Genomic DNA, 72089 nt, shown 5'->3' on the forward strand with positions numbered 1-72089 from the left:
GGAGACAGCCAGGTTGGGAGCCATGGAACAGCGTTGGGTGGCCAGGTTGTCAAATTATCAGTTCACAATCAAATACCGGGCAGGTCACAAGAACACCAATGCAGATGCCCTGTCAAGGATGCCCCACCAGTCAGACACCGAGGATGAAATGGATGATCTTGAAGAAATTGAACTACCTGCTTTCCACAGAGATGGAATGGTCCATGAGCAGCACGCCTCCAGAAGATGTCATGGTAGAACACCAAACCCTCTACATCATCATAGCTGGAAGGAGACCCAGGACAGTGACCCGGTTGTCAGCCTCATCAAAAGACTGATAACCCAAGAAGGTTCTCACCTGGAGAAGGATGCTCCTCCACAAGCCAAACACCTATGGAATGAGAGAAGCTGGCTGTTCATCTACAGAGAGAAGCTGTGCAGAAGGTATGTCAACCCCAAGACCCATGAAATGGTGAGGCAGATTGTTGTACCCAGGACCGATATCCAGATGGTGTTGGAGGCCTACCACGACCAAGCAGGTCACTTTGGCTGGAAGAAGCTGGAAACCCTGCTGAAGGACAGGTTCTAATGGGTTGGAATGCGGAGCTCCATAGAAATGTGATGGCGGAATTGTGGGCCCTGTAGCCTTAGAAGAAAAGACTACGGCAGCCAGAAAGCCAGAAAGCACCCTTGCAGTCCATCAAAACAACCCAACCCCTGGAGATTGTCGCTCTGGATCATGTCAAACTGTCACCCAGCAGATCAGGCTACTCCTATGCCCTGACCATGGTGGATCACTATTCCTGGGTCCTGGTGGTAGCCCCTGTCAAGGACCTGACAGCAGAATCTGCGGCAAGAACGTTCCAAGCCTACTTCTGCAGACCCCATGGATATCAAGGCCCTGCTTTCGAAGCTGAGCTATTCAAGGAATTCTGCCATCTGTATGGATGCAAGAAGATCCGGACTACGCCATATCATCCGCAGACCAACGGTATGTGCGAGAAAATGAACAACATCGTTATAGACCTGTTGAAAACCCTACCCTTGGAAGAAAGGAACCAGTGGCCAGAAAAGCTACCTGACCTAGTGGACCTGTATAACCACATACCCGTGAGTTCTACAAATTGTACCCGAGTGTACCTCATGAGAGCAAGACCTGGAAAATTGCCCATGGACCTGGAACTCGGAGTGGTAGAACCTGCTGCAGATACGTCCACTGAAGATTGGGACACAAGTCGGCAAGAGCAGTACAGGAAGGTACAGGCCTGTGTCGAAGACGGTCTAAACAAGGTGAGGGAAAGACAGGAAGAGCAGTACAATAAACATGCACCAGCAGAACCCTTGGCACCTAGAGAGATAGTGCTAAAGCGGAAAAGAAGAGGTCACAAGCTCGATGACCAGTGGGAAAGAGAGCCTTAAACTGTGTTAAACTCCACATTTGACAACAGTAAAACCTGCCTGATCAGTAAGGATGGAGGTAAGACAACCGCAACAGTCTCAAGAGACCACTTGAAAGTGTACCCAGGTCTACTGAAGACAACGGAGGAAGAAGTACCTCCTATAGAACCCAAGGAAGATGTGCTTCACACAGTTCTAGGAGATTTCCCTGCAGACTGGCCTCAACTTGATGGAGCAGTTATTATACCAGTAATACACTTCTAGCAACCACAAAAAGAACCTGTGAGCGCCCTAGAAGAACCTGCTGAGGCACAGGAAGAGTCCCCAGTCAGAGGAGGATCACCCGTTGAGGCAGAACCTGAAGGCCCAGTAATCAGTGCATTTGCTAGTCCCATAGAGAGATTGAGGCAATTTTATAATCTACCAGCACGTACACCTGATAGGTTAACAGAGAGTGCATGCACAGACACCAGTATCACCCCAGTGCTACAAAGGTCCACACGCAGCACACAAGGCCAAATCCTTGCAAGGTTTAGGGATTAAAATACAAAATGCCTAAAGTATAAATAGTTACCCAGTTGGGTATTGCCTATTGTTTATTGTGTAAACTGACATTAATGTGTGCCTGTAGTTACCCGTCAGGGTACAGAGACTTGTAGGGAGAGGACTGTGAGCTGCCAAAAACTGTCCTTGTAAATAGATGCACTCATCAAAAGTGCTCCCCCCTTATTTGACCACTGAACAAAATCCCATTTGGCGTGGCCAAAGACGTGGTCCAACACCTGGATCACTTATGCCCTGTAGCCACGCCCAAGGCCTACGTTGAGGGTTTTCAGGCGAGTCCCTCATGTTACTCATTTTGCACTTTCATCAGTGAAATGGACACCTGGTTACGGGACTTACTGTAACTTTATTATTGCTATTATAATAATTGTTATTGTTGTAACCTGTTTTAAAATGCTTCAGTCCAGGAGTACTGAATTGTACTAGGGGGGAATGTGGCACCCTGCTGTTCACAGGTGCCACAGGACCCAAAAGGGTGCATGGATGGACTTCTCCGCAAGAGGCCCTTATTACAAACAAACACCTCCACCCTTCCACCTCATACCACCAGAGGGATAGGGATATATATACTGGAGGGTGGAGTTAGGCAGTTCAGTTTAGTTTAATCAGAGAGTGTGCTGCCACTGAGAGCAGTGAAGACGCAGCACGTCTGCTGCTGTATTGAGGGCCCCGAGTGTGGCCGGAGGCAAGGAGGAGAGGAGAGAGGTGTTGAGGGGGCAGAGGAGCATCATAGGCTCACCCCAAGACACAAACCGGACACCGGGTCCGCGCCTACAGGGTCCTTTATACCCAGTAGGGATCACCAGCATACCAGGAGGATACAAGTCCCTGGTCGACATGAAGCTAGGGACAGGACTAGGAACCACGAAGGCACCGGCGTCCAGGGATAGTGGTTGCCAGAAAAAGGTCCTACTACCAAGCGACAGGAGAAGGAACAGCACGACACAGAAGCTAGGCCCAGTTGCAGGCTGGCCAGGAGCTTAGAGAGAGGGAGACACGGACCAGGAGGCCTTATACCCGCTCACTGGGGAGAAGTCCTGAAGTGCACCCTTCCTACCGAGTACCCTGGACCGTACCTGACATCCGCACCAGTAAAGGTACTGAAGTGAATCCCCTGTCTCTGTCAGTTACTCCTGCAGCGCCATCTCTCCTGCACTGCAAGCCCCAGCATCACCACCATTTGCACCTACACTGCCTCAGGGGCCCGCTCCGCCTGTGGGGAGCAGAAACATCCCAGATGCCGTCCCATCACCCCCCGGAGGTCTGCAGCAGCGCCAGTAACCATTATCGGAAACCACAGGTGGCGTCACGAGACAAACTGTATACTAAAACCCCTTTTTAAAGAGAGACCCAGAGTACGGGCCCGGGAGTCGACTGCCGTGACCTCCTAAACAAGGTAAAAGGCCCGGGTACCGAGTCCCCTATATTCTCCCTGGGTGACACATCATCCTTATTAAGCAGAATGGAGCACTCAAATTAAAATACTGCCCCCCCCCCCCTGACATGTTTCACCGCACGTACAGCGTCATCAGGGAAAGGGACACAAACAGTAATCTGTTCCAATATAAACCGGACCAAAAACTTTGATAATGTGAACAATTCAAGGACTTACAACATCAGGCATCATATTACTTGTATTTCAAAAGCAGTTATTTACCATGCTGAATGCCCTTGCGGAAAAATCCATGTTGGAATGACTACTAGGGAACTCAAAGTGAGAACTAGAGAGCCCACGATGCAGAAATGCTGCATATTTTTTCCGCATCTCCCTGGTAGGAAAAATGTATGCGGATTTTACATGCATTTTTCCTGCCAGGTAGAAGCGTTTGTCAAGCGTTTTTGCATGCATTTCCGCATGCGGGTTATCAAGCTCTTTTCCAAGCGATTTTAGCATCACTTGGAAAGTGCTTGACAACTTGGTCACACTATATAAATCCATGCAACCGGTATGGATTTATATAGTGTGACCAAGTTAATAGTTAAAAAAAAGAATAAAAATGGTAAAAAAATAAAAAATAAAGTTGTGGTGGTAAATGGTAAAAAATAAAATGGTAAAAAATAAAAAATATGGGTCGTGGTGGTGTGAAAGGACCTGCCATGACGTCAGCGGTCGCGTGACCTGTCACATGACTCAATGACATCACTGCAGGTCCTTTCACACCACCGCGACCCATACAACAGACCGGACGGAGCTGAGAAAACACCGGGGCCATCGGAAGGTGAGTATAATCTTTATTTTTTATTTTAAATACTTTTTTTAACAGGTTCTATGGTACCCGAGTCTGGAGGAGAGTCTCCTCTTCTCCAGACCCGGGTACCATCCGCACATAGAATCGCATAATATCCATATGTGCAAATGTGCTCACGCGGATATTATGCGTTTCAATGCAAGTCAATGGCGGCAATTACGCTGCGTGTCCGCAAAATTAATGGACATGCTGCTTATTTTTCCACAATGATAATCCACAGCACATGCGGATTATCATTGGGGACCATGGGGCACGTATTACCAAGCGTTTTTTAAGCTTTTTTGCTGCCGAAATTCTGCGGCAAAAACACTTGAAAAACTCATAGTGGGCATGCAGCCACACGCGATATAACACATTCTTATAGGCCTTTTCATTCATTAGGGTGTACACTTGTATACGTTGGAGCGTACTCAATGGGCTGTAATTGGACACATAGGCATGACACTCTATGTTCAGATTGAGTGGTAGTTTGCCTTTGACCCCAACTATGTATGATAGAAGTCATCTCTCTCTTACACTTTTTTGACACACTACATGATTGGTGGTCTTAATTAAAACATTGTTTGGTGGCTATGATTGGTGATTCCTATATATGTATTCTTGAGGTTAATTGGCCGATGTTCATTTCCTTTTCCTATAAATACCCACACTTGGCTCCTTGTTAGACACGCCCCATAATGAAGCTAAGGTGAAACGCGCGTTGGGCCTTTCTGACCACACTACAAACATCCTCTTTGTCTCATCATTTTATGTAAGTACAGTTTTCCTAACTTTAAAGACATGTGTTCCTTCTTGGAAGCATAGGGATATACCTTATAAACATTGGGATTATCTTGTTTATATGTATATACATGTGTATGTAGTGGTCTTTTTAGGGTACTCTGTTTTATTCATTATTTATCATTATTTTCAATTATATATTGAAACAAAAATAAACGTTTTATGAGACTTTACAGCACTATTTGTGTGTTGGTATTCACTTGCCTTAGATGTCCTGCTGCTTCTGTAACTAGTTCCTTTCCATGCCATGTCTTCTCCCTTTCACCTTCCCTCAAACACTGACTACTTACTTCCTATATCTCTAAAACCTTCCCACAGATTCCTCTAGAGGGCCGCCTTTTCCCCCTCCCCCCAGCTGGCCTTACAGTTAACACTCCAGGAACCTGACACAAACAACGACCATAGGGATAAATACATGTTTACATCATGCACAAATATAACTAACTTGCCACAACGTCTTCTTGAGGGGAATAGGACTCCTTGTCCACCCTCTTACTCTGTTTCAAGAAACAACACATGAATATTAACCACAATGAAAAGACTCTTATTCTGCTGTTTGTTTTGTATCAAAGCGTCTAATGAGCATGTGCAAATATCATTGAGAATTTACGGAAAGCAGAGTCAGCTCTGATATCCCCTATAGTGATTGGTGGATCCTGTGTGATCAGCTGTGTATTGAGCTGTTACCTGTCATTGTAATTCTACCACCGATGATAAAGAAAAAGCTGAAAACGCTTCATGAAATGGCAACACATTCTACTCTAAAATAGCCCTTTTGGCTTGAAAAGGTGACATGGGGCCCCTATTATTGCAAAGAGTGTGAGAACTCAAGCAAACATACATTTATCATCATCTGTCCTGTGGATAGATGATACATTTTTCATGGCCGACCTTTTTAAATGAGTTGTTAGAAGCAAAGCTACACTTTAGGATTTAATCTTCATTTTCTCTCGTGCAAATGTAAGTTATTAATACCAATAGGAATAAGGCATATACATAATGATTGATCTTTATAATAATCTAAGATTGTAAAATAACTGTTTTGCGTTTACCAGAATTTTTGTTCATTGAAGCAAATAAATCGATCGTATTAATCACATGTAACAACAAAGCCTACTCTTCTGTGTTTTAATCCTGCTGTAATTGGTGTTATTATGAATTTACTCTATAATAACTTTAATTTTAAGTGCAATCTCAAAATCAATAGTCCTTGTCCACAGCCTATAAGAAAAAATAATAGACAATAGTGGCTGGAATTACAACATTCACAAAAAGCAAACTATGGGAGTGATTTCATGTGTAATAAGCTCTTTGTGGTCCCTTGTTTTACTTAAAGGGAAATAACAAGGCTTCTAGAAACCCGAATTTAGATTTGGTTGTGTATAGATATTTCTGTTTTCTTCTCTTCAATTCTCGCTTTGCAAAGATCATGTGATGCCATTGTTTTTTTCAACTACCACATCAAAGTCAAGGCAACTTGCAGGTCACAACTTGACCCTATTAATTTTCATAAAGCTGCGATGTAGTTCCGGCATACTACTGGCGGCTGTATGATGTGTGCAATGGCCAAAGTTAGAGTGTAGCCCCACCTTTAGGCGGTGGTGATTGGCACACAACGCCGCTACTGTAAGGCTACGAATAGTTAGAGATCCACAGAGAGGTTTGCCGTGACATGGCAGTGGGCTTCATACAGACTGATGGGAATGTTAAACTAAGAACCTCATATTCAGTTTTCTAAATTTTAGCCTAATGGCACTAGATCAGTGTATGGTTTTTGAGTGTGCAGCCTTGTCTTGCTCTATATCTATGATAACATTGTGTGGGCCACCAGTTAATTCACTGGCGGTCATACAGTACAGACCAAAAGTTTGGACACACCTTCTCATTTAAAGATTTTTCTGTATTTTCATGACTATGAAAATTGTACATTCACACTGAAGGCATCAAAACTATGAATTAACACATGTGGAATTATATACTTAACAAAAAAGTGTGAAACAACTGAAAATATGCCTTATATTCTAGGTTCTTCAAAGTAGCCACCTTTTGCTTTGGTGACTGCTTTGCACACTCTTGGCATTCTCTTGATGAGCTTCAAGAGGTAGTCACTGGAAATGGTTTTCACTTCACAGGTGTGCCCTGTCAGGTTTAATAAGTGGGATTTCTTGCCTTATAAATGGGATTGGGACCATTAGTTGTGTTGTGCAGAAGTCTATGGATACACAGCTGATAGTCCTACTGAATAGACTGTTAGAATTTGTATTATGGCAAGAAAAAAGCAGCTAAGTAAAGAAAAACGAGTGGCCATCATTACTTTAAGAAATGAAGGTCAGTCAGTCCGAAAAATTTGGAAAACTTTGAAAGTGTCCCCAAGTGTAGTTGCAAAAACCATCAAGCGCTACAAAGAAACTGGCTCACATGAGGACCGCCCCAGGAAAGGAAGAACAAGAGTCACCTCTGCTTCTGAGGATAAGTTTATCTGAGTCACCAGCCTCGGAAATCGCAGGTTAACAGCAGCTCAGATTAGTGACCAGGTCAATGCCACACAGAGTTCTAGCAGCAGACACATCTCTTCAACAACTGTTAAGAGGAGACTTTGTGCAGCAGGCCCTAATGGTAAAATAGCTGCTAGGAAACCACTGCTAAGGACAGGCAATAAGCAAAAGAGACTTGTTTGGGCTAAAGAACACAAGGAATGGACATTTGACCAGTGGAAATCTGTGCTTTGGTCTGATGAGTCCAAATTTGAGATCTTTGGTTCCAACCACCGTGTCTTTGTGCGACGCAGAAAAGGTGAACGGATGGTCTCTACATGCCTGGTTCCCACCGTGAAGCATGGAGGAGGAGGAGGTGTGATGGTGTAGGGGTGCTTTGCTGGCGACACTGTTGGGGATTTATTCAAAATTGAAGGCATACTGAACCAGCATGGCTACCACAGCATCTTGCAACGGCATGCTATTCCATCCGGTTTGCGTTTAGTTGGACCATCATTTATTTTTCAACAGGACAATGACCCCAAACACACCTCCAGGCTGTGTAAGGGCTATTTGACCAAGAAGGAGAGTGATGGGGTGCTACGCCAGATGACCTGGCCTCCACAGTCACTAGACCTGAACCCAATCGAGATGGTTTGGGGTGAGCTGGACCGCAGAGTGAAGGCAAAAGGGCCAACAAGTGCTAAGCATCTCAGGGAACTCCTTCAAGATTGTTGGAAGACCATTTCCGGTGACTACCTCTTGAAGCTCATCAAGAGAATGCCAAGAGTGTGCAAAGCAGTCATCAAAGCAAAAGGTGGCTACTTTGAAGAACCTAGAATATAAGACATATTTTCAGTCATTTTACACTTTTTTGTTAAGTATATAATTCCACATGTGTTAATTCATAGTTTTGATGCCTTCAGTGTGAATGTACAATTTTCATAGTCAAGAAAATGCAGAAAAATCTTTAAATGAGAAGGTGTGTCCAAACTTTTGGTCTGTACTGTATATCAAGGATAAAGTCTAGAAGCAGTGTGGTTTACTGCTCAGACAGTCGAAGCTCACCGTTACAATCTTAGCAGAAAACATTATAGCTAGATTTAACCAATACTGAAATAGAAGCTTACACATTACACAGCACTTGATGGAGGTCCTTGATGGCTCTTCTGCTGAATGACTGGGGATGCAAGTAATAATATATTCTACTGTACATAATATTTCTATTGTGAGCCAAGAAATATAAACTTGAGGGCTGGTATGGCACTATACTACAACTGTTTTTACTCACTCTCCGTATCCCAAAAGTAGCAAAGCAAAATCATGTTCCATATGTTAAAAGCCTTGTATGCTGGCGGACAAGTTTAGACAACTTCCCATATATTAGTCATGAAGTTACTTTCAAAGAAGACATTTGTCTTCATACACAGATTATTAATGGGTTGTTATATAGCAGACTTCATCAGACATCACTTCTTTCAATGTGCTGCAATGCTTAAATCATTATTAGTACAGGAACATGCACCAGTATTTATTTGTAACTTATATTCAAAAACTTTGGAAATATTCAAGAACATTACTCTAACAGTATTAAGTAGACTTTCCTCTTTAAAGTAGGAAAAAGTAGTAGACCTAGCAATATTTATTGAATATACTGTATAAGGGGTAAACAGCACATTTGGCTAATAAGTCAATTTGTATGGGTGACTCCCAACTATCCCTACTGTGAACATCAGTGATAGCAGAGGAAAGAATTGGCTATGTTGAAATTTAATTTGGAACTGTTACGGGTCCGGGTGGTGGAACCTCTGGTGCAAGGAGGGACCCAGAGGGGCGTGACTAAGTATCCACCCGAACCAACCCTGGTCGTACGGCAGCAAACGACACCGTGACCAGGGAGGATCTGGGCTGAGGGACCAGGTGCTACTCTGGGGACGACCTTGTAAGAGAGCAGGTGGCTCCCACGGGTCAGATGGCTGGGACTGACCGGTATGGCGGATGGACACGGCAAGCAGGCAGAAGTCTCTGGTAGCTGACAGGTGGTCACAGTTCGAGAAAGCAGGGCAAGTAGCAGTCTTTAGGTTTACCAGGAAGGTGGTCACAGCAAGTGACGGCAGGGTCTCCAGGCAGGCTGGCAGGAAACAGGCAGAGTCTTTAGGTTTACCAGGAAGGTGGTCACAGCAAGTGACGGCAGGGTCTCCAGGCAGGCTGGCAGGAAACAGGCAGGTGCTCCCAGGTGAGCGGGCAGACAGACAAGGCGGGTAACTGACAGGTAACAGGTGGGCGCTCCCAGGTGAGCGGGCAGACGGACACAGCAGGTAACAGGCAGGTAACTGGTGGACGCTCCCAGGTGAGCAGGCAGACAGACGAGTCAGGTAACAGGCAGGTAACTGGTGGACGCTCCCAGGTGAGAGGTCTGACAGACAGGGCAGGCGGATGCTCCCAGGTGAGCGGACAGATAGCCAAGGCAGGTAACAGGCAGGTAACAGGTGAGCGCTCCAGATGAGCAGGCTGGCAGGCTCGGCAGGTAACGGGCAGATAACAGGCTGGCAGGCAGGATGAGAAGTCAGGCTAGCGACGGGACCTGAGGGCTGAAGCACATATCAGACACAGTGCAAACAACTTTGCTCAGGCACCTCTATTTTGGAGGAGGTGCCTTATATATGGGAGGTCCTCCGGCAATTGGCCGGGGACTCCGTAGGATGGCGCACGTGGTCCCTTTAAGAGAGGGGGAGCGCGCGCGCGCGCGCCCTAAGCACACAGCCGGGGAAGGAGCGCGTGCCGGAAGCAGCGGGGAGAGAAGCGCTAGAGGACGCCGCGCCAGGAGCGGGGAGGCGAGAGGGACGGCATCTCTGCCTAGCAAGGGGCAGAGACGCCGATGCTACAGTACCCCCCCCTTTACGCCCCCTCTTTTTTAGGCCAGAAAGAAATTTTTCAAGGAGAAGCGGGGCGTTGATGTTCTCCCTGGGTTCCTAAGTTCTCTCCTCAGGACCAAACCCCTTCCAATCTACCAGAAAAAAGGTCTTTCCTCTTACCCTCTTGGTGGTCAGAATACTGTCTACCTCAAAGACGTCTTCAGCGGAAACCGGAGCAGGGGGAGTACCTGGATTGTTGGAAAAAGAGTTAAAGAAAACGGGTTTGAGGAGAGATACGTGGAAGGAGTTGGGAATCCGTAAGGTGGCCGGGAGTTTTAATTTGTAGGCCACTGGATTAATTTGCCTGAGGATTTCGAAAGGGCCGATGAAGCGAGGACCTAACTTGTAGGAGGGTATCTTGAGCCGTACATGTTTGGAGGAGAGCCAAACCTTGTCTCCCGGACGGAATTGAGACAGATCCAGATGTCTCTTATCAGCATATCTCTTCATCCGCTCGGAGGACTGAAGAAGTGCGGACCTAGTGCTCTCCGAAATGGTAGAAAACTCGCTGACAAGAGACTGCGCGGCAGGGTTGTCCACAGAGGCGGAGACGGGAAACGGAATCCGGGGGTGCTGGCCATAGACAATAAAGAACGGGGACTTGGAAGAGGATTCGCTCTTGTGGTTATTATAAGAGAATTCGGCCCAAGGAAGGAGGTCCACCCAATCAGAATGGTGGGCATTAACAAAGTGCCGGAGATAGCTGGTAAGGATCTGATTGATCCGCTCCACTTGACCATTGGACTGAGGGTGGTAAGCGGAAGAGAAATCCAGGGTGACGTCCAGCAGTTTACATGTGGCTCTCCTGAAGCGTGAGGTGAACTGAACCCCTCGATCCGACACGATGTGGAGGGGTAGGCCATGGAGACGGAAGATATGGCGGATAAAGTCCTAAGCCAGCTCAGGTGCAGACGGGAGACCAGGCAGGGGAATGAAGTGGGCCATTTTAGAAAAGCGGTCCGCGACCACCCAAATGACAGTACACCCGGCAGAAACAGGTAGATCGGTAATGAAGTCCATAGCGATGTGTTGCCACGGGGAAACAGGTATGGGAAGCAGCAGGAGATGACCAGCTGGTGAGTGTCTTTGAACTTTGTTGCGGCCACAAGATGAACAGGCAGAGACGAAGTCTACCACATCCTTACGCAGGGTAGACCACCAGTAATGCCGGGAAATGAGTAGGAAGGTCTTCATTTGGCCGGCATGGCCAGCTAGTTTAGAAGAATGACCCCAGCGAAGAACCTTCTCACGGTCAGGAGGCGCCACGAACGTCTTGCCAGGTGGAAGACGAGTCAAATCCAAGGGGGCCACATTCATCATCTTGGAGGGGTCAATAATGTGCATAGGCTCCGCCTCTTGGTCGGAGGACAGGAAGGATCGGGACAAGGCATCAGCTTTGACATTCTTGTCCGCCGGGTGGAAATGAAGGATGAAATCGAAGCGGGCAAAAAACAAAGACCACCGGGCCTGACGTGGATTAAGTCTCTGAGCATTTTGGAGATATGCCAGGTTTTTGTGATCCGTGTAAATGATCACCGGGTATAGAGCCCCTTCAAGCAGATAGCGCCACTCCTCCAGCGCCAATTTGACGGCCAGCAGTTCTCGGTCTCCTATGGAGTAATTGCGCTCAGAGGAGGAGAAGATTTTGGAGAAAAAGCCGCAGGTTACCATTCTCCCGGATGAAGACTTTTGGGTGAGCACCGCTCCGGCTCCAGAGGAGGAAGCATCAACCTGCAGGAAGAACTGTTTGTTGCAGTCCGGACAGTGCAGCACAGGGGCAGAGGAGAAGGCTTGCTTCAGGGAAAGGAAGGCCTCCTCAGCTTCGGGTGGCCATACCTTTGGATATGCTCCCTTACGGGTGAGCGCAGATATGGGAGCAGTCCGAGACGAGAAGTGAGGAATGAAGAGACGATAGTAATTAGCGAAGCCCAGGAATCGCTGTATCGCCTTCAAACCCTCCGGATGGGGCCACTTTAGGACAGCAGAGAGCTTCTCGGGATCCATTCGCAAGCCTGTCTGGGAGATAACAGCCCAGGAATGGAAGAGAGGTCTGCTCAAAAAGGCAATTCTCGTATTTAGCATAGAGGTGGTTCTGCCTGAGCCTAAGCAGGACCTGACGAACATCCCTCCGGTGTGTGGGAAGATCCGGAGAGAAGACCAAGATGTCGTCCAGGTATACCACCACGCAGGAGTAAAGAAGGTCACGGAAGATGTCGTTGACCAGTTCTTGGAAGACAGCGGGAGCATTGCAGAGGCCGAAGGGCATCACACGGTACTCATAGTGTCCGTCCCGGGTATTAAATGCCGTTTTCCACTCGTCTCCTTGACGGATACGGACCAGGTTATACGCTCCACGTAGATCCAGCTTGGAAAAGATCCTGGCACCTTTAAGGCGATCAAATAACTCAGAGATGAGCGGAAGGGGGTATTTATTTTTAACCGTGATCTGATTGAGTCCTCTATAGTCAATACAGGGGCGTAGCGAGCCATCCTTTTTGTTGACAAAGAAGAATCTGGCTCCAGCCGGGGAAGTAGACTTCCGGATGAATCCCCTGGCCAGATTCTCCTCTATGTACTCAGACATGGCCCGGGTTTCAGCCGCAGACAACGGATAAATACGCCCACGGGGTGGAGTGGCGCCAGGTACCAAGTCGATCGGGCAATCATATGGCCTATGAGGTGGTAATGTCTCTCCTTCCTTTTTACCGAAGACGTCTACATAGGGCCAGTAGGGAGCCGGAAGACCAGGTAAATTAGCTGAAGTGGGCAGTGGATGAACTGGACGAACCGGAACCAGGCAGGTCCTATGGCAGTCCAGACCCCACCGGAGTACTTCACCGGATCGCCAGTTCAACACGGGTTCATGTGTCTGGAGCCAGGGCAGACCTAGCAATAGGGAGTGAGAGAGTTCGGGGAGCACATGGAAAGAGATCTTTTCAGAGTGCAGCGTTCCCACCTGCAGGGTTATGGGTTCAGTGACGAGCAGGATGGTCACCGGAAGGAGTCTTCCATCCACGGAGGCGACTGACAGTGGTTCAGCCAGAGATTTGGTGGGAATACGGTATTTTTCCACCAGGGACTGGGAAATGAGGTTTCCAGCAGCTCCAGAATCCAGGTGGGCGAGTTCAAAGTGACGGTTCTCTCCCCAAGAGATAGAGACAGACAAAGTCAGGGACGGAGAGGGTTTACTTTTGTCTAGGACGACCTCTCCGAGCGGTCCTAGACACTGGCGTTTCCCGGCTTCTCCGGACAAGAACGGATGAAGTGCTCCTTACTGCCACAATAGAAACAGCTTCCCTCGGCTCGGCGTGAGTCTTGGCGAGATTTGACCATCTTGGTTAGATCGATCCACATAGGTTCAGGCGAGTGCACCCGGGGAGTGACTGGTTGAGAGGCCGGTCTCTGGTAATTAGGAGCAAGGCATGAAGACTCTCTCTCCCGGGTAGTCTCTTTGGTACGTTCCTGGAACCGGATGTCAATCCGGGTAGCTAGTGACACCAGGTCATCCAGGGTGGTAGGAATGTCCCGACCAGCTAACTCGTCCTTAATCCGACCAGAAAGACCCTCCCAGAAGACAGACACCAGAGCCTCGTTTCCCCAGGCAAGCTCAGAAGCGAGGGTACGGAACCGTATGGCATATTGGCCCACGGTGAGACTCTCTTGTCGGAGACGTAGCAGAGAGGAGGCAGAAGAGGTTCTCCTTCCAGGTTCATCGAAGACTTTCCGGAAAGCAGCGAGGAAAGACAACAGGTCGGACACCAGGGGGTCCCCTCTCTCCCACAGGGGATTTAGCCATGCCAGTGCCTCCCCAGTGAGATGGGACATGATGAAGGCCACCTTGGCCTGGTCGGAGATTAACTGGTATGCCAAGAGCTCAAAGTGCAGGGTGCACTGGTTTATGAAACCCCGAGCTAAAGGGGGGTCGCCGGTAAAGCGTGGAGGTGCCAGGAGCCGAGGTCCATAGCCGGGTGCCATAATGGGACTGGATTGCGGTGCCGCAGGAACAGGCACGGCTGGGCCAGAGATAGACATAGACGAGTCAAACAATGCGCCTAGACGAGAGTTAACGGACCGTAAATAGGACAGCACCACTTCCTGCTGAGTTCTCTGACGTAAGACTTCCTGGTGCAGATCGGAGATCTGGGGGCCACCGGGTTCCATGGCCCGAGCAAACAGTTACGGGTCCGGGTGGTGGAACCTCTGTGCCGAGGTGCAAAGAGGGACCCAGAGGGGCGTGACTAAGTATCCACCCGAATCGACCCTGGTCGTACGGCAGCAAACGACACCGTGACCAGGGAGGATCCGGGCTGAGGGACCAGGTGCTACTCTGGGGATGACCTTGTAAGAGAGCAGGTGGCTCCCACGGGTCAGATGGCTGGGACTGACTGGTATGGCGGATGGACACGGCAAGCAGGCGGAAGTCTCTGGTAGCTGACAGGTGGTCACAGTTCGAGAAAGCAGGGCAAGTAGCAGTCTTTAGGTTTACCAGGAAGGAGGTCATAGCAAGTGACGGCAGGGTCTCCAGGCAGGCTGGCAGGAAACAGGCAGAGTCTTTAGGTTTACCAGGAAGGTGGTCACAGCAAGTGACGGCAGGGTCTCCAGGCAGGCTCGCAGGAAACAGGCAGGTGCTCCCAGGTGAGTGGGCAGACATACGAGGCGGGTAACTGACAGGTAACTGGTGGGCGCTCCCAGGTGAGCAGGCTGACGGACACAGCAGGTAACAGGCAGGTAACTGGTGGACGCTCCCAGGTGAGCAGGCAGACAGACGAGTCAGGTAACAGGCAGGTAACTGGTGGACGCTCCCAGGTGAGAGGTCTGACAGACAGGGCAGGCGGATGCTCCCAGGTGAGCAGACAGATAGCCAAGGCAGGTAACAGGCAGGTAACAGGTGAGCGCTCAAGATGAGCAGGCTGGCAGGCTCGGCAGGTAACGGGCAGATAACAGGCTAGCAGGCAGGACGAGAAGTCAGGCTAGCAGCGGGACCTGAGGGCTGAAGCACAGATCAGACACAGTGCAAACAACTTTGCTCGGGCACCTCCATTTTGGAGGAGGTGACTTATATATGGGAGGTCCTCCGGCAATTGGCCGGGGACTCTTTAGGACGGCGCGCGCGGTCCCTTTAATAGAGGGGGAGCGCGCGCGCCCTAAGCACACAGCCGGGGAAGGAGCACGTGCCGGAAGCAGCGGGGAGAGAAGCGCTAGAGGACGCCACGCCAGGAGCGGGGAGGTGAGAGGGACGGCATCTCTGCCTAGCAAGGGGCAGAGACGCCGATTCTACAGGAACATCTTTCTTTTAATACAAGGTTGCATCCTGTCACCATTGCTCTTAAATTTTTATGCAGAAGCTATTTTCAGAAAGGCTGGACATTTAAAAAAAGAAGGGACCAAATTGCTAGAAGAATCAACAATCTTAAATACGCAGACGATATAACTGATAGCAAAAAGCATAGATGGAATGAAGGACTTATTATGGAGTGTCAAGATGGAAAGCTCGAACATGGGACTGCTGTTCAACACAAAGAAACACAAAGATATTGACTACTGCCAGGTACAACCGTGACACAATTGAGATGGACAGCGAAGAGCTGGAAGTTGTAAGGACTTCAACCTACTCGGATCAATGATCGCATCGTAAGTCCATAGGAGAATAGCTATTGGCAAATCAACAATGAAGTCACTAGACAAGGTCTTCAAATTGAGGAACAATTCACTGGTGACAAAGACACGGCTCGTTCAGTACATAGTTTGGTCTTTTCTGTGGTAACATGTGGATGCAAAACCTGGATGAAAAAAAAAAAAAACAAAAGTAGATTTGATGCCTACGAAATGTGGTGCTGGAGAAGGATGCTATCAATACCATGGATGGCAAGAAGAACAAACAAATCAATTTTGGAAGAAATTTTAGCCAGACATGTTGCTCCAAGCAAGGATCTCCAAGCTACGATTTGCCTACTTTGGACATATCACACAAAGAGATCAATCACTGGAGAAGGACATCATGATCAGAAGAATAAATGGAGGCCGAAAGACTAGCAACCAGAAGGCTTGATACTATCAAGATAATAGTGGAGAAGACCCTGGTGGACCTATCTAGGCTTGCACAAAATTGATCTTCCTACAGAGTGTTCATCCATAAATAAATAAATTTGCTTTCATGGGAGATAAGCAATTGCCAGAAGTGCAAATTAATGGCTTAATTTCTTTTCCCCAATAAATAAACATTCATGCTCCACCATTTAGTGGGGGAGAAAAAAACATTTTAGCTAACTACTCTCTTATATGTATAGCCAGCCTTGAATATACCTAAACTTAAAGGGAAACATTTAAACAAACGGCAATTTTTAAATGACATATTCCCTTAAAAATGGAACAAGTCACTAGAAAAAACACTATTAACCTGTAGACATGGGGTTAACCTGCAGGTTAATAGCATTGTTAACCTGCCCAGCGCCCACACTTAACCAAAACACTGCGGGGAGAAAATTAACTTTATTCACCCCGGCAGCATTCCGGTTTCAGTCACTGCCTTAACTGACACTGGCTCTGCCCCCGGTTTTGAGTCAGTGGGGTGCGGTTACAGCCGCTGCTCTGTGTACTGAGTGGTGACTGGACCTGTGTCGGCGCCACCCCCGTAACTGAAATCGGAATGCTGCCGGGGAATAACATTCATTTTCTTCTTGCAGCGCTCGGCTTAGTGCGGCCGCCGGGCAGGTTAATAACGCTATTAACATGCAGATTAACCCCATATCTCAAGGTTAATAGAGTTTTTCCTGGTGATAGTGACGCGCCCCCTGGGACATATTCCTTAGGGGGAATACCCGGCACCGGATCAGATGGGGGGTTGTAGTCTCCGAGCGGCTGTGACCCGGTCCCGTGCCCAGGGCGTCAAGCTCAGTGTTATGTGGCAGTCCTACAGATGTTATTAAGAGTTCTTTTGTGTCGACTACGCCACCCGTTGTGATGCGGTCACTGTGGCCGCCGCTGCAGCAGGGTCCGCTGAGGCTGATGGTGGATGCGCAGCTTGGTGGGATAACCCCCAACGGGAGGGGTATAGCCTCAGAGGGGACAGGCGCAGAGGATGGGGGTTGTGGTGGTGCGGTGCAGCCAGCAATGAAGACAGACTCGGGTTGTGCAGTTAAGGGTGTTTACTTACTGCTGATGTTGTACTGGTCACTCCAGCTGCTAGTGACCACCCGAGCCGTGCTGCGTCCACCAGGTCCTGAATCCGGCCAACCCCCAAACAAGTCCAGAGCGTGGCCCTGAGCTCTCCCTCTGTCCTTTCTTCAGCCGTCCCCACCAGTGATTCACCTAGGTCCAGCTCCCTCGGGCCTTCTGTTGGGACACCCTTGGCCCTGGGTTCCCTGACCCTTCATGTGGTGTGCCTTCGGGGTGAATGTGGTGGGTGACCGTGACAGACACTGCCCACGGTCTCCGGTCTCTGGCTGGGGAATGTCTTTGCCCCCACCAGCTTGGGTTCCGGTACCCTGATGCTGACTCCTCACCCGGTGTTCTAATTTGGGTTCTTGGGTCCCTTCAGTCTTCCCCCTCTGGGTCTTTCTCTTTCTTTCTCCTCTCTCTCTCTCCAGGGCTGCTGTTTCCTTCTCTCTCCTCTCCAACTGACTTGTTCTCAGCGTCTGACCCTGATTCTAGTTGGTGCCCTCCTTATATATCCCTCTATGTGTGAGCTCAGGTGACCAGCACCCAATGAGCTCCTAACACTACCCAGACTGCTCCCCCTATCTGCCCCTACACTACATGGGATGTACCACCCCCCCTCCCACTCCAGCCAGGAACAGGCTCGGTTGTACCTGCACATTTCTAAGTGGGAGTACCGTCGGCCTGCTCCTCTGGAATGGGATGTATGTAGTGCATGCAGTCTATCTGAGCTCAGTTCCACACTCCTTCCTTACCCGGGAGTGGAATATCACACCTCTGGGTTGAGGTGCAATACCCCTGTAGCAGCCGAATCCTCAGGGTGCTACATTCCCCCCTGGTAAATCACAGCACGTCCTCGGGCTGTAAGACATAAACACCAAAACTTACAAATTTTTTTCATAAACATAAACATATAAAACATCATATAAAACTTTTCATATAAACATTCTCGTAGACTTCTCTTGTCTCTGGTTCCTCCTCCGGACACTGTGCAACGTATGTCCGGGAAAAGTGCAACAGTCTCTTAGAAAATCTGGTTTTCTATAAAACCGGTAGGGGGCGCTTTAGGACGCGCAACTATATACAGGGAAAGTTGGAAGTTGGCCGCTCTCAGTCCTCGGCCAGGTAGAGGGAAGGGAATGGCTGCTCACAGTCCTCAGCCTGTAGGATGAAGGGGTTAACGGGTAAACAGTTCACTGGTCCCAACGGGGACTATTTTAGCAGCAGCAACAGTTCCAGTTTCAGTTTCAGTTCCTTTATACCCCGATTGGGTAACTATTTACATCACTTGTCGGCCGCACTCAACGGCGTCTTCCTCCTGCTCTTTCTTGATATGATGTTTCTTCAGACCCGTCCGGGTCCTCTGGCTCCTCCTCCCCGCACCGCAACTCCTCCTCCGTCAGGCGGTGTACGTGGAGGGCGTAAGGTCCTTTGGCACACTTGTGCCGGGTGAAAGTGACCTCGTCTCCGACGTAGAGGTCACGGCCTTTGTGACCTTCCGGCAGGTGGGACTCGACGTCTCTGCGGGTCACAAAAACGTCACCGCGGTTGTTACGGTCCCGAATAAAGCCCCACCCATGCTGCGGGTTGAACTTTATCACTGTCCCGATGGTGCGGGGACAATGCGCTGCACGGGGGTTCCTCCTAGTCCGGCTCTTCTGCTCCGCGCTCTGGATTTGGGCCTGTTGTTCTCTGACCCGCCTCTCCTCCCGTTCTCTCTTAAACTCTGCCAGCTGTTGACGGCAACACTCTGTACGTTCAGCTGCGGCTGCCCGAGTTTCTCCGGTGAACCCCATCAAATCTTCTCCCGTGGGGTCCCACACGAATTGGGCTTCTGCTAGAGGAGGCGAGACCCGAGCCACGGGCTTCGGAGCCGGGATTAGGGGCTCACACAAGGGCCCTAGTCTTTGCTGCCGCTCCAGCTCAGGGTACCCTTCGGGCCAGATGAAGGGCCGCCCGTCCGGCCATGTGAGCTGGCCGAAGAGGTCCTCCCCCAGGTGTGGCACCCTAGGTATTGCGGGCGCGGTGGTGGTGGCGCCCGGGTTGCCCAGGCCTTGCGGCCAGGCCTGGGGCACCTGGAAGGTGAAGGGCACCGTTAGGACGGCGGCGCCCTGGGCTACCTGGCCTTGCGACCAGGCCGGAGGCTCCGCAGAGGTAGGGGGCGCTGTTGGTGTTGCGGCGCCCGGGAATTCTAGGCCCTGCGACCAGGCTGGTGGTACTTCCTGCTTGGTCACGCTCGGGGTCGAGGCGTGTAACGTCACAGGGGTCGCGGCGGCGGCTTCCGGTTGGGGCCTAGTCTGCATCGGTGACATGGCGTTTTCGGGCACAGCAGGGGGACTTTCGGGCTCTGCGACGGGGAGCTGGGACAGGTAAGCGGTGTCACGGCTTGGGGTATAGGCGTCCCCTTTACCTGCCTCCATGCGTTCGGCTCCCTCCTCGGCGCCGTCTCCGGCCTTGGGTCCTCCCGCGCCATCCTCAGAGGCGGTCTGCTTCCTCTTCCAGGGTAGCGTGCTCCGTTGACTGGTCTCTGCTTGCTGGGTCATCTCCCGGCTCCACTCCGCCAGTATCTCGCGCTGTACCCGGGCCATCCTCCTTGCGAGGCCCTCCAGGGCAGTTTGTGCACACTCCCGGTCTCGGGGGAGCTGCGCTAGGATCTCCGCTAGACCTAGCGGGGTTGTGGACTCTAGCAGGCTCCTGACCATCGGGTCGGTGCTGCTCTGCTCTGCTTCCGGCAGGCTCCTGGCCAGCGGGCCGGTGCTGCTCTGCCCTCCTTCCTCGGTCTCTAGCAGACTCCTGGCCAGCGGGCCGGTGCTGTTCTGCTTCCTTTCCATCTCCGGGTGAGCTCCTCCGCTACTCCTCGTTAGACCTCTTGCCTCCGGGTGCGCTCGCTCCAGACTGCTCCAAGCGACACCCATCTTTTCTCTTCTCTTTCGTCTCCTCCCACTTCGAGGGCGGTCCCGGGGCAACTCGGTGACTGTCAGCTCCAGGGGGAGTTCTTTCACGCTGACAGACACCTCCAGCATCACAGTCTCTGTTGGTGGGGGCGGTTTCCACTTTTGGCGCCATTTTCTGTCCTGGCCCACGATGGGAGGTGGCCTCCTGCCCTCCTTTGGCACGCCCATAATGGCGTCCGCTGCTCTTCCAAGGCGGGAAATCTGCGGTTTTGGCGGGAATCGCTTCCCAGTGGCGGGAAACTCTGCAGATGGCGGGAACAAGTTGGAAATGGCGGACAATCGGCGGGAAACGACTGGTGATGGAGTCCGATGGCGTGGACCCTCCGGAACCGGCGGGAGACTTCTTTCTGAGGTAAACTTGCACTTTTCTTCAGGCACGCAGTACCCGGGTGTTGCGGGCACGTAATCCTGCCGACTACGCCAAAGTTGACCCGCCCCCTGGGACATATTCCTTAGGGGGAATACCCGGCACCGGATCAGATGGGGGGTTGTAGTCTCCGAGCGGCTGTGACCCGGTCCCGTGCCCAGGGCGTCAAGCTCAGTGTTATGTGGCAGTCCTACAGATGTTATTAAGAGTTCTTTTGTGTCGACTACGCCACCCGTTGTGATGCGGTCACTGTGGCCGCCGCTGCAGCAGGGTCCGCTGAGGCTGATGGTGGATGCGCAGCTTGGTGGGATAACCCCCAACGGGAGGGGTATAGCCTCAGAGGGGACAGGCGCAGAGGATGGGGGTTGTGGTGGTGCGGTGCAGCCAGCAATGAAGACAGACTCGGGTTGTGCAGTTAAGGGTGTTTACTTACTGCTGATGTTGTACTGGTCACTCCAGCTGCTAGTGACCACCCGAGCCGTGCTGCGTCCACCAGGTCCTGAATCCGGCCAACCCCCAAACAAGTCCAGAGCGTGGCCCTGAGCTCTCCCTCTGTCCTTTCTTCAGCCGTCCCCACCAGTGATTCACCTAGGTCCAGCTCCCTCGGGCCTTCTGTTGGGACACCCTTGGCCCTGGGTTCCCTGACCCTTCATGTGGTGTGCCTTCGGGGTGAATGTGGTGGGTGACCGTGACAGACACTGCCCACGGTCTCCGGTCTCTGGCTGGGGAATGTCTTTGCCCCCACCAGCTTGGGTTCCGGTACCCTGATGCTGACTCCTCACCCGGTGTTCTAATTTGGGTTCTTGGGTCCCTTCAGTCTTCCCCCTCTGGGTCTTTCTCTTTCTTTCTCCTCTCTCTCTCTCCAGGGCTGCTGTTTCCTTCTCTCTCCTCTCCAACTGACTTGTTCTCAGCGTCTGACCCTGATTCTAGTTGGTGCCCTCCTTATATATCCCTCTATGTGTGAGCTCAGGTGACCAGCACCCAATGAGCTCCTAACACTACCCAGACTGCTCCCCCTATCTGCCCCTACACTACATGGGATGTACCACCCCCCCTCCCACTCCAGCCAGGAACAGGCTCGGTTGTACCTGCACATTTCTAAGTGGGAGTACCGTCGGCCTGCTCCTCTGGAATGGGATGTATGTAGTGCATGCAGTCTATCTGAGCTCAGTTCCACACTCCTTCCTTACCCGGGAGTGGAATATCACACCTCTGGGTTGAGGTGCAATACCCCTGTAGCAGCCGAATCCTCAGGGTGCTACAATAGCTTCCCTTTTAAGGGAATATGTCATTTAAAAATTGCCATTTGTTTAAATCATGCGTTTATGATAAACATTAGTGTTGAGCGAACATGCTCGACACTGCTCGGTACTCGCCCGAGCATCACGCTACTCGGGATGTTCGGCGAGCACCGAGCATTTCCGGGTTACTCGGGCGGGAGCTCGGGTCTCCGCCCTGCATGTTTGGCGCTCTTTACAGAGCCAATGAACATGCAGGGATTGCCAGCAAGTCACTGTAATGCTGCAGCCATGTTGGTTGTGGGCATTACAGTGATTGGCTGGCCGCACAGCGTCACCTTGAGTATTTAAAACCGGGCGCCGCCATCTTGGACACAGTCGCTCCGGATTAGACAGTGTAGGGACAGCGCTGCTGATTTAGGGAGAGATATAAACTGCGAAATAGTTAGTGTAGGGTCTGTAAAGGCTGCCAGAACAAACAAACAGTCCTTTTCAGGACTAATATCCATCCCAGATACCAGGCAGGCAGGCTGTATAGGAGACACAGTGGTTATACCAGCAAACGCTGCATTACAGTCCTGTGTGCTCCTGTTGCTGAAATTGCTGGACTTAGCACCAGGTGTCGGGGGCCGGGAAAAATCCTTTTTTTTTCATATAAATCCTCCTTTTTTTTGCTCCTTCTCACTGTACAAATACTCGTCATTTTAACCTTTTGGTGTGTCCCCCCCCCCCCCCCCAAAAAAAAGTGTCTCTGATTTTTCAGACACAAATATAACTGTTGAAAATAGTCTGGTGTAGGCTAGAGAAACAGAAGTGTTGTTTTGCACTTCCACGGTTCAAACCTCTGTATTATCCATTTTGGGCCATTTGTATCTAAAAAAAAAACAGTTTGAGTGTGTCGCTCACTGTTCAGCCACAAATATCTCTATTTAAAAAAGTGTGGTATACCCCAGTAAACAATAACTGTGGTTTTGCCATCCCACGGTAAAAATCTCTATTATTCAGGTTTTGGTAGTTTTTTCCGTAAAGAAAAACAGTAGTGTCTCCTGACTGTTGTGACACAAAAATATATCTGTTGAAAATAGTCTTGTGTAGGCCCGACATCCCAGTGTGGTTTCGCAGTTCCACGGGTCGAATCGCTGTACTATCCCGTTTTGGGCCTTTGGTATCTAAAAAAAAAGCAGTTTGAGTGTGTCGCTCACTGTTCAGCCGCAAATATCTCTATTTAAAAAAGTGTGGTATACCCCAGTAAACAATAACTGTGGTTTTCCTCTTCCACCGTTCTAATCTACTCTTTATTACCCTTTTTCCATTGATAGTGCAAGTGTAAGCTATTTTACTTCATTTTCAATGGGCAAGGCGCGTGGCAAGGGACGTGGAAGTGGACGCTCTGGTGATGGTTCGTGCAGAGGACGGGGCCGTGGCCAAGGTGAAGATGTGCCTCAACCAACAGCCACATCTTCTCGCTCCCACTTCTTGACCGAATTATTAGGGAAGCACAGAACAACAGCAGTATTGAGAACTGATCAGTGTGAACAGGTTATTAATAGGATAGCAGATAATACTTCCAGTTACCTGGGCACCACCACCTCCAGTCTGTCTTCCACAGGGTCAACTCTGTAGCCGTGAGTCTCGACCGCATACTCCTCCTCACCCTGATGCTCCTTCCTCCCACCATGCCGAGTGTCGTCAGACAGCAAGTGATCCCACACTTGGACACTCTGAAGAGCTGTTCACTGGTCCATTTCCATATTTGGACCCCTCGCCTGATACGCTTGAAGTGGTGGAAGAGGAGATCCCATGTTGCGATGCCCAAATATTTGAACAGCCACGGCCACAGGAAGTCGACGTTGGCAATTTGTCACAAGAGGTGGACGATGATGAGACACAATTGCCAGGAAGTGAGGAGGAGGATCGTGGTGCGCAAGTGGAAGAGGAGGAGGTGGTGGATGATCTAGTAACTGACCCAACGTGGAAGGAGGACATGCAGAGTGAGGCCAGCAGCACACAGGGGGAGGGAGGCAGAGTACCCCAACAGACAGGAAGAAGCAGTGTGGTGGCCGCAGACAGAAGGCAGGCAACCGTTCCCCGTAACACCAACACGAGGGACGTTTCCAGTACAAGCGGTAGATCTTCCAGAGTCTGGAATTTTTTTAAAGACTCTGCTGATAACCCCAAAAAGGCCATATGTTCCTCCTGCCATGCCAGTATCAGCAGGGGTGACAAAACTACCAGCCTGACCACCACCAGCATGATCAGGCACATGGCAGAAAAGCACCCGACTTTGTGGGGCGAAACCAAGGGTCCACGACCAGTGTCAGCGGGTGTCACCACTGCTTCTTCCACTGTTGTGCGTGCAATAGAACCCCCTGTTGTGTGTGCAAGGCAATCCCCTGTCCATACTGCATGTAAAGATGCCTCCTCCTCTCAGTTTTCACTTGTTATGGCAGTTTCTCAAGAAACAGCATCAACGTCCACGTCCACGTCCCACCGCAGCGTTCAATTGTCCATATCCCAGACCTTTGAACGAAAGCGGAAATTCGCAGCTAACGCCCCACAGGCCACAGTCCTAAATTAGCACATCTCACGACTGCTTGCGTTGGAAATGCTGCCTTTTAGGCTGGTGGAGACGGAATCCTTCCGCAATCTTATGGCGGTGGCCGTCCCTCGGTACTCGGTCCCCAGCCGACACTATTGTGCCATCCCCGCACTACACAAGCACGTGTCCCAAAGCATCTGCCGTGCCCTCAACAACGCAGTTACTGGGAGAGTCCACCTGACAACGGACACGTGGACAAGTGCATGTGGCCAGGGACGGTACATTTCTCTGACGGCACACTGGGTAAACATAGTGGAAGCCGGGACCCAGTCGGACCTTGGGACGGAACACATCCTTCCCACACCGAGGATTGAGGGCCCTATGTCAGTCAGAGTTGCCCCCACAGTGTACAGCTCCTGCGCATCCTCCTCCTCCTCCTCATGTTCAGCCTCCATCTCAGATATCACCACATCAGTTACAAGCTGGAAGCATTGAAGTACTGCCTCCGCCAAGCGGCAACAGGATGTGCTGAAACTCATAAGCTTAGGTGATAAACCTCACACTGCTTGTGAGTTGTGGACAGCTGTGAAAGAGCAGGCAGATCTGTGGCTGAGACCGCTGAACCTACATCCCGGCATGGTCGTGTGTGACAATGGCCGTAACCTGGTGGCGGCTCTGAGGCGAGGTGAGATCACACACGTACCATGCCTGGCTCATGTGCTTAACCTCGTGGTTCAGCGGTTTCTTAAATTGTACCCCGAGTTGCCAGATCTGCTCGTGAAAGTATGCCGCCTGTTAGCTCATTTTCGCAAGTCGGCTACAGCTTCCGCCGCCTTTGCTGTGTTGCAGCAGCGTTTGCAGCTTCCCGCACACCGACTGGTGTGTGATTTCCCCACACGTTGGAACTCTACCCTCCACATGTTGCAAAGGATTTGTGAGCAGAAGAGAGCAGTTGTGGAGTACCAGCTGCAACAAGGCCGTCGATATTCAGGTAAGACTTCCCACATAAGACCTCAGGAGTGGACCTGGATGTCTGACATATGTACCATCCTGACAAACTTTGAGGAGGCCACCAAGATGGTGAGTGGCGTTGACGCCATCATTAGTGTCAGAATCCCACTTGTCTGTCTTTTGCAACGCTCTCTGCAGAGAATTAAAGAGGAGGCATTGCAGCCAGAGTATGATGAGATGGATCAAGAAGCCGTAGCAGGCGATTACACACAGCCCAGCCTCATCTCATCCCAACGTGCATTGGGGGACAATGAGGGAGAGGAGGAGGAGGAAGAACAGGAGCTGCTATCATGCGTTGTAGACGGTAGTACCTGTACAAGTGTCATACCGTCGGTTCAGCGTGGGTGGCCTGAGGTCAGGGGGGAGGAGGAAGAGGAGGAGGAGGAGGAGAGCATGGTCAGTCGTCATCTTGGTGAGGACACGGAAATCTTGCCCGTTACCAGTCTGGCATGTATGGCTGACTTTATGTTACGCTGCCTTAACCATGACCCTCGCGTTGTCAAAATGTTGGGTGACAGTCATTACTGGTTGGTGACCCTTGTAGACCCCCGCTACAAGGAGAACTTTCACTCTCTTATTCCTGAGGTGGAGAGGTCTACAAAAATGGGGCAGTACCAGAAGGCCCTTGCTGCAGAACTCTTAAAAAAATTCCCATCTGAACACGCTAGCTGCAGAGGTCACAGTTCGTTGCCCAACCAAGGCGTACAGGCGAGAGAGATGCAACTCCAATCCAGCAGAGGCAGGGGAACACTGTCAACGTTCTGGGACAGTTTTCTGACACCCGCCCAGCTTACAGGCCCTGAGGCGCGGGGTACTCTCACAAGGAGTGGAAAGTTTCAAAAGATGGTGAGGGAGTACCTTGCCGACCGTACCAGCATCCTCCGTGATTCCTCTGTGCCTTTTAATTATTGGGTATCCAAGCTGGACACTTGGAATGTACTCGCTCTGTACGCCTTGGAGGTCCTGACCTGTCCTGCCGCTAGCGTGTTAGCGGAGCGTGTTTTTAGTGCCGCTGGGGGAATTATAACTGATAAGCGCACTCGCCTGTCAACTGACAATGCTGACAAGCTGACCCTTATCAAAATGAACAAGGACTGGATTGGACCAGACTTCTCATCACCACCAAATGACAGCAGAGTAACATAAAGTCAAATCCACTGTGTTATTTTGGGAGGTGTATTCACATGCACCGCTTCACACCCACACATGGGTATGCGCTTCCTCGTTTCGGCTGTTTTATCTTCTTCTCCTTATCCTCAGCCTCCACCACCACTATACCACCAGGGTGCCAGCATTGCAAGTTCCTCCGTCCTTATTTTTGGCAGCTTTTGCTTGCAAGGCATAAGCAAATACTATGGGACACCCACTCCCCAATAATGGGACTTATGTTTGTAATATGCTGTACTGCATGGCTCTTGTAAGGGGCATTGCAAGTTGCTCCGTCCTAATTTTTGGCAGCTTTTGCTTGGAAAGCATAAGCAAATTCTATGGGACACCCACTCCCCAATAATGGGACTTATGTTTGTAATATGCTGTACTGCATGGCTCTTGTAAGGGGCATTGCAAGTTGCTCCGTCCTAATTTTTGGCAGCTTTTGCTTGGAAAGCATAAGCAAATACTATGGGACACCCACTCCCCAATAATGGGACTTATGTTTGTAATATGCTGTACTGCATGGCTCTTGTAAGGGGCATTGCAAGTTGCTCCATCCTAATTTTTGGCAGCTTTTGCTTGCAAGGCATAAGCAATTACTATGGGACACCCACTCCCCAATAATGGGACTTATGTTTTTAATATGCTGCACTGCATGGCTCTTGTAAGGGGCATTGCAAGTTGCTCCGTCCTAATTTTGGCAACTTTTGCTTGCAAGGCATAAGCAAATACTATGGGACACCCACTCCCCAATAATGGGACTTATGTTTGTAATATTCTGTACTGCATGTGACGCGCCCCCTGGGCCGTGTGTACACGTGTGTGGGATACCCGGTGCCGGGTCTCTGGGATTTGTAGTCTCCGTGGCGGTGACCCGGTCCCGTGGCTCAGGCTGGTCAAACCAGTGGCAGTCTTTCTTAGGTTTTGAGGTTAATTGTCCGACTGCGCCACCAGTGGATTGCGGTCAGGGAGTACCACCGCTGCGATGCAGACCGCTGAGGCTGGTGTTGTGTGCGCAGCAGAGAATGGGATAACTCCCCACGGGAGGAGTATAGCCTCAGGGCAGTGAGTGTGGATGATGGGGGTGATGGTGCACGAGCGCAGCAGGAACGACTCAGAGTCTTTGCAGTGCAGTTCAGGGTCTTTACTGATGATTATAAAGTAGACCCTCCCGGGAGTACTGGCTAGCATAAGAGGCCTGGTCAGTCTGTGAGCAAGCAGGAGTTCCCCTGGCCAGGTAGAGTTGTAGGCCTCCCCGTCTGTCTGCACTCTTCCTGGCTACCTTGCTGTAAGCGGGTAGAAGTAGCCCACGTCCCTGAGTGTACCGTGTAGTGCTCACCCGTATGGCTGGTGACTTGGGGCCTTCTGTTAGCCTCCACTCCACGACGGCGGTGCTGGTCCCTTGCTTGTGACTGAGCCTCCGGGCTTCTATGGCCAGAGGACCTGAAATCCCTTGCCGGCTGGTTTCTGCTGCTGGATATATAAGTCCTCACAGCCTCGGACTCCTGTGTCTGGTTCCTATTGTCTTCTGCCAGGGCGAGCTCTGCTCAGCTTCCAGCCCCTGGTCTTTAGCTCCTAGCTTCTACAGAGCTCCTTGCTGTTACTTTCCTTTGCTCTCACTCTGACTCTGACTGTTCTCTGTTCTCTGACTCACTCAACCCCGCCCCAGATCCAGTTTATAAGGGATGAATTCTCCCCTCCGAGGACTGGGGCAGGAGGATGTTGCATGTTTAAGGGATCCTGACCAGGAAACCTCCCACTTGCTCTCCGACGTAATATCTCTATTACTGTGGTGACCAGACCCCTGGGGTGCCACACATGGCTCTTGTAAGGGGCATTGCAGTTCCTCATAATTTTTGGAAAGCCTTCCATTCACTGCTTAGGCCAACAGTGCACAGGAGACCCAGTTGCTATAAATGGAAAAAAAGGTTTAGTTAACGCCCTCTGACCTCCATGCCATTTCCAAGGGGCATTGGAGTGCCTCGATATTTTTGGTAGGCATTGCACTCACTGTATGCCCTATAACTGTGTAGCCGAACCGCTCCTTTTGTTACAGAAACATATCCTACAAGACATATTTGGTTGACTGGCCTGATATTGATGTGAATGGTCCCTGTTCCTCCTGCTCTTTCTCCTTTGCCACTACCTCATCCATCATTTATCACCTGAATCTTTGTTTTAACGGGAGTCATAGAACTTGGATAGTAGCAGGAAAACATCCAGCAATCCTCGGAGGAGGTAGGATATGCGCCAAAACGCTGACCACCTCAGGCCTAGCCGCTACTACATACATGCGCTTGCATTACAACAAAACAAAGCAGATGCTAACTTCTATCATCCTCATGATGCTCCTCACCTTGGCACTCTCAACTCCCCTGATGGAGAAGTCGGGGCCCACCGGAGGAGTCTGATAGTCCGGTGGGCTCGGTTAATGCTGCCCTAAAGCAGGCCAGGCTAAGAAAAGTGTGGGAAAGGTTACCGGGACAATTAGGGGTGTCTGGGGACCGAGTATGGGCACCCGGCCACCCCCTGGAGGCTGGGGAGCAAGCGGGGACACCCGGCCACCAGGCGGCTGGGGACTGAGTATGGATACCAGGCTGCCGACACAGCCATGGCGTGGTGGCCAGATTCCGCCTCCACATGCCTAAAAGGCCCAATTTAAAGTGCAAGCAAGCAGTATGGTATTGCAACCTGGAGGTGGGTGGGTGGCAGGCTGCATACTTGCGCTTGCATTGCAAGGAATGGGAGAGCTACAATTGAACACTGCCCTGGGACAAGGACTTGAATGGGGATAGTTGCAAGTCTGCAACGACAGGTGCAAGGTGGGAGGCATCTTCGCATGTACCATGAACAGGGGTTTGGCATGCACAGACTACAGCGGAATAGGCTCTCCTTCCCACTAAATGCACTGGGGAGGGCACAGGTAATATTTTGGTATACGCGCTTAATCTTATGTATAAGGCACACCAGGACAAATAGGGGCGGCTGGGGACTGAGTATGGATACCTCGCTGCCGAAGCAGCCATGAGGTAGTGGCCAGCTTCGGCCTCCTCCAAACTAAAAGGCCCCATTTCAAGTGCAAGCTAGCAGTATGGAATTGCAGTCTGGGGGTGGGTGGGTGGCAGGCTGCACACTTACACTTGCATTAAAAGAAAACATAGCAGATGCTAACTTCTGTCATCATCATCATGCTCCTCACCTTGGCACTCTCAACTCCACCGATGGAGAAGTCAGGGCCCACCGGAGGAGTCTGGTTCTCTGGTGGGCTCGTCCAATGCTGCCTAAAGCAGGCCGGGCTAAGAGAAGTGTGTGGGGGGATGTTCCAAGGAGAAATAGGGGCGGCTGGGGACTGTTTATGGACACCCGGCTGCCCCCAGGCGGCTGGGGACCGTGTGTGGACACCCGGCCGCGGGGCGGCTGGGGACCGAGTATGGACACCCGGCCGCCGGGCAGCTGGGGACTGAGTATTGATTCCAGGCCGCCAACACAGCCATGACGTGGTGGCCAGATTTCGCCTCCACATGCCTAAAAGGCCCAATTTCAAGTTCAAGCAAGCAGTATGGTATTGCAGCCTGGGGGTGGGTGGGTGGCAGGCTGTATACTTGCGCTTGCATTGCAAAGAATGGGGGAGGTACAATTGAACACTGCCCTGGGACTAGAACTTGCATGGGGATAGTTGCAAGCCTGCATCTTCTGATGCGGTAAGGATCACTTATGATGGGCACACTTTTAGACAGTGACCTGGGAGTCAGAGATGCTTCCAGGGGTCTTCCCCATGCTGTTCCCATGTATTTTCAGCACTTTATGCATGTGTCACACAGCACATGGCCAGATAAGGTTGTAAAATGTTAAAATGACATTTCCCGGTGAATGCATTTGTCATAGTTGAAAGCAATACAAAAGTGCAAAAACGCATAAAAAATGCTGCTTGTGAACATAGCCGAAGGTGTGGAGGAGTATTTTTGTTTTTGGTCATTTATTTTAACTTATACACAAGTCTTTTCCCTGGAAAGGATGTTCCTTAACATATTGACGCGCCCCTGGGCCTGCTGCGTCGCGCGGCATCGCGCGCACGGGGAAGCTTACCCGGATCCGGATCAGATGGGGGTAGTAGTCTCGTGGCGGTGACCCGATCCGTGCCCAGGGAGTCAAACTGAGTGGCAGCGTTTAGCAGTAGATGTTAGACGACTACGCCACCCGTTGAATGCAGCTATGAGGCCGCCGCTGCAGGGCAGACCGCTGAGGCCGGTGATATGGTTGTGCAGCGTAGATGGTATAACCCCCAACTGGAGGGGTATGGCCTCAGGGTAGCAGATGACGATAATAGTGGTAGTGATGGTGCAGCAAGGAAGCTCAGAGACGTGTGGTGCAGTTTCAAGGCTTTTACTCACAGGTGTTGCTCCGGTCACTTCGGCCAAGAGTGACCACCCGAGCCGTGCTGCGTCCACCAGGTGCGGGACTCGGCCAACTCCCAGGCAGTTCCGGAGCGTGGTCCTGAGCTCCCCTCTCTTCCTTCCTACTGGCCGTCCTCACCAGGGACCCACCTATGTCCGGCTCCCTCGGGCCTCTTGGTGGCGAAACCTTTCTCGGCTTCCCTGACCCTATGCGTGGTATGCCTTCTGGGTGGATATGGTGAGGGGTCGCGCCAAAGCTTGTCCACGACCTCCGGTTCCTGGCTAAGGATGATTAGCCTCTGCCAGTTTGGGATCCGGTACCCTTTTCTGCCAACCCTTCACCCGTCTTAGTTCACTTGTGGGATCTCAGGGTTCCCTCTGCTTGCGTCTCTGGGCCTTTTACTGGGTCTTAGTTCTTCTTCCTCTTTCTCTGCGCTTCAGGCCTGGCCCTGGAGCTGGGCCCAGCCGGAGCCACAGCTCCCTGTCAGCCCTCTCTGGCTGAACTCTCCCTCAGCTTCTCCTCAGGCTCAACTCTCTGTCTCAAGATGGTGCCCACCTCTTATACTCCCTCTGACACCCGAGCCCAGGTGACTAGCACCCAATGGGCTCCTTCCTATGCCCAGAGTCCCTCCCCTGACTGCTCCTACACTACTGAGATGTTCCTCCCCCCTCCCCACTCCAGCCAGGGACAGACGCTGTCGTACCTGCACATCTTCCTAGTGGGAGTACCGTTGTTCTGTCCCCCGGAAATGGGGTGAGTGTAGTGCATGCAGCTTACTGAGCTCAGTCCCACACTCCATCCTTACCCGGGAGTGGAATACCACACCTCTGGTTTGAGGTGCAATACCCCTGTAGCAGCCGAGTCCTCGGGGTGCTACATTCCCCCCTGGTAAATCACAGCACGTCCTCGGGCTGTAAAAGAATAAAACAAAACATACAAAAATTTTTATTTTTTTTTTAAATATACACTAACATGTAAAACATTATAAAAACATTATCGGAAGATATAACATTACAGGTAACTTTTTAGATTACTATCTTAGCAGCATAAACTTTTGATATAAAACCTTTCCATATAAAGCATTCTTATTCCTCCGGCCACGGTGCAACTTGTGACCGGGTAAAGTGCAACAGTCACTAGTAGAAAAACAGTTCTTTATAAAACCAGAAGAGGGCGCCTGAAGAAGCGCAACTATTTACAGGGTATGGCCGCTCTCAGTCCTCGGCCAGTGGGAACAGGGGAATGGCTGCTCACAGTCCTCAGCCTGGTAAGGGATTAGGGGCACACAGGAAACAGTCCCTTTAAACAGTTCCACACTAGTCCCAACGGGGACCGCACTCTGATTAGCAGCATGTCAAGTACCCTTACGGGTAACTATTTACAGTACTTTATTTGGGCTACTTCCCTTCAGTAGCGGTGTCTTCTCCTTGTCTCCTCCTGAGGATAGTCTTCAGACCCGTCCGGGTCCTCTTGATCTTCCTCCCACTGTAACTCCTCCTCAGTCAGCCGGTGCACGTGAAGGGCGTATGGTCCTTTGGCACACTGGTGCCGGGTGAAGGTGACCTCATCACCCGGGTAGAGGTCACGTCCACGGTGTCCCTCCGGCAGGTGGCTCTCAACATCCCTGCGGGTAACAAAGACATCGCCGGGGGTTCTGTGATCCCGGATAAAGCCCCAGCCGTGCTCCATTTGAAACTTTATTACAGTCCCGGTGGCGCGGGGACCGTGGGCCGCACGGCGGTTTCGTCGGGTCCGGCTTTTCTGCTCCGCGCTTTGGACCTGCAGCCGCTCCTCGCGGACCCGCCTCTCTCGCCGTTCCCTCTGAAAGACTTCCAGTTGTTGTCGGCAACACTCCTCACGTTGGGCTGCGGCCGCCCGGGTCTCTTGGGTGAACCCCATGAGGTTTTCACCGGTGGGGTCCCATGCGAACTGAGCCTCCTCCAACGGGAGTGGGGTGATCTTGGCGGGCGCCGGAGCCGGGATCAGGGGCTCACACAGGGGCCATTCCTTCTGGAGTCGGGGATTGACGTACTCTGGTGGCCACACAAAGGACTGCCCATCCGGGCAAGTATGTTGTGCGAACAGGTCTTCACCCAAGGGTAGCACTGTGGAGGTTGAGGGCGCGGTGGTGGTAGCGGCGCCCGGATTCACCAGGCCTTGCGACCAGGCCGGTGGCGCTCTGATGGTGAAGGGCACTGTGGAAACGGCGGCGCCCGGGGGTACTCGGCCTTGCGACCAGGCCGGTGGCGTTTCCTGCTTGGCCGCGCTCAGGGTTGAGGCGCGTGACGTCACAGGGGGCGTGGCCGCGGCTCCTGCCGCTTGAGGCCTAGTTTGGAGCGGTGGCGGTGCAGCATCGGGCACGGTAAGGGGGATTTTGGACTCTGCGACGGGGAGCTGGGGCAGGCTCACGGCTACTAGGCCTGGGGTGGTGACGTCCCCTTTACCTGCTTCCATCTCTTCAGCTCCTTCCACGGCGTCGTCTCCGGCCTTCGTCCCTCCTGCACCATCCTGAGAGGCAGACAGACTCCTCGTCCCGGGTGGCGTCCTTTGCTGGCGGGTTCCAACCTGCAGGGCCATTTCTCTGCTCCACTCGGCCAGCACTTCTTGCTGCACTCGGGCCATCTTCCGAGCCAAGCCCTCCAGCGCGGTCTGTGCATGCTCCCGATCTTTGGGGAGCTGTGCCAGGATCTCCACCAGGCCTTCTGGGGTGGCGGCCTGCAACAGGCTCCTGACCAGAGGGTCGGTGCTGCCTGACTCTCCCTCCATCTCCGGGTGCGATCTTTCCAGACTCCTCCAGGCTGCACCCATCCTCTCTCTTTTGTTCTTGATCCGCCCATACTGAGGGTGGTCCCGGGGCCACTTGGTGATTGTCAGTTCCAGGGGCAGACCCCTCGCTCTGATGGACATCTCTATCATTGCAGTCTCTGCTGGTGGGGGCGGTCTCCGCTTTTGGCGCTCTTCTGGGACCAGGCCCATGATGGGAGGTGGTCTCTTGCCACCCTCTGGCACGCCCATAATGGCGTCCGCTCTGCCAGGGCGGGAAATCGTCTCAGATGGCGGGAATCGTCTCCTAATGGCGGGAAACTCTGTGGATGGCGGGAAAAGGCTGCAGATGGCGGGCAAACGGCGGGAAACGACCCGAGATGGCGTCCGATGGCGGGGACCCTCTGGAATTGGCGGGAGACTTCTTCTTACGGTACATATAAACTTTTCTTCAGGCACGCAGTACCCGGTAGTTGCGGGCACGAAATCCTGCCGACTACGCCAAAGTTGACGCGCCCCTGGGCCTGCTGCGTCGCGCGGCATCGCGCGCACGGGGAAGCTTACCCGGATCCGGATCAGATGGGGGTAGTAGTCTCGTGGCGGTGACCCGATCCGTGCCCAGGGAGTCAAACTGAGTGGCAGCGTTTAGCAGTAGATGTTAGACGACTACGCCACCCGTTGAATGCAGCTATGAGGCCGCCGCTGCAGGGCAGACCGCTGAGGCCGGTGATATGGTTGTGCAGCGTAGATGGTATAACCCCCAACGGGAGGGGTATGGCCTCAGAGCAGCAGATGACGATAATAGTGGTAGTGATGGTGCAGCAAGGAAGCTCAGAGACGTGTGGTGCAGTTTCAAGGCTTTTACTCACAGGTGTTGCTCCGGTCACTTCGGCCAAGAGTGACCACCCGAGCCGTGCTGCGTCCACCAGGTGCGGGACTCGGCCAACTCCCAGGCAGTTCCGGAGCGTGGTCCTGAGCTCCCCTCTCTTCCTTCCTACTGGCCGTCCTCACCAGGGACCCACCTATGTCCGGCTCCCTCGGGCCTCTTGGTGGCGAAACCTTTCTCGGCTTCCCTGACCCTATGCGTGGTATGCCTTCTGGGTGGATATGGTGAGGGGTCGCGCCAAAGCTTGTCCACGACCTCCGGTTCCTGGCTAAGGATGATTAGCCTCTGCCAGTTTGGGATCCGGTACCCTTTTCTGCCAACCCTTCACCCGTCTTAGTTCACTTGTGGGATCTCAGGGTTCCCTCTGCTTGCGTCTCTGGGCCTTTTACTGGGTCTTAGTTCTTCTTCCTCTTTCTCTGCGCTTCAGGCCTGGCCCTGGAGCTGGGCCCAGCCGGAGCCACAGCTCCCTGTCAGCCCTCTCTGGCTGAACTCTCCCTCAGCTTCTCCTCAGGCTCAACTCTCTGTCTCAAGATGGTGCCCACCTCTTATACTCCCTCTGACACCCGAGCCCAGGTGACTAGCACCCAATGGGCTCCTTCCTATGCCCAGAGTCCCTCCCCTGACTGCTCCTACACTACTGAGATGTTCCTCCCCCCTCCAGCCAGGGACAGACGCTGTCGTACCTGCACATCTTCCTAGTGGGAGTACCATTGTTCTGTCCCCCGGAAATGGGGTGAGTGTAGTGCATGCAGCTTACTGAGCTCAGTCCCACACTCCATCCTTACCCGGGAGTGGAATACCACACCTCTGGTTTGAGGTGCAATACCCCTGTAGCAGCCGAGTCCTCGGGGTGCTACAATATTTCATAGGAGAAAAGTTTCACTTTCGTTTTTGAAAGTTTTATCGTGAGCCCGTAAAAGTGGCTTAATACCTCTGACCACGTTGTTGACAGCAGTGACCTGGGGGACAGAAATGCTTCCTGGGGCGATCCCCATGCTGTCCCCATGTCATTTGAGCACTGTCACTATCGTTTTGGGCACTTGTTAGGCTTTTAAAAGACTGCCGGGGGTGCCACCGCAAAAATGCTCGAGTCTCCCATAGACTAACATTGGGCTCGTAGCTCGGGTCGAGCACCCGAGTATCACGGCGAGCTTGGCCCGAGCTTCGAGCACCCGAGCATTTTAGTGCTCGCTCAACACTAATAAACATATTTTTTGGAGATTTTTTTTTGTATATCACTATCTACAGTAAAAATGTCTTGCCAAACAAACATTTGATGAGCATCTATCTGATATGCATGGTCCATTTTACTACTAGGCTCATATTTTATGTTCTGTATAGATCAGCTTTCATTAGTCTCATTATAATCACAGTCAGGATTACATTAAAAAAGAACAGCTGTATATACAGTAGATAAGACTGGATCACACTATTCATAGTAACTAATGGTCTCAACTCTCCTTCTTCTCTCTCTGCACAATGACCTCTGCACAGATTACAGAGCATGACTAGAAAAGTCTCTTAGGCTGTGTGCCCACTATGCATTTTTTAAGCGTTTACGCAGTGGCAATTCCACCGCAGAAATGCTTAAAAAACACTTCGTTGAACTTTTGCCATGTTCCTCAATGATAATTCGCATGTGCTGTGTACATGCTGCGGAAATTTCCGCTGCGGATTATCATTGCGGAAAAATCTGCAGCACTACCAATTATTTTGCGTAATCGTGGTGTTTTTGCCGCCATTGACTTGCATTGAATCACTTAATATCCACATGTCTACATGTGCACATGCGGATATTAAGCGTTTCAATGTGAGGATGGTACCCAGGTTTGGAGAAGAGGAGACTCTCATCCAGACCTGGGTACCATAGTACCTGTAAAAAAAAATAATTTAAAATAAAAAATACATTATACTGACCTTCTGATGGCCCCCGGTCTCCATAGTGATGCGTCCTGGCTCTCTGGCAGTGCGCGATGGTCTAAAAGTACATGCCATTGTCGGCGGTCGCGTGACCTGTCACATGACTAAATTATGTCATGGAAGGTCCTTTTACACAACCGCAAGACACCAGGGAGACCGGACGCATTGGATAAGGAGACCGGGGGCCATCGGAAGGTGAGTATAATGTTTTTTTTTTATTTTTTACCATTTTTATCTTTTTTTTAACTAACTTGGTCACACTATATAAAATCCATGCGGGTTGCATGGATTTATATAGTGTGACCAAGTTGTCAAGCACTTTCCAAGTGATGCTAAAATCGCTTGGAAAGCGCTTGACAACCCGCATGCGAAATCGCATGTGAAAAACGCTTCACTTATGCTTGTGTGGCGCCCCTGCGGGTTCAGTCGCCACAGAGGTACTGCATCTCACCCAGAGGTGTGGTATCCCACTCTCAGGTAAGGATGGAGCACTGCCCGGGACCCACATGCTTGCATCCATTACACTCCACTTCAGAGGGAAGGGCGAGATTGCTCCTAAGGGAGAGCACAGTCCCTGGTCCCTGGCTGGAGGGTGGAACCATGTAGTGGGTGTGGGTGGAGGAAGTAGTTTAGGGGAGCACTTCAGTAGGTGTATAAAAAGGGGAGCCACCTTGAGAGAGTGTGTTCAGTCTGATGAGAAGTAGTAGGAGCAGGAGCTCTGTAGGAGCTCTGCTCAGAGGAGCGGGCCTGAGTTGAGAGGCCCAGGAGGAAACGCTGGAAGAGGACGGAAGCAGAGGGAAGGCTCCAAGAGGAACAGAGGGGATCCCAGAGGCACGGGAAGTGCGGATGCCACCTGTGCACCCGAATCTACCAGGACGTGGAGGGATCAAGCCGCAGAGGGGACCGGCCCCTAACTAGTGGAGAACTACAAGGCTCAGCTAGAAACCGGAGACTGCTGTACTTGCAAGGTGCAGCTGCCAACCACCACAATTACATCACCGAAAAGGTGGCCACAGAGGGTCCAGGGGACTGCAGGTCGCCCGACAAGATCCAAGGCTACCGGCTTGGGACACTGATTGTGAGGCGCAGGGCAGGAGGGTGAGAGCCAGCGCAGGAAGACGACCAAGGAAGGCACATAGAACGGGGTCCCGTTTAAGTACTCCTGAAATACCTGAGGAATTGTAGAACCCCTTCCTTGGCGAACGCAGGACAACGTGGATGGTTATAAGCTGGCAGCTGTAACCAGGAGCAGCGTGATAACTGTGACTAAAATCTGAAGACTGCACCCCACTGTGTCCTTGAATAATTGCTGCACCATCACCAGCCCTGCACTACACAGCACCAGCAACATCTACCTCATAATATCACTATTACTTGCCCTGGAGCATAGCTCTACCTGTGGAGAGCTGAACCAACTCTGCTGCGTCACCATCAGCTCCAAGGGATCTGCACCACAGCGGCGGCTCCATATAGCCGCATACCAGCGGTGGCGTCACGAACATTAAACTATAAAAACTATAAATCCCCTGTTATTGACCGCCCTGGGTCACGGACCGGGTCACTGCCACTGTGACATCCCCTGCACCGATCTGCCTGGCACCGAGTACCACGCGGCCCAGGGGGCGCGTCACTTGTCCCTGGCAGGAAAAACGCATGTAAAATCTGCATGCGTTTTTTTCTGCCAGGGAGATGCAGAAACGCTCAGGAAACATCTGGAGCATTTCTGCATTGTGGGCACTTAGCCTTATAGAAGTTGAAGAGTCAGATTTTATCTATTGCTATTCTATGGTCCATATGGCTAATGTAAAGCATACCTGATGTTAAGAGAAGCTTAAGTAAGATTGATGCCGCATAGGCATGAACAGAAAAGAGAATACAAAATCTGCCAATAAATAAATTATACAATAAGAACAGATTGGGGGAAAAAAGAATATGCTTCATTGGCTGTTTTAATTGTTCAAAAATACAAATAGTTGATACATTCCCTTGAAGTAATAAACATCCTGAAAGAATGAGTCACTGATAGTGATGAGCAAGTACCGTAATATTTGTAATCACTATACTCGTAATGCGTACTTTGTAATAATCATGTATTCGTTCCGAATAGCGAGTACAATGTAAGTCAATGGGAAATGCGAGTCATTTTCTGCTGGACCTTACAAAGGAGTCTGGGGGCCTGAGGAAAAGGCTGAAATGGATGGGAAAGTGATGAAACAGAATGAGAAGAGCCTGGAGTATGTGCCTGCATGCATTTCTGACTCACATATGGTTTCTGGGAATAAGTTTGTCGCAGTATTGCGACACTTTTACAGACACACAAGAACAACTACCAAACCTAACCTAAATTGCATTTAACAGGCCAAAAAGGTTAAGAAACAGTTTTTCCTGCACAATCACTTGTATATAAGGCTAAATAAACCAGAGAAACCAAAAATATATCCCTTTTAGCGTTTGTTCACACATACTGTTGTGGCTTTTTTTTCGCCTTTTACAATTGGGAGGGCCCTGACTTATATATTTTGTAAGTCCCTGTGTTATACATCATTTTTAGTTCGCTATTCCCCAGCACTTTACAAGCACAGCTAGAACGTACTAGTAGGTATGTTTATCTTTGACCTGAGAGGCCTCAGGTGGCTCTGTAACATGCGTTTTGGAAGGACAGCGGTTACTTAGACATTTGGGCAGTCCCTCCATCATTGACACTCAGATAGTGGAATACATATTCCATAACAGTTTACAATGTACCCATTGTAGCGTTGGGCTTGACCCTCCTCCTCCTCCACCACCATGTGATACTGTGGTCCTAAATTCAAATGTTCAGAGGCCCTGCAGTAGGCAGGAAAGCTGAGTTTTGTGAGAGCTCTCCTCTAGAGATTTTGGAGGTCCCTCTTGTGTACGATACATTTGAGAGTGCCCTCATTTATACATATTGTAGGGCCCTCACTCTATTATTTAACACTAGGACTACTGGACTCGTGACCCCGCCTAGAACTACTGAAAGGAGTCATTTTGACTCCTTGCTTGTTTTCGTTTATTTTTAGAGTTTCATTTGTGGTTATTTATTAATAATTATATTTTTTGTAATGTATTATTATTGTGAGATCCAACAGTAATGCTTTTGATTGTTTTTTTTCTGCTTTTCTTATTTTTCTACAGAAAATAACAATAATTATAATAGACGTTTTTCAAACATTTTTCTTTATTCAAGTGCACACATATAAACAACAACTGAAGAACAAAAAGCAGAGAAAATGTAGGTGGAGGAGCATAAAAATGAAAATATGGCGCAGAATTCACCTTCTAAACATTTGGTGTTTCGCATTTTAGGCATTGCCTTTGATTTATGGCAGTACATTGCCCACACAAAGACTTACCACAAGTCTTACAATTTCCGACAGATCTATTTTTCTTGCACTTTTCTTTGATCTGGCAAAATTTTGTTTGAACCATCACTTCTGAGCATGTAGAAACTTGGGACGTGGAACCCTTTTCCCTATCTGTGACATAAGGACCACTCAACTCTCTCACAAGCGTTTGCAAAAATGCCTTGCGTGACATTTTTTGGTGGGTAATCTCCTTGAATATTATCCATGCATTTATACCCGCAAAGTCTAAGGCATTTTCAAATGCATGAACAGGCCATCTCCTTGTGCATGTTCGTGTGGTATATTTTCGTGCCATCTGATCCACTACATCTACTCCATATTTTGTTTCATTGTAAAACTTTACAGTTTCTGGAGTTTTTTTAGCGGAATCAGACGCAACAACAACATCTGGATGGACGGAACTCAAAATGACAACATTTTTGTTGGGCTTTCCTTGATATACTGTAAGTGTAAAATTGTCTTCATTTCTAAACACTTTAGTGTTGTACAATTCCTCTTTCATGGATTTTATTTCTTTAGGCACTTCTCGCCTTATCTTGTTCAGTGTTCCCACGATGGTTGTTCCTTTGCTTTTTAGCTGTTTAGCTAATTTTACTGAAGTAAAATAATTATCGGTTGTAACATTGCGACCTTTTTTCAAAAACGGGTCCAAAAACTTCATTACCACATGGTCAGCTAAACGGTCCTCAGCACGGCGTGTGTCATCTTTGCCTAGATAAGGGAAGCCATTTGCCAGATATTTGCTCCTCTTATCAACAGCTAGCCAATATTTGTGGCCATATTTATCTGGTTTGGAAGGCATGTACTGCGTGAATGGACACCTAGTTTTGCTTGGGAAAAGTTGCTCATCCACCGTTATGTATGGGCCAGGTTTGTAACACGCAATACAATTTTCAATAAACCTGTCCCACACAGTAGAAAATAGAGCAAACTTGTCCGTTTGCAGTCTCTCCGATCGAGTAGATTTCTCATCAAATCTGAGAAACCTCATAATTTCAACAAAGCGGTCCCTAGACATTGTCGCTTTGCAAAACGGTATTCCCCAGTCATTACACCAAATACTGCTAATCGAGTGACGGTTCGTGCCAGATATTCCACGAGCATAGAATATCGCAATGAATGCATCTAGCTCCTCATCAGATAGAGTAAACTGTAAATTATTGTTCCTGCATGCTTCTGCAAGCGTACAGTTCTTTATATGTGTCAATATATATGAATCAAAAAATAAACGCCATGCGCTCAAAGGACTATCGATAATGATATTTCTTCTGTCGTATCCTGTAGGGCCAGGTGCTTCTCGAAGAATATTTTGGCTGTCACGCCTACCAGGCAAGTGTTCTCCAATTTCAACAGGTTTCCATTGAATACCATCCGCTGAAACTAGTATTCCTTCAGATTCGCCTTCTCTGGTGTTTGTTGTTGCATTACCTTCGCCGCCATCGTTATCTGTTATTCTTTCATTTCTGGGACGTTTTGCTGATTTTTTCTGTCCACGACCAGGAGGATGGTCACGAGGCAACATAACTGCATGAGCCCGATCCCCAGTTGATGTGCTTGGAATATCTGTAAAAAAGTTGATGAATATTTGGAATTTTTGTTTTGTAAGGGTCCGTGCACACTGGCTGGATTAGCGGCGGAATATCCGACCGGATATTCTCACCACAATCCGGCCCGTACCTGCCCGCTCAGGTACAGAGCGGAGTTTCATACCTGAAGCTCCGCTCCGAACCCCGGGCTGGAGCCGCTGTCTGGGACGGAGCCGTGCTCGCGCGTAAGCAAGCGCTGCTCTGGCCCTGACAGCGGCTCCAGCCCGGGGTTCGGAGCGGAGCTTCAGGCATGAGCGGGCAGGTACGGCCTGTATTGCGGCAAGAATATCCAGATGGCTATTCAGCCAGAATTCTGCTAGTGTGCACAGGCCCTAACTCAGTGTGTGGAAGAACAAATAAATACACATAACTACTTACCTTCTGGATTTGTTCCTTCTGAGTCTTCAGATTCACTTGATATGTTCTGAGGAATGAAATCTTCATCACTGTCAGAATCAAATACATGTTCCTGCAATTCGGATTCCGATTCATCCTCCGGTATGGATTGCAAAGTAGCCAGAATATCCTGAGGCTTTATCAAACGTCTTCTCTCCATATTCCTCACAAATTCCATAATTCTATATAGTTCCCTGCTGAAAAATAGAAATGAAATGAAAACTAAAAGAAATAATAACTGTTCTGCCACCTTCAAAAGTAGGTGGGCTGAATCAGTTGACAGACAGCTAAACTATTTCATAACAATTCATACCTGTATGAGTCTTCAGAGCTCGTATGTCTGCGTCTGTTCTCTTTGTCTCTTCAGCTGAACTGAAAGTAAAGTTACTATCCAGAATACTGTCTCCTGCTAGGACCTTAGAAAAACACCACCCTTCATTAGCATAAGATAAGAGCCAAGAGTAAACAAGCTATTTTGTTCAGCATTACACAGTAATACAAGCAGGTAAAACACAAGGAAAATGTGAAAAGTTGACATGTAAATTGAACTACATCTATATGAACATCAGGGTAAATAAGACAGAGTGAAAAAATTATGCACAAAACTTTATAGTAACATTTAGTGACAAAAGGACCTCAAAATATAGTAGGGAGTCAAAATGACTCCCTTCAGTAGTTCTTGGTAAATTTTGAAAAAAACGCGCAAATTTTTCACCAAAATTATTTATTCTCACAAAATCTTTTTTCACATCAAATTTGAGGAAAAGTCACTGAGTTTCAAGCCGGAATTCTGAAAAATGTAGTCACAGAAGAGAAATAAAAAACGAAAGGAGTCAAAATGACTCCATCAGTAGTTCTAGTGTTAACTCATTTAAGGGCAGAGACTACAGAAAAAAGGCCAAGAGACATGGAGAACTGGAAGGTAGCAGTGAGTGCGGCCTGCGATCCTCAGGTATGGCTGAACTCTGTGAACCAGAAAAATAAAGCTGCACTAGTCAACTGGATTATGAGCTCAGATATATCACTTGTGAAAGTCAAAGGACAAAGGATATATGATGCCCCCCTCCAGGATGGGTTGGAGAAGTTTCTCCAAATGGCTCAGAGATTTTGATTGTCAATATTCTCCAGATATATATATAGGAAACATTACTCCTGGGGGCTGTGTCATAGGTGCAGAGAGATTCCATGACAAGGGCCTCCCTTGTCAAACATTATCTACGAAGGAGTACTGTAGTAGTTGTGGCCCTCAATTCAAGTTTTAAGAGGGCCATCAGTCGGTCATCAACGGTCAGTGTAAATTTCTATTGAATATATATCCCCTATCTCAGTCACAATGTGGCACAAGCCAGGCATGTTTTTTGCCAAATAGGGTGACTGACAGTACATTTCTATTGAATATGTATCCCCTATCTCAGTCACAATGTGGCACAACCTGTGACAAGGGCCTCCAATGACAAATATTAGTTTTATAGGAACACTGTACATTCCAGATTTGTCCACTGCACAATGTGCATAGGGTTTGTAAAAATGAGCCCTATGGGCTGAGTCATGGTTGATGTAGGTAGCCACCATCCCAAGTGCCTCCAATCACAAATAGTAGTTATGCTGGAGTAGGAATACTGTCCTGGTTTGTCCACAGCACAATGTGCATAGGGTTTATAAAAATTAGCCCTATGGGCTGAGTCATGGTTGACCGAGGAAGGAAACGGGTTTTTATGGGAAGGGGGTGACATTAACAGCAGTAGTATGAATCTTTTTGGTGAATTTAGGTTGGCTTGCTGTCATCTGGAGGGATTACAAACTATGGAGATATCCAGTCCTTGTTGAATTTAATCAGAGTAAGTCTGTCTGCATTTTCCGTGGAGAGGCGTGTGCGCCTATCAGTCATGATTGTCCCAGCGGAACTGAAAACACGCTCAGACACCACACTAGCAGCCGGGCAGGCCAGCACCTCCAAGGCATATAAGGAGAAGTTGGGCCAAGTGTTCAGCTTAGACACCCAATAATTAAAGGGAACTGAAGCGTCAGAAATGACGCACGTATGGTCACTTAAGTACCCCTTGACCATGTTCTGCAACTTATCCCTCCTGGCATTGTTACAGGCGCAGACAGCCCTTGCTGTTGTGCTGGTTTATTGAAAATTGCCCAATTTGTGCACATTTTCCCCCCACCTTTGTTGGAGCTGGTGTTCGTGTCTCTCCCCATTATCTCTCTGCCACCAGCATTGTCTGAGGGTGATGTTTTCAGCAACTGATCTACAATGGCCCTCTTGAATGATTCCATTGTGAAACTCTTTGGTGACTCCAAAAGGAGAGAAGGAAATTTCTCCTTGTACCGTGGATCGAGAAAGGTGGCCAACCAGTATAGGTTGTTGGATAAAATGTATATCATGCGAGGGTCTTGCCACAGACACTTACACATGAACTGTGCCATGTGTGCCAAGCTGCAAAAAGTCAAATGATCTGTGTCTCCAGCAGTAGAAAAAGTACCCATCCTCTCCTCACGCTGACTCGCCTCCTCCTCCTTCACCCCCTCATCCTCCTCTCTAGCCCATCCAGCCTGAACAGACATGAAGCTTGGGTTGGGTGTCCCATCTGTAGCATTACGAGTCCCCTCGGTGGCACAGAAAAACAAGTCCTCTCCCTCTTTATCCTCCTCATCTTCCTCCTCATCACCCATTGTTGCCTCAGAATATTGGCTGGACTGGGTAGTAACACCCATTGGGAAATCTGGCTCCATACCAACATACTGGACACTCAAATCTTCCTCTTTGAGATTATGCAGTGATTGTTTCAAGAGACACAGCAGCGGGATGGTTACGCTGATAATAGCCTGATCACCGCTCACGAGGTTGGTGCAGTACTCAAAGTTCTCAAGAACCTCACAAATGTCAGCGATCCACACCCACTCGACAGTTGTTATGTGTGGTGGCTGACTCTCAGCCTGACGGGCATGCTGAAACTGGTATTCAGCTACTGCCCTCTGTTGTTCACTAATCCTTGCCAACAAATGATAGGTGGAGTTCCACCAAGTGGGCAGGTCACGAATGAGTCGGTGACTTGGAAAATTCAAGAGCTTTTGCAGCGCTTTAAGAGCAGCAAAAATGGTAGAGGAATGGCGGCAATGGGCGCTAATACGGCGCACCTTCTCAAGTAGGTACGGCAAGTCACGGTAAGTTTTCAGAAATTTCTGAACAACTAGGTTCAGCACGTGAGCCATGCATGGCACGTGTATCAGCTTGCCAACCTTTAAAGCCGCCACCAGGTTACGCCCATTATCGCAGATGACCAGACCGGGTTGGAGGTGCAGCGGGGAGAGCCACTGATCGGTCTGTTGTTTTAAAGCTTGCCACAGCTCTGCTGCAGTGTGTGCTTTCTGACCTAAACAGATCAGCTTCAGCATAGGGTGTTCCCGCTTTGCCGATGCGCTGCTGTACAGGTCCCAGCTTGGCAGTGATGGGGAGGGTAATTCAGCTGAGGATGAGGAGCAGGGGGAGGGGAGAGAGTAAGTGGAATATGAAGAGGCGGAAACCCTGACAGAAGTTGGGCCCGCTATTCTTGCCGTGGGTAGGATGTGTGATGTTCCCGTTTGCGCGTTTGTCCCACCCTCCACCAGGTTCACCCAGCGTGCCGTGACAGAAATGTATCATCCCTGTCCACAACAACTTGTCCAGGTGTCAGTTGTTAGGTGGACCTTCCCGGTTACGGCGTTGGTGAGAGCACGGTTCAGATTGTTTAACACGTGCTTGTGTAACGCAAGGACGGCACACTGGGCAAAATAGTGGCGGCTGGGAACACTGTATCGTGGGGCAGCCACAGCCAAGAGATCACGGAAAGACTGTGTTCCCACAAGTCTAAACAGGAACATCTCCACAGCTAGCAATTTGGCAATCTGTGAGTTTAGTATTTGTGCCTGTGGGTGCATGGCTGGGTATTTACGCTTTCTTTTCAAGCTCTCAGGCACAGACAATTGGACGCTTTGCTGGGACAAGGAAGTGGATGTGGTTGATGTTTGTTGTGCATGAGCCACGGCAGCTTGTGGGCAGAAGGTATGAGCGCCTGCTTCCCGAACAGCAAATTTAGAAGGACATAGCCCAGGCGACATGGCATTGGTTTGACCCGCGGACGCAGATTTGGTACCCTGGTGTTACGCCCACCTACTGGGGTGCTTGGCTGCCATGTGGTTTCGCATACTGGTGGTGCTTAGGTTGCCTTTTCCCTGGCCTCTGCTCAAGTTGGTATGGCAGATGCTACAGACTACAATGTTTTTCTCTGAAAGACTTTCAGAAAAAAAATTCCACACAGCAGCTGAACTTGGCACACAGCTGGGGTGCTCTTGGGAACAGTTGACCCAGTTCTCACTCTGGGCAAACCATGACCCCTTGGTGCCTGTGTTAGTGCTACATATCCATCTTTCTCTGTGTTGCTGTCATTGCTATGCATGCCAATGGTCAAGGTCAGATCAGTGGACTCATCATCGACCACCTCGTCTTCCATCTCATCCTCCTTCCCTGTTGACATTGTAGGCTGATCTGATGGCAACTGTGTCTCATCATCATCAGCCTCCACCTCTGGAGACAGTAAATGACGTTCCACCAAGTGGCTTTCTTCTGGACGTAGGTCCTCAAATACTTGAGCATCAACGCATGCCACCTCCTCTTGTCCCTCTTCAATGCTGCATGGTGATAGGCCAGAGCCAACCAAAGGATACGTACCAAACAGATCCTCAGAGTGGCCAAGCTTGGGATCATATGTCTCCTGTGACTGATAATGGTGGTAGGAAGGAGAACCAGCTTCAGGATTGGATGGGCCAGCCTTCTGTGTATCCACAGTAGACTGTGTGGTCGTGGAAGATTTGTTGCTGCTTGACAAATGCGTAGAGGCCTTGTCTGCTATCCAAGACAGAATCTGCTCTCGTTTTTACAGGAACATAGTGGATGCATCAAGCTTCTTCTGACCTGACACAGACTGAGTGCCTTCTCGCGCACCACTCACAACACCACGTCCACGTCACTGAACAACAGGCTTTTTTGGCATTTTGGGTTTTGTTGACAGATTTTCAGATGTTGATTGCACAAGCCAAGCTAGCTGTCACAGCCAAAAAAAATAGTGGTTAAAATGGGCTGGTGCGTGCTTTGCAGCAGGCAGTAGCAAATGTTTGGACTACTGCTTTGTGCAGGGCACTCAATGATTTTTTAAGTGGACTAATATGGACAGAAGGCCGGCTGACACACCAAAATAGTGGTTAAAATGGGCTGGTGCGTGCTTTGTAGCAGGCAGTAAGAAATTTGTGGACTACGGCTTTGTGCAGGGCACTCAATGATTTTAAAAGTGGACTAATATGGACAGAAGACAGGCTGACACCCCAAAATAGTGTTTAAAATGGGCTGGTGCATGCTTTATAGCAGGCGGTAAGAAATGTTTGGACTACTGCTTTGTGTAGGGCACAAAACGCTTTTTTAAGTGGACTAATATGGACAGAAGGCAGGTTGACACCCCAAAATAGTGGTTAAAATTACCTGGTGCGTGCTTTGTAGCAGGCAGTAGGAAATGTTTGGACTACTGCTTTGTGCAGGGCACTCAATGATTTTAAAAGTGGACTAATATGGACAGAAAGCCGGCTGACACCCCAAAATAGTGGTTAAAATGGCCTGGTGCGTGCATTGTGGCAGGCAGTAAGAAATTTGTGGACTACGGCTTTGTGCAGGGCACTCAATGATTTTAAAAGTGGACTAATATGGACAGAAGGCAGGCTGACACCCCAAAATAGTGGTTAAAATGGGCTGGTGCGTGCTTGGCAGCAGGCAGTAGGAAATGTTTGGACCACTGCTTTGTGTAGGGCACTAAACGCCTTTGTAAGTGGACTAATGTGGACAGTAGAAGCCAGGCTCTGACCCCTAAAGCAGCAGGGAAATTAGACCGGTGCTAAAAAAACAAAGGCAGCACAAAATGCTACTTCTGTGTGTGTGCTAGAAAAATATTGCTTTGCCTCTGACAAGAGCTGTTTTAAGATGGACACTGGAAGAACACTACCTAATACACTCCCTACCTAATACACAATCTCTCCCTCCCTGTACTCTGACTTTGTTGTGTGGAGCTAGTGAGCGGCTCCATTAAACACAGAACTAGTACACACTGCAGGTAGCCCTTAACAGGCATTTGTTTTATCAAGAGGCCTAAATACTCTACCTAGTAGCTCAGTGATCTCTCCCTATGCTTATAGAACGCAGGCTCCAGACGTAATGTGAACAAAATGGTGGCGGCAGGGCTTAAATGGACCCTATGATGCTGGGCGGCCAGCCAATCACAGTAATGCCACAACCAAGATGTCTGCGGCAATACTGTGATTGGTTAAGAAGCCCAGCATGTTTAGTGGCTGCAAAGAAGCTGCTAAAACTGCAGGGTGGGACACTCGAATATAGCGTGGTGAGTACACAAATACTTGCAGAATAATGAGTAACCCAAATACCGTACTATCCGTACAAATAGTGAATAGTAACGGATACACTCGCTCATCACTAGTCACTGAGGATTATGGCTCCATGGTGGTTCCTTTATAGGCTGTTATCCATCTTACCATAGAACATGGCTGCCATTATTGTACTACATTGCCATGATTGCCTTAAGTTGTAACATACAGAAAAGCTGCTGTAAGATGCAGATCCTATACAGCAGAGATTCTTGTTCAGTAAGATTGAGAAAGGACATGCGACATGAACAAGATGTGCGAGTGCAGATTTTTTCCTGCAAGATCATGCATGTGATGCGCCCCCTGGGGCCGTGGGGTACTCGGTAGCCGGGCCGGTCGGTGCTGGGGATGTCACGGTGGCAGTGACCCGATCCGTGGCCCCGGGCGGCCAATTAAAGGAAAAGAAAAAGGGAATAAAGTTTTTGGAAATAATGTTTGTGACGCCACTTGTGGTATGTGGCTATATGGGGCTGCCGCTGCTGTGCAGATCCACTGGAGCTGATGGTGACGCAGCAGAGTTGGTTCAGCTCTTCACAGGCAGAGCTTAGCTCCAGGGCAGTATATGATGATTTTATGAGGTAGATGTTGTTGGTGCAGTGTAGTGCAGGGCAGGTGAAGCAGCAATTAGTCAAGGGCACAGTGGGATGCAGTCTTCAGGCTTTTACTCACAGTTGTTGAGCTGCTTCAGGTTACAATGGCCAGATTATAACTGTTCTGTGTCCTCCAGGGTAGTGATCCAGCAAACTCTCAGGTATCTTAGAAGCACTTGGACGGGACCCCGTTCTGTGTACCTCTTCAGGTCGTCTCACTGTGCTGGCTCTCACCCTCCTGCCCTTTGCCTCACACTCAAGTGTCCCAAGCCAGTGGCCGCGGGCCTTGTTGGGCGACGTCTGGTCTGTCCCCTTGGTCCTCTATGGCCACCTTTTCGGTGATTAAGTGTGGAGTGTGGCTACAGCACCTGAAATGCTGCAGCCTCCGGTTTGCTAGCTGAGACCTAAAGTACTCCACTAGGCTGGGGCCGGTCCCCTACTGCGGCCTGATCCCTCCACTACAGCATGAATTTGTGTGCACGGGTGGCATACGCACTTGCCATGCCCCTGGGATCCCCTCTGTCTCTCTGGAGCCCTCCTCACTGCTCCCGTCTTCTTTCCTCTCTTTCTTTCTCCTGGGCCTCCGTGACTGGGTCCGACTCCTCTCTCTTTCCTTCTTTGCTCTCCTGAGCAGAACTCCTCCTGAGCTCCCAGCTCCCAACTCACTCTGCACTCCTGCTCCAAGCATTGGAGCAAGAGACTGGCTTTACTGCTCCCTTTGCTCCCCTGAGCAGAACTGGACTCTTTCTCAACTCCTTCTAGATCTTTCCATCCCTGCTTTTATACTCTTCTGCCTGTGCTCCCCTGAACTTCTTCCTCCACCCACCTCTTCTACCTAGTTCCACCCTCCAGCTAGGGACCAGGGACTGTGCTCTCCCTTAGGAGCAATCTCGCCCTTCCCTACTGAAGTGGAGTGTATTGGATGTGGGTGTGTGGGTCCCGGGTAGTACTCCCTCCTTACCTGAGAGTGGGGTACCACACCTCTGGGTGAGATGCATTACCTCTGTGGCAACTGGACCCGCAGGGGCGCCACACATGCAGCTAATTTATTGAGTGAATCCAGATACAAGAGAAGCCAGAAATGAGAACCAAAGCCACAAGAAAAATAACAGCTTTGTGGTCACGGTGCAGTGTCGACAGCAGAATGTCATGTCTGACCAGAAAAAAGGCATGCCACAGGATAACAGTTCATCAAAAGTGTTTCTTTGATTTCTTCCTTCAGAATACACTTAAAAGATTATAGTATAAATATTTACAGTCTTTGGTTTTAAGGAATCACTGATACTTTCTAAAAACATACAGGGCATGTCTGTGCTCTTGTCGCCCCTCAAAAATTCCGGCTGGCCGGGTGGTATATATGCAGTCAGCCAGAAAATCACTCTGCTTGAATAATTAATTCTTTCTCCTTGCTCTTTCTCAAATTCTAGCAGAAACGGCACTACGTCCAACAGATACCTCTCAATAGGCATGCTACTGGGTATTTGACATGGACCTCTTCAAAGTTGACTCTCCCTGTCTAACTCTGGCTTTGGTAATTCCCTAATTCTTTCTCATGGATGCAACACCTTGCTCTAAGCCTCTGTGTGGCGCCCCTGAGGGTTCAGTCGCCACAGGGGTACTGCACCTCAGTTAGAGGTGTGGTATCTCCTCTTCCAGGTAAGGATGGAGCATTTCTCAGGACCCCACTTCACCACTCAACACTACACCACTCCTGTCCTGTAGGGGGCCTAAATGCACCAGGGTGCTGCCCCGGCCCGGGATAGAGGAGATGGGGGGAACCAAGGATAGGGGGAACCATGTAGTGGGTGAGGGTGGAGAGCATACTTTTAGGAAACACTTATTCTTTCATATTTAATCTACGGCCATCTTAGGTTCAAGATGTTTGATTGTGATCTTCATCTGTGATTGTGGTCTTCGTCTCTGATTGTGGTTACCCGCCAGAGTTCACCCTAAGGCCGCAGCCGACTGAAGATACACGGTCCTCGTTCTCTGGCCTTGAGACGAGGAGCGGGTCAGAGTTAAACACTGTCTCTACCCGGTCAAGGTCCTGACCTAAGAAGGCCTGGAGGGGAGCAGAGGAGATAGGCTCCACAGGCAAAAGGATCCCAGGGGGATACGGACGGAGCGGCCTACGCCACCTGTATTCTTTATTCTGGCCCTGTCAGAGGGATTCCTGCTGCAAGAGGTGTGACCGGTAGAGATGAGCGTTGTTCTACTCGAACTGTTCGCCAATCTCAAATTCGAGCTGTTTTGGGCGGTGTTCGAGCCGTTCGGCGAACACGAACAATTTGAGAAAAATTCGGCTGTTCGAGGTTATGTTCGATAACTGTTCGTGCACCAAAATCATAACTGGATTTTTTCTCAGTAATGATGAAAATTAATGTTAATACGCAGTTTGAGTGTACAGCGGGGCGGGGGGAGGGGCAGGGGATGGATCTCTGCAGGAACAATGAAGATCTCCATTTTTTTTTCTCTTTCCCGCATTTGCAGTGGGGAGGTGCAATCTGTCAGCCTATCAGCAGCGCACACACGGAGCGAAGTGCTTTTTTTCACACAAGCAAGGGCATGTGTCATTGGCAGTGTATGTCACATGTCCTTGCCCTATAAGACCAAGCCATTTTCCCCGTCGCCACCATTTTCTCACTGCTGCAGCTGCGTGTTAGACGGCACCGCTGTTGCTGTGTGCGCTATACCTTGTTAATTTCAAGCCAATTTTCGCACAAATCTACAGATAGCTTGGGAGTAGGGAATAGTTGTGATTGCAGTCCTTTTAAGGACTAGGTTACAGCATTTCCTACGACATTTATCAAGCAGGTCGGTGCTCTTAAATAGATAGATTGTGGGAGTAAAGACTAATTGTAACTGGAGTCCTTTTCAGGACTAGGTTACATCAGTTCCTATCAGTTTTTGCCAGGCAGGTCTGTGCCAGTGCTGTGCAAGTTTTTTTCACAGCATTTGGCTGAATCTAGCAAAGCTAATCCTTTTTGGCCTATTGCAGAGTGTGTTAGTCAGTGGAGTAGCCTATCTGTGTTGCAAGATATACCACCTGTGTATAGAATACCAATTTTTTTACTGCACCTAGTGAAGTAAAATCTTTTGGGCATAGCATCATTCTATTAGTCCATCTATACTGACCTCCATCAGGTTGCAAATTGAATATATTTTTTGTCTGCATCTAGCTCTGAAAAAATATTGGGCTTCTAGCTGTGTGTGGGACTTGTTCTATTATTCCATCTATACAGACCTCCATCAGGTTGCAAACTGAATATATTTTTTTCTGCATCTACCTCTGAAAAAATATTGGGCTTCTAGCTGTGTGTGGGACTTGTTCTATTAGTCCATCTATACTGACCTCCATCAGGTTGCAAACTGAATATAATTTTTTTCTGCATCTAACTCTGAAAAAATATTTGGCCTTCTAGCAGTGTGTGGGTCTCATTGTATTAGGCCATCTATACCAAGCTCCACCAGCTTTTCAATTAATAATAATTTTTCGCTGCATCTAGCCCTGAAAATAATTTTTCTTCCGAATAGTGGTAGCAATAGAAATATGGGGCGCGCTCCTGGCTTACAAAAATATACGCTTCATAACAAAAAACACCAGCTTAGCGCACTGCATTAATAAGATGGCATCATCGTCTCTCCCAGTGCTAGGCCTACTACCCAGGCTAGCATTCCTGTGCCTAAAACACAATGTATGGGTCCGCGCTAGCCACTATGCTGAGGGGTCTAAAGCTGCTGCTAACGCTTTATAACAATTCAATTGGCAGATTTTCACAGAGCTCTTCCACAATGCCCACCCATCGGGACAACAGTTGCCCACCTTCCCTATGGGATCTAGTGGCGAATAGTTGATGCCATTAATCAGAGCGTCAGTTGCCCCGTCGACGTGGCAAGCATACGGTAAGGCATGGGAAGAGTGGACACGACTAGTAGCAGGCAGACGGGTTGACCAATGTGAACAAGCCAGATCACAAGTCACCATAGAATTTCTCCACCAGCTAATGATGAGGGGCATATCAGGGGCGTCAGCGCAGCGGTGTCTGACCGGAGTAGCATTTCACTTCCAACTACTGAATTGGGGAGATGTGACAAAGATTCATCATCAGACAATCCATAAAAGGGTGGAAAAGGGGTCAGCCAAGTCAGGAGTGTAGACGTCCCGTCCCGTGTCACTAAAACTGATTTCTCACATCATATCCCTAACACCATTAACATGACACTCACAATTTGAAGCAACACTACTATCTACTGCATTTGTGATCGCCTTCTTCAGGGCGCTATGCATAAGCGAATTAGTCCCTCAATCCAAAATTAGCACCAGTGGAGACTTATTACACCAGGACGTAGTCATAGGCAATAATGCAATACGTCTACGCATACACAAATCGAAAATGGTTCCAGCGGGCAGGGGCACTTGGGTACTTCTACAACCCACAAACGGTACACTGAGTCGGGTAACAATAGTAAAACCATATCTAACCATCAGATCACAAAGTAATTTGTTCCTATCACACATTGATGGGACGCCATTATCAAGATACCAGTTCCAAGCTATATTTAATAAATGCATAACATCGGCAGGGAACCACCCCAAAGATTACGGGACACACTCATTCCGCATAGGCGCGGCCACAGATGCAGCAAGAGCAGGACTGTCAGAAACGGAAGTTCAGAGGATAGAGAGATGGTGATCCACGTGTTTGGCAAGATACATAAGACCGGACTTGTTATCCTAACGTGGTTTGTTTCTTTTACAGGTGACGCTAAGCCAACAGTGTGGGTGATAGGCCACTCGTATATATATTGGGCAGATTAAAGGGCGAAAGTCCGCCCAGGCGGGAGGAAATTAGAGTTTCATAACACATATTTCAACTGGAGAGGTATTAGAGGCCTGCTATGGCCACAGGTACTAATGGAGGTAATCAAGGTAGGGAGAGAGGCAAGATGTCTGGTCATCTTAGTTATACAGGCCGGGGGAAACAACCTAGGTCATCACAAGAGCGCATAACTAATGGCAATAATGAAACTAGACACTGAGCGCTTCAGAGAATTTTTCACAAAACTAGCTATAGTATGGTCAGAGATTGTGCCGATAGCGGTATGGCAAGGTGCGCGAGACATCACGGCCATCGAACGGACAAGGCGGGTAATAAATATTCGGATGGCAAAATTTAGAAGAGACAGAGGCGGTGTAGTGGTACGACACTGACAACTGGAAGGAGATAAAGCAGGCCTCATACGGCCCGACGGTGTTCACTTAATGGATATTGGACTGGACATATTCCTGTCAGGACTCCAGGACGGAGTGGAACAAGCGTTAAGAGTGATGGGTGGGGGTCAGAGTCCTGCATACGAGTACGCAGGATCCTCCATGGCCTGGAAATAGAAAGGACATGTTGGAGAGTTACACTTGTTGGCCAAGTTGCCGGAGTGGAGACCCAGGGCATGCTGCAACAAGCTGAATTATTTTAGAAATAAAATGTCTTTCTAATGGAATGACTATAAAGAGTTAATAAAGCTGTGACCGATCCTCACCCATCCAGTTGTAAGAGTTACATTATTGTATTGTCAAGGAAAGGGGGGCGGTAGGGGGGCTGAGCGTCTGGGTTTGGTTGGGGGTCCCCACAGTCTGCCTAGGCTAGATGCATTTAAAAATTCTTATTAGATACACAGGCGGTGCAGCTTGCTTCGCAGCTGGGCTACTACGCCCAAAGTATTGCCTAGGCTAGATGCAGTTAAAAATTCTACGCTGACTAGCAGACACTGAAGATTTGGAGCAGACCTCTGAGTAAACAGCTCTTCAGACTCAATCATCTGTGTTACCCCAAGCCATAGTGTATGTAGTTGCTTACAGTTAAAAGGGGGGAGGGAGCGACCCAACCCACCTGGAATTGACGATGCCAACGTCACGTAAGACACAACAAGGGGACTCCAAAAAGAGTTTCCATTTTTTCCCAAAATTGTGGCACAGACACCACTTAACCCTAGAACGCATACCTGGGGCCTCGCAGTCCCGCCCTGTTAATTGTTTTCTATTTTCTGCAAGATTACTTTAGTTAGAATTTTGAAACTCTAGGTATTCTTCATGTATATAGTTGTTTGTCATTTGAGTTTGAGTTATTCAATGTTATTTGCACACGGGCCTAAAAGGCCCCAGGTATATGAAAGTGTAGATTTTTATGGTCATGCGTTCTAGGGTTAAGTGGCATCAATTGCCCCACAGTTGCTTAAAACGGTTGGTGAGGTGATATTACCAAATCCTCAAGCTTTTAGCCTCCCAAGGATAACACAGGATTAGAAAAGTCCTTGCAAATCCATGATTTGTTCATCTTTATGAACGTGAGTCTGTCTACATTCTCAGTGGACAGCCGCGTGCGCTTATCTGTCAGCACACCATCAGCAGCGCTGAACACACGTTCAGAGAGAACACTGGCTGCAGGGCATGACAAGATCTCCAAGGCGTGAGTGGCGAGCTCCGGCCATTTTTCCAGATTGGAATACCAAAATGAGCAAGGGTCCAGTGACACAGTCATGGCTTCGATGTTCACTTGGAGATACTCCTGCACCATCCTCTCTAGTCATTGACTATGTGTCAGACTTCTTGTCTCCTGTGGCCTTGCAAAGGATGGTCTAAAAAAGTGGTGAAACGATTTCACAAAATTGCTGTTACCAGCAGATACTGTGTTACTGTTACGGTTTGAGTGATGAAGACTCGACAGTCCCGCGGTTGGCAAGTTAGAACTGTGAGATTCACTTCGTGCACCACTGGTGTTTTGTGGAAAAGCACATGTAAGATTCTGCAACAGCGTCTGCAGATACTCCTGCATGCATCAATCCCTTTTTATGACAGGAATTATTTCGGCAAATTTACTTTTGTACCGGGGATCTAAGAGTGTGGCAACCCAGTAGTCGAGATTACTTCGAATTCTGCAATCTGAGGGTCATGTTGCAGGTAGTGCAGCAAGAAGGCACTCATGTGTCTTGCGCATCCAGGAGGACCAAGTCCTTGTTGTGTTGGTAGCGAGGTAAGAATCATGCTTCTTTCCTCTGCCCTCTCCCCCCAACCTCGCACAACAGAAATGTGATCAAGGTCTCCCTCATCTGATGAGTCTTCCATGCCCATCGCCAGTTCATCCTCCACTTCTTCCTCGGCTCCTGCACCTTCCTCAACAGTTTGGCTGCTACCATGCGCCCTGTTTAATCCCTCTCCCCCACCCTCCCATGCCTGCCTCCTTGGTGCTGCCAACCGTCTGGACCTTGGAGATGTTATCCCTTCCGCATACGACTCCTCCTCTACTTCCTCCACCTCCTCTTGTCCGACCACCTGACTCTGAATTCTGTTTAATGTGTGCTCCAGCATGTAAATCACCGGAATAGTTATGCTGATAATGGCATCGTCGTCAGCACTAAACATCTTCGTCGCCATTTCAAAACTGTGCATAAAGGTGTGTGGCGCCCCTGAGGGTGCAGTCACCACAGAGTTACTGCATCTCACCCAGAGGTGTGGTATCTCACCCTCAGGTAAGGAAGGCGTATGGCTCGGGACCCTAACACCTGCATCCAACACATACCCGCAGTGGGGTTAGGGCGAGATTGCTCCTAAGGGAGAGCACAGTCCCAGGTCCCTAGCTGGTGGGAGGATCCTATGTAGTGGGTGCTTAGGGGAGCAGCTTAGGGGAGCACATGACAGGGAGAGTATAAATAGGAAGCCATCTTAGAAAGAGCAAGCCAGTCAGAGGAGGAAAAGTGACAGGAGCAGAGGCTCGGCATGAGCTCTGCTCCGGAGGCGGGCCTAGCCTGGGAGGCCCAGGACTGAAGGAGAGAAGAGAGGAGTGGGAGCAGGAAGGCTCCAGGAACCGAAGGGACCCTAGGGCTACGGGCCGTGCAGAAGGCCACCTGTACTCCCGCTGCTACCAGGAGGTAGAGGGGTCAGGCCAGATAAGGGGAACCGGTCCCTCAACTAGAGGAGAAACAGCAAGGCTCAACTAGAAACCGGAGGCTGCAGCATTTCATGTACTGCAGGCAAAAGTCCACACCAGTCTCACTAAGAAGGTAGCCACATAGGACCCAGGGGACGGAACACAAGTCGCCCGCCAAGGCCCGAGGATACCGGATAGAAGTGTCACTGGGTGTGAGGTGCAGGGAGAAGGCCAGAGAAAGGACACACAGAAGGGGGTCCTGCTAAGTACTCCGGAGCTATCTGGGGGTGGACTGAGCCCCTCACTGAGTACGCACAGCACGACAGGTGAGATAGCTCTGGTACCTGTAATCTGGACTGCAACAACTGTGAGTAAAGATCACACGGACTCTGTGTTCATTACTGACTCCCTGCACTACAACCACCATCATCCACCCACACTGCCCTGAAGCTACACTCTTCCTGTGGTGAGTAATAATACCATTGCAGCAAAACCACCAGCTTCAGAGGACTGTTCCGCAGCGGCAGCCCCTTTGGCCGCACTCCACAGGTGGCGTAGTCGGACATTATAAAATCCATATATACAAATTACCGTTGGATTGACCGCCCTGGGTCACGGACCGGGTCACCGCCACAGTGACTACAACCCCCAGCGTCTACCGGCCCGGCTCCGGGTACCCCACGGCCCAGGGGGCGCGTCAACTTCATAGGTCCCTGATCTGAGACCACTCCTGCTGTGTGATTTGCCCCACCTCTGGATCTCGTTGGCCCAGGCTATACGTCAGAAACTATTGCACCAGGGCTTGTCGGTGCTGCCACAGTCGCTGCAACATGTGCAGAGTTGAATTCCACCGTGTCGGCACATCGCATTTCAGCCGGTGAACTGGCAGGCCCAACGACTTCTGTAGAGATGTAAGTCGTTGAGCTGCGGGATGCGAACGGCGGAAGTGAGCACACAGCGACCGTGCCCTCTGCAGAAGGCCATCTAGTCCTGGATAGTGGGCTAAAAATTTATGGACAACCAGGTTCAACACGTGAGCCATACAAGGCACGTGTGTAACATTGCCCCGGCGAAGGGCCGCACCCAGGTTTGCAGCATTGTCGCACACGGCCTTCCCTGGTTGCAGGTCCAGTGGAGACAACCATTCATGAAACTGGGTCTCCAGAGCTGACCACAAGTCCTCAGCTGTGTGACTCACATTTCCCAGACATTTCAAAGTAAACACTGATGCCGTTGAGCCTTGCTGCCAGCATAGTAAGGAGGTGCGCAGTTAGAAAGCAGGTGGCATTACCAGACAGGCTTTGGGTGCAGGTGGAGGACCGAGGGGAGGTTGAGGAGGCAGAAGCAGTGGAGGAACTTCTAGATAAAGAGGATTGACGTACAACTCGCGGGGACGGCAAGACTTGGACAGCAGCCCCTTGTCCTGCTGTCACCATAGTTACCCAGTGCCCTGTCAGCGACATGTAACGCCCCTGTCCATGCCTACTCGTCCAAGTGTCTGTGGTGAAATGCACCCTGTCACACACAGAGTTTCTCAAAGAAGCGGTGATGTTGTGTGCGACATGCTGGTGGAGCGCAGGCACACCTTTCTTTGAGAAGTAGTGCCGACTGGGCATCTGGTACTGGGGCACTGCGACGGACATAAGGTCTCAAAAATCCACTGTGTCCTCCAGGCGGAAAGGCAGCATTTCTGTAGCCAACAGCTTGCAGATGGTGAAATTCAACCTCTTAGCTTTCTCATGGCTAGGAGGAAATGGTCTTTTACTTGTCCACATCTGAGGGACCGAGGGCTGACTGTTGTGCTTTGACGGGGTTGAGTAGGGTGTCCCTGGCAAACTGCCGGTCTGTGAGGAAGATGCAGGCGGACATGTTAGGTTGCCTTGATCCAAAGGTGGTGCTCTCGATGTCAGAGAGCTCTCAACACCAGCAGGTGTTTCCACTTCCCAATGAACTGACGACCTGCCAATCACACTGGCTGTTGCAGGTAAAGAGGTGGCAGGTCTGCGTCCAAAAACATGTGTGACTGCTGTCCCCCCAGTCACAGAGGATGAAGAGGCCGCGGATGCACAAGATGGGGCAGACGGTGGTTGGCCCAGCCTGCTAGGCCGCATTGTAGCACAGTGAGCTTCCCACTGCAACTTATGCTTCATATCCATGTGATGGTACATGCATGAAGTACTCAAACTATGGATTTTTTGGCCTCTACTTAGCTTTTGGTGACAAATATTACAGATAACACGAGTTGGGTCATCCTTATCGATCTGAATAAATGCCCAGGCTATGCAAGGCTTAGAGCCCATGCGACCTGAAGAGCCACTACGACTTGTGGTCAGAGGCGGAGTTGTGGTTGAGGATGCAGTTGTTGACGTGCTTCCAGTACTCCGTCTCTGTCCAGGAAGGCGCAACCTAACCTCGTCGTCAATAGCATCTGTGACGCCCCGCTGCGCTTGGTATCACAGATCCTAGAAGAGTGTATTGATGGAATCCTCCACAAGAGGCCCCCATAAACATTCACACATCTCCACCTTCCACCTCAGACCAGCAGAGGGAGCCCGTTAGGGATATAAATAGGGAAGGTGGAGCTAGGCAGTTCAGTTCCTCTGAAGAGTTCCTGCAGTAGAGAAGCCTAAGAGAGGTCAGTCTGCAGTGGAGCTCAGTCTAGTCTAGAGAACTCAGTTAATAGTTCAGCAGTGGAGCACGAGGCTCCTGCTAGCTAGATTCAGGGAGCCCAGATAGAGCTTAAGGTGTGCCGGCGTCATAAGATCGGTGAAGCGCGGCAAGCTGCCGTTAGTGTGTATAGCCTATTGAGGGCCCGAGTAGGCCGAAGGCGAGTGGCGAGTTAGTACATAAGGGGCAGAGGAGCTTAACCAGCTCACCCCGAAGCATTTACCGGACACCAGATCCGAGCTTACCGGGATCTCTATGACCCAGTAAGGCATAACCGGAATCCCTGGAGAACTACAAGTCCCAGGATCGCTAAGGTGCTGATACGTAACAGAGCCAGGAGACGCTTAGGCCCCGCATACTGGGAGCGTGAACTTCAAGAGAAGGCCCTACCACAAGGTCAGCCAGCGCAGGACAGAGACAAAGTTAGGCCTAGCTCCAGGCAGGTCAGAAACTTACTGCGCAGAGGCAAGAAACAGGAGGCCCTACACCCGCTCATTGGGGAGGATCCTGATATGCACCCTTCACCCTACAGTGCTCCAGGATGTGCCTGAATTTCCTCCAGTAAAAGGTACTGAAGTGACTACCGTGTCCGTTTCCGTTCTTGCTCTGACCCAGCTGGGTCTCGCCTGTCCTGCATTCCCCCTGCATACGCTGCCCTGAGACCTAGCTCCACCTGTGGGGAGCTATACCATCGAGCTGCCTTATCACGGGCCTCAGTGGACTGCTGCAGCGCTGGTGCTTCTCACCAGATACCACAGGTGGTGTCACAAACTTTTATAAAATTAACAATTATCCACCCTTTTAAAGAGTGACCCCAGGGTACGGGCCAAGGAGCCGACCACCGCGACATCCCAAAGGCCAGGCAAAGGCCCGGGTGACCTCATCGACTGGCTGACTGTGGGTTGACAGTAAGTGGGATCTCCAACCTTGTCATCATCACCCTGTGTGTTATCACACCCGTCGTCCTCAAAGCCAACCTCTTCCTGCCCTGACCGAAAAGTCAAGTTGTCGCTCCAATCAGGTATTTGAGTCTCATCATCGTCTTCATCATTGTCTCCACCACCAGGAGTTACAGTTTGTGAACGAGGGGCTACATTATGCTCAGAACCTTCTTCATCTGGTCCTGGATCCGACTTATAAAGATTCTGGGCATCAGTGCAGATCATTTCCTCGTCTGGATTAACAGAAGCTCTGGAGCAGACCTCCGTTTCCCAGGCTATAGTATGAGTAAACAGCTGTGCAGACTCAACCATCTGTGTTACCCCATACTCAGACGGGCAGCTGGAGACTTGGGAGCTGTGAGGAAGCAAGTGCGATTGGGGTGACACCTCTGAGGACTGGAGTATTTGTGATGTTGAAGTTGAGGTGGAGGAGAGCCCACTTGAAGGAACACTTGATATCCGCTGAAGCACCTGCTGTTTTTGTGCCTCATCCGGAATTTGTAGCGATGGTCATGTCCGTAACAAAGGGATCGTATCACATTGTCCACGAAAAGAATTCGACATGTTAGTTTGGCTGGAAGATGGTCTTTCTTCTGCAGATGTTACTCCCCCCCCACCGCGGGGGGCTCGACCCACCAGCGGACAGGCACCAGTATTAGGAGAGGGGGGCTGGCCGTCAGGGTCCACCGCGGCTCTGGCACAAACCCGGCGACACGGAGGTGGCACAGGCAGGAACGGACTGGCCGTGTCGGCTTCTCACTTTTTGGATTTTAGAAGGGCATGACATGCCTATATCTGTGTCTCCCCCTCCTTTTACTCCTCCACCTCTTTTATTTTCGCATGACTATATGTTCTTGTCACTTTTCCATGTGTTAGTTATGTCTTCTGAGCAGTTTGTCAGCTTTTGGACACCTTTGAAGGTGTTTTCTATGTGTTTCTATGTGTTTTTGTTTGCCTGCCATTGGTTTTAACGGTGTTCGAAGGTGTTCGACGAACAGTTCGACGAACAGTTCGGCGAACACACGGGTGTTCGACGAACCGAACCGAACTCGAACACTACGGGGGTGGCTCAACACTAGTGACCGGCCCCCGATATCTGACTTTGTTACTTCACGTCTCAGTCGGAAAAGCCCGGAGGCTTAGTGGATCCCAGGGGGGATACGGATGGAGCGGCTTACGCCACCTGTGTCTCTCTACCTGCGTTTATCCAGTGGGACCCGGCCTTACACCTTGTTCTAACCACACAAACAGTCAGGTGAAGACTTAGTAGGAGAACTTACCAAGGAGAGGAACACACACCAGAGGGATCTCGACAGGTGCTCCTGACCTACCTGGAAAGTGCTGAACCCCCTTCCCGGTGGCCGCAGTACGCTGTGAGGAGCAGAGGGAAGCTTTGCGGCTAAAGTACATCTGAAAGTGAGTAAAAACCCTGGATGACTTCACACACCGCCTCATCCTGTTATTTCCTGCGCGGCACTGCACCCACCATTCCTCCTCACACTGCCCTGGGGCCTGCTCCGCCTGCGGGGAGCTGTCCCATCTTAGCTGCCTGTAACACCAGCCTCAGTGGACTGAAGCAGCGCTGGTGTCCATCACCGGAAACCATAGGTGGCGTAGTCAAAAAATACCACTCTTACTTGAAAGCCCATTATATCCTTTTATGTGACCGCCCTGGACACGGACTATTCTTGTGCACTGCAGCTATTCCGCAGCGTTGATCCAGGGGAAGGCAAAAAAAACCATGCGATATAGGCCAATTTACATCCTTGAGGAAAAATTCACTTCCCGACTCCAATCTGGCAGTCAAATTAAATCCCTGGATTAATTAACTATCACTAAGCATAAGATGTAATTTTATTGTTCTCAAGAAAGGCGTCCAGGCCTCTCTTGAACTCATTAAGTGAGTTGGACATCACCACTTCCTCTCCCAGAGAGTTCCAGAGTCTCACGGCTCTGACCGTAAAGAATCCCCTTCTATGCTGGTGCAGGAACCTCCTTTCCTCCAGACGCATAGTGTGCCCCCTCATCTTTGTCACCATCCTTGTTTGGTATAAACAGGTCATGGGAGAGATCTCTGTACTGCCCCCTGATGTATTTATACATGTTTAAGAGGTCTCCCCTAAGCCTTCTCTTTTCCAACGTAAATAGGCCTAATTTTGACAACCTCTCTGGGTATTCTAGTCCCTCCATTCCCTTTATTACCTTAGTCGCCCTCCTTTGTACCCTCTCTAGCTCCAATATGTCTTTCCTGAGCACCGGAGCCCAGAACTGTGCACAATATTCTAAGTGCGGCCTTACCAGCGCTTTATACAGAGGAAGAACAATGTTATCATCATATGCCCCTATTCCTCTTCTGATGCATGCCATGACTCTATTTGCCTTCGCAGCTGCTGCCTGACACTGGGCACTGCAATTTAATTTGCTGTTAACCAAGACGCCCAGGTCGTTCTCCATGTCAGATTTCCCCAGCGGTTTCCCATTTAATATGTATGGGTGACTGCTGTTTTTCTTTCCCATGTGCATGACCTTACATTTATTGGCATTGAACCCCATTTGCCATTTTTTGGCCCAACTCCCCAATTTATCTAAATCCTCCTGTAGCTGTGCCCTGTCCTCATCTGTATTAACTACTTTACAAAGTTTAGTATCATCTGCAAATATTGCTATTTTACTATGCAACCCTTCCACTAGATCATTAATAAATATATTAAATAATATAGGGCCCAAGACAGACCCTTGAGGCACCCCGCTAGTAACCCTGACACACCCTGAGCTTACTCCATTGATAACCACCCTCTGCTTTCTATCACTTAGCCAGCTATTTACCCACTTGCACACATTATCCCCCAGACCAAGCATTCTCATTTTATATACCAACCTTTTGTGCGGCACGGAGTAACGGGTTTGGGAGGTGGAACCTCTGAGCAACTATACAAAGGGGCAGTCCTTATAAGGAAGCGGGTGGCTCCCAGGGAAGGCGGGCAAGTAGTCACGGCAAGTGACAGGGACAGTCTCTGGGTAGAAGGGCAGGAAATCACGGCAAGTGACGGGGACAGTCTCTTGACAGGCGGATGGTCACGGCAAGTGACAGCAGGCTAAGAGTCTCTAGACGGGCAGGTGGTCACGGCAAGTGACAGCAGGGAAAGAGTCTCTAGACGGGCAGGTGGTCACGGCAAGTGACAGCAGGGAAAGAGTCTCTAGATAGGCTAGCAGGCAGGTAGCAGGTGAGCGCTCCCAGGTGAGCGGGCAAGAGTCTCTGGACAGGCAGGTGGTCACGGCAAGTGACGGCAGAGCCTCCAGGTAGGCTAGCAGGCAGGTGGCAGGTGAGTGCTCCCAGGTGAGCGGGCAAGAGTCTCTGGACAGGCAGGTGGTCACAACAAGTGATGGCTAAGCCTCCAGGTAGGCTAGCAGGTAGGTAGCAGGTAAGCGCTCCCAGGTGAGCGAGTAAGAGTCTCTGGACAGGCAGGTGGTCACAGCAAGTGACGGCTAAGCCTCCAGGTAGGCTAGCAGGCAGGTAGCAGGTGAGCGCTCCCAGGTGAGCGAGTAAGAGTCTCTGGACAGGCAGGCAGGTATCTGGCAGGTACTTCCTGGTCCGCAGGCGGACTGATCTATAGACAGACTGGCAGGTGCTGGTGGGCAGACTGTCGGACCACAGTATAGCAAGCAGGTAAGCAGATATCAGGCAGGTATCAGGCAGGAATCTGGCAGGTGACTGGCAGGTAACTGGTAACGGGACCTGAGGGCTGAAGCAGAGTTGAAAGGCTTTGCAACAACATTGCTCGGGCACCTCCATTTTGGAGGAGATGCCTTATATATGGTGAGGTCCTCCGGCCATTGGATGGGGACTACTTAGGACGGTGCGTGCGGCCCCTGTAAGAGAGGTGGAGCGCGCGCGCCCTAAGCACAGAGGCCGGGAAGCAGCGCGCGCTGCCAGCAGAGCGGGAGGAAGACACCGGGCATGGAGCGGAGAGGTGAGAGGAACGGCGTCCCTGCCTAGCAGGAGGCAGGGACGCCGACGCTACAGTACCCCCCCCTTTAGGCCCCCCCTTTTTTAGGCCAGACAGAAATTTATCAAGGATGAGCGGGGCATGGATGTTCTCCCGCGACTCCCATGTTCTCTCCTCAGGACCAAACCCCTTCCAATCCACTAGAAAAAAGGTCCTTCCTCTTACCCTTTTGGTGGCCAGAATGTTCTCTACCTCAAACTCGTTTTCAGCGGAAACCGGAGCAGGAGGCGTACCTGTAGACTTGGAAAAAGAGTTAAGTATCACAGGTTTGAGTAGAGATACATGGAAGGAGTTAGGAATCCGCAAATTGGCCGGGAGTTTCAATTTATAGGCCACCGGGTTGATTTGTTTGATAACTTCCAGTGGGCCGATGAACCGAGGCCCTAACCTTGTAGGAAGGAATCTTGAGCCGGACATATTTGGACAAGAGCCAGACCTTATCTCCAGGACGGAATTGTGGTGGATCCAGACGTCTCTTGTCAGCCTGTTTTTTCATCCACTCGGATGACTGAAGAAGTGTGGATCTGGTACTTTCCCAAATGGAGGAAAATTTGTTAACGAGAGTTTCCGCAGCCGGATTGTCCACCGAGGCGGAGACGGGAAACGGGATCCGAGGATGCTGACCGAAGACTACAAAAAAAGGGGATTTGGAGGAAGATTCGCTCTCGTGATTATTGTAAGAAAATTCGGCCCACGGTAAAAGATCCACCCAGTCGGAATGGTGAGCATTAACAAAGTGCCGGAGGTAACTGGTTAAAATTTGGTTGATCCGTTCTACTTGGCCATTGGACTGTGGGTGATAAGCAGAAGAAAAGTCCAAGGTGACCCCCAGCAGTTTACACATGGCTCGCCAAAAACGAGAGATGAACTGAACCCCTCGGTCGGATACGATGTGGAGAGGAAGACCATGAAGATGGAAGACATGATGGATAAAGTCTTTAGCTAACTCTGATGCAGACGGGAGGCCCGGCAGGGGAATAAAGTGAGCCATTTTGGAAAAGCGGTCAGCGACCACCCATATGACCGTACAACCGGCAGAGACAGGGAGGTCCGTTATAAAGTCCATAGCTATATGCTGCCACGGGGCAGCAGGTACAGGAAGAGGAAGGAGATGGCCGGCTGGCAGATGTCTCGGAACCTTGTTGCGGGCGCAGGACACACAGGCTGAAGCAAAGTCTATTACGTCCTTGTGCAGGGTAGGCCACCAGTAATGCCGGGTAATAAGCTGTAGGGTCTTTTTCTGACCAGCGTGGCCAGCTAGCTTGGACGAGTGTCCCCAGTGTAGAACCTTCTCACGATCAGGAACAGTTACGAACGTCTTACCGGGTGGAAGACGATTTAGATTCACGGGGGCCACCTGCATTACTTTGGCTGGGTCGATGATGTGTTTAGGCTCCTCCTCAAGATCAGAGACCAAAAAGGATCGGGATAAGGCATCAGCTTTGATGTTTTTGTCAGCCGGGCGAAAATGAAGAATGAAATTAAAGCGGGTGAAGAACAAGGACCACCGGGCTTGGCGCGGGTTAAGTCTCTGGGCACTCTGGAGGTAAGCCAAGTTCTTGTGGTCCGTATAAATTATTACCGGATGAAGAGCCCCCTCGAGCAGGTAACGCCACTCCTCCAGTGCCAGCTTAATGGCCAACAATTCTCGGTCTCCTATAGAATAATTGCGCTCAGAAGAGGAGAAGAGTTTGGAGAAGAAGCCGCAAGTTACCATTCTTCCGGAAGACGACTTTTGGGTAAGTACTGCTCCGGCTCCGGAGGAGGAAGCGTCGACTTCTAGAAAGAATTGTTTGTTGCCGTCCGGACGATGCAGCACAGGGGCGGAGGAAAAAGCTCGTTTTAAGGAAAGGAAGGCCTCCTCTGCTTCGGGCGGCCATTCTCTGGGATTAGCGCCCTTACGGGTGAGCGCCGAGATAGGGGCAGTCCGGGAAGAGAAGTGCGGAATGAAGAGGCGGTAGTAGTTGGCGAAGCCCAGGAACCGCTGAATAGCCTTCAACCCCTCTGGTCGGGGCCACTTCTGGATGGCAGACAGTTTCTCAGGGTCCATTTGTAGGCCGGTCTGAGAGATTATGTAGCCCAGAAACGGAAGCGAGGTCTGCTCAAAGAGGCACTTCTCATATTTAGCGTAGAGGTGGTTCTGCCTGAGCCTGAGCAGGACCTGACGAACATCCCTACGGTGAGTGACAAGATCCGGAGAGAAGACCAAGATGTCGTCCAGGTACACCACCACGCAGGAGTAGAGAAGGTCACGGAAGATGTCGTTGACCAACTCTTGAAAGACGGCGGGAGCGTTACAGAGACCGAAGGGCATTACAAGATATTCATAGTGGCTGTCCCGGGTGTTGAATGCCGTCTTCCATTCATCCCCCTGACGGATACGGACCAGATTATACGCCCCACGGAGGTCCAGCTTGGTGAAGATTCTAGCCCCCCTCAGACGGTCAAATAATTCAGGAATGAGCGGAAGGGGGTATTTATTCTTCACTGTGATCTGGTTAAGGCCTCTATAGTCTATACAGGGACGGAGTGAGCCGTCCTTCTTTTTGACGAAGAAGAAGCCTGCTCCCGCCGGGGAGGTAGATTTCCGGATAAATCCCCGGGCCAGATTCTCCTCAATATATTCAGACATGGACCGGGTCTCAGCAGCGGACAAAGGGTAAATACGCCCACGGGGAGGAGTAGCGCCGGGCATCAGGTCAATTGGGCAGTCGTATGGTCTATGAGGGGGTAATGTCTCTGCTTCTCTTTTATTAAAGACATCCGCAAAAGACCAATAGGGAACCGGTAGGCCGGGTAGATTGGCTGGGGTAGGAGAAGGACGAGCAGGATGAACGGGAACTAAACAAGTCTTATGGCAGTCCTGTCCCCAGCGAAGAACTTCTCCGGTCTGCCAATCAAGCACGGGTGCGTGTCTCTGGAGCCAAGGTAGGCCTAGCAAGAGGGCATGAGAGAGTCCAGGCAGAACATGGAAGAAGATGCTCTCAGAGTGCAGCATTCCCATCTGCAGAGTTATGGATTCGGTGATGAGTTGGATGGGATGTGGTAAGAGGCCCCCATCCACGGCGGCGACAGATAAGGGTACAGCCAGAGGTTTGGTGGAAATGCGGTATTTCTCTACCAGGGACTGAGAAATGAGATTTCCGGCAGCTCCAGAGTCAAGTTGAGCCAGTTCAAAATAACGGTTCTCCCCGCAGATGATAGAGACCGACAGCATTAGAAATGTAGAGGGTTTATTTCTGTCTAGGGTGACCTCTCTGAACGATCCTAGACACAGGCGTTTCCCGACCTCTCCGGGCAGGAACGGATCCGGTGCTCCTTACTGCCACAGTAGAAGCAGCTCCCCTCGGCACGGCGTAATTCTTGACGGGTCTTGACCATCTTGGTCTGGTCGACCTGCATAGGCTCGGGTGAGTGCACCGGAGGAGTAACGGAGGAAGTGACGGGTCTCTGGAAGGTAGGGGCAAGGCGTGGAAACCTCCTCTCACGGGTGACCTCTTTGGTGCGCTCCTGGAACCGGCTGTCAATTCGGGTGGCAAGTGTAATTAAGTCGTCGAGAGTGGTAGGAATGTCCCGACCGGCGAGTTCATCCTTAATACGGCCGGACAGACCCTCCCAGAAGACGGACACCAGGGCGTCGTTATCCCAGGCAAGCTCCGAAGCAAGGGTACGGAACCGTATGGCATATTGGCCCACGGTGAGACCTCCTTGGCGGAGGCGTAGCAGAGATGAGGCGGATGAGGTCCTCCGTCCTGGTTCGTCGAAGACCTTCCGGAAAGCCGAGAGAAAGGCTGGCAGATTGGACACCAGGGGGTCTCCTCTCTCCCATAGAGGATTTAGCCAAGCCAGCGCCTCCCCCGTGAGATGGGACATGATGAAGGCTACTTTGGCTCGGTCGGTGGAAAACTGATGTGCCAACAGTTCGAAGTGCAGAGTGCACAGGTTAATGAAGCCCCGTGCCTGACCGGGATCTCCGCCAAAACGAGGCGGGGCGGTGAGGCGGGGACCGGGAAGAGATGCCATGGAATTGATGGGCAGCGACGCTGCCGGGGTAGGAGTCTTGCGACTGGAAGCCGGTCCCGAAGATGTAGTCAGTGTGTCCAGGCGGGAGTTAACACTACGCAGGTGACTCAGGATGGACTCCTGTTGGGACCTCTGACGGGACAGTTCATGGCATAGGTCCGAGAGCGAGGGAGCTTGGGTGCCACTGGGTTCCATGACCCGAGCAAACTGTAACGGGTCTGGGAGGTGGAACCTCTGAGCAACTATACAAAGGGGCAGTCCTTGTAAGGAAGCAGGTGGCTCCCAGGGAAGGCGGGCAGGTAGTCACGGCAAGTGACAGGGAAAGTCTCTGGGTAGAAGGGCAGGAAGTCACGGCAAGTGACGGGGACAGTCTCTTGACAGGCGGATGGTCACGGCAAGTGACAGCAGGGTAAGAGTCTCTAGACGGGCAGGTGGTCACGGCAAGTGACAGCAGGGAAAGAGTCTCTAGATAGGCTAGCAGGCAGGTAGCAGGTGAGCACTCCCAGGTGAGCGGGCAAGAGTCTCTGGACAGGCAAGTGGTCACGGCAAGTGACGGCAGAGCCTCCAGGTAGGCTAGCAGGCAGGTAGCAGGTGAGTGCTCCCAGGTGAGCGGGCAAGAGTCTCTGGACAGGCAGGTGGTCACAGCAAGTGACAGCTAAGCCTCCAGGTAGGCTAGAAGGTAGGTAGCAGGTAAGCGCTCCCAGGTGAGCGAGTAAGAGTCTCTGGACAGGCAGGTGGTCACAGCAAGTGATGGCTAAGCCTCCAGGTAGGCTAGCTGGCAGGTAGCAGGTGAGCGCTCCCAGGTGAGCGAGTAAGAGTCTCTGGACAGGCAGGCAGGTATCAGGCAGGTATCTGGCAGTTACTTCCTGGTCCGCAGGCGGACTGATCCATAGACAGACGGGCAGGTGCTGGTGGGCAGACTGTCGGACCACAGGATAGCAAGCAGGTAAGCAGATATCAGGCAGGTATCAGGCAGGTATCAGGCAGGAATCTGGCAGGTGACTGGCAGGTAACTGGTAACGGGACCTGAGGGCTGAAGCAGAGTTGAAAGGCTTTGCAACAACATTGCTCGGGCACCTCCATTTTGGAGGAGGTGCCTTATATATGGTGAGGTCCTCCGGCCATTGGCCGGGGACTCCTTAGGACGGCGCGCGCGGCCCCTTTAAGCGAGGGGGAGCACGCGCGCGCCCTATGCACAGAGGCCGGGAAGCAGCACGCGCTGCCAGCAGAGCGGGAGGAAGACACTGGGCTCGGAGCGGAGAGGTGAGGGGAACGGCGTCCCTGCCTAGCAGGAGGCAGGGACGCCGACGCTACACACGGTATCAAACGCTTTGGAGAAGTCAAGGTCTACAACATCCACTGACTCTCCCCGGTCCAGCTGTGAGCTCACCTCCACGTAGAAGGCCATCAGGTTTGTTTGGCAGGAGCGATCCCTCATGAATCCATGTTGATATGGAGTTAGACAGTTATTATCATTAAGATATTCTACAATAGCATCTCTAAGAAATCCTTCAAACAATTTACCCACAACAGACGTTAAGCTTACTGGTCTATAGTTCCCAGGGTCACTTTTAGACCCCTTTTTGAATATTGGTACCACATTTGCTTGGCGCCAGTCTAGTGGGACAGTCCCTGTCCATAAAGAGTGCTTGAATATAAGATACAGCGGTATGTCTATCACATTACTTAATTCTTTTAATACCCAGGGGTGTATGCCATCTGGGCCTGGTGACTTGTCTATTTTGATATTATTTAGGCGTTTCTGAACTTCCTCCTGGGTTAGGTGGGTGATATTTAGCGGAGGGTTTACATTATCACTCTGCATTTCCTCCGATACATTTTTCAAGTCTCTAAAGACTCTTAATCATGACACCGTGATTAAAACAGGAATAAGATTTATAGTGAAAAATGCCTAGAAATGTCTGGTAGGGAAAACAGACTCACAAAAACTGAAAAAGGAAATAACATAAAATAAATCAAATACATTTAAACATCAAAAAAATATAAGCTGCTTATTTGGGGGTATATAAAACTATGTATTAATATACAGTAGATACATAAGGTTATTCTTGAAACTTAGACCCATAGAATTGCAGGTATTGAGATGTAAAATCCAATAAGCTTCTTGGACCAATAATAGTTTAATCCAGTCTCCATCTCTAATTGGGCGATTAATCCTTCCTATGCTGTAAACCCTCATTTAAAAGGTATCCCTTTAAGGCACAAATCAGAAAAAAAAATTATCATGAAGAATACATGAATACAGAGACATTACATACATCACTGGTTACTAGAGACGAGCAAACCAATTCACAGAGAGTCTAGTTTGAGTCAAATTTCCTGAAATTTGTGGTTTCACACGAATTCAAACATTTTGAGATTTGATTAGCGGTTTGCAAACAAAAACGTACCTGGCACCATTTCCCACACTGCTGAAGCATCAGAGAGCAGGCCAACATCATTTTGCATTGTTGCGCGGACTTCCTCATAATGCCCTGTGGCTATGACAGCTTATGGATTATCATACCTTGTACAGTGGTGGTCAGTACCTGGTACATCACAGATCAGCGGTTCCCAGTGGAGCACAGTTTGTACAGCAGAGTTGTCTTCCATCTCCAGACTCACTGGGTAAGTCTCTCTCACATGTAGAGGAGTGTAAGCTCTTATGATCCGCTGGGTCCTCTCTCTCTTTTTCACTTCAGTAGAGTGTAAGCTCTTATGATCAGCAGGATCCTTTCTCTATCTTGCCTATAAAATTTAAGTTGCTATTGTCAGCAAGGTTCTCTCTCCTCTCTCCCACATGTATTTTACGAGCAATTACAAGGTTTCCAGTCTGGAAATCCGCGGACATTTATTCATCACAAATCAAATTTTGAGGGAAAATTCTGTGGAGTCGGCAAATTTGAATTTCGAAAGATCTGGCAAACTTTACTGGTCACCAAAATAGAGTTTTTGGACCACGTAAGATTGGCCATGGTATGCGACAGTTGTTTTGTATCTTGAATTCGGCCAAGTGTGCGTAATACCAAAGGTTGAAGGAGAGCATCCACCCATGCAGAGATGTGTTCGGAAAGAGATTCAGTGCCTGCTATGATGGGAGTAAAGGTGGGGGGGGATTTTCCTTTATTTAATTTAGGTAATACGTGAAGAACTGGACAGACTGGATGCTCAACAAGACGCTAATCAACTTCTGTAGGTGTAACGATTCCACTTGAGACACCGTGCTGTAAAAGAATAGCTGATTTTAATTTTAGTAATTTGGGACAGGTCACATGTCAATTTACACAACGTGGAATCATCCAGCAGCATTTGAATTCTTATTTTCATAGAGGCATTTGTTCAGAGTAACCACTGATCCACCCCT

Source organism: Phyllobates terribilis, unplaced genomic scaffold (genome assembly GCF_046119375.1).
Source record: "Phyllobates terribilis strain yellow unplaced genomic scaffold, ASM4611937v1 Scaffold_4__5_contigs__length_816908805, whole genome shotgun sequence".
NCBI lineage: Eukaryota > Metazoa > Chordata > Amphibia > Anura > Dendrobatidae > Phyllobates > Phyllobates terribilis.